Source organism: Chenopodium quinoa, unplaced genomic scaffold (genome assembly GCF_001683475.1).
Source record: "Chenopodium quinoa cultivar QQ74 unplaced genomic scaffold, ASM168347v1, whole genome shotgun sequence".
NCBI lineage: Eukaryota > Viridiplantae > Streptophyta > Magnoliopsida > Caryophyllales > Amaranthaceae > Chenopodium > Chenopodium quinoa.
This window is the reverse complement of record NW_018744367.1, coordinates 4580134-4647425: the sequence shown is the minus strand read 5'-3', so window position 1 is coordinate 4647425 and position 67292 is coordinate 4580134. Positions and strand designations below refer to the sequence as shown.

The following is a 67292-nucleotide window of genomic DNA, read 5'->3' as shown; positions in this document are numbered from 1 at the left end:
AGGTTTCCGATGTCATTTCACCAAGTTTTGTTGGAAGTTTTTAAGGCTAAACTTGTGAGTAAAGGTTACTTTATTTTTCTTGTCTTAATAGAACAATGTAGGTCTCACTTAGATGACTTAATTATATTAGATCATTGTCCTTGATGATAAGTTTCCCTGTAGTGGTTGAAATTTGTTAAGCCTTCTAAGTGGTGATTTAAGTGAGTTGGTTGGGGAGTTCCATGTTGAACATAAGAAATGTGAGTTAAAGTTCAAGTGTGTATTGAGACTTTTACCTATGAGGTGGTACAAGAGTTTGGGTAGTACCTTGTGAGAATCTAGTATTTGTGACTAAGTATGCTTCTCACTACTTGCTTCAAGGTAATTTAATTTTTGTGTTATTTCTACAATGTGAGTAATGTGGTGATGTTGAGAATCACATGTGTATTTGTAGTTAATAACATTCTTGAACTTCTTATCTTTCCAATTTGTTAAGAAATTTTCACGAAAGTGAATATGACATTTATTTTATTATTTTGAGAATAACAATAATTATTATGAGCTTTTGGTTTTTTCCAAAGTGTCATACATGTTTCGTGATTGGGAAGATTTTTGTGATGACATGTTCATGCCATCATTCAAGTGGGATATGTTTTTGTATTGGCATGAATTGTGTATACTTTAAAGAGGTCTTAAAGTATGTCTTTATTGGTGTATGCTAATACATTTAGCAATGTGATAGTGACATGCATTGCATTTTATTTTAACATAGCATATATTTGTGAAATAGTGGAAGTGCAATATTTTACAAATTTAATAGTGAATGACTAACGTTGTTAAAAATTGCTTCATTTTTTAATAAGTATCTTTTTAGGTACAAAGGTTGGGAAATACACTAACTTTCGCAAAAAGTTGTTCAAAAATTTTCGGAAGACAAGTGTTGATGATTGGTGGTTGATGAAGTAAGTTCACTAAGGCGGTTATGTTATTTTCAAGTATTGGACTTGATTGAGTAAGTTTTTGAAATTTTAAGTTTTGGGTTGTCTTGTTACTTTATTCATCTAATGGTGAATATGACATATTTTTCTAACCATTTGTGCAAATTAAATTGATGTTGGTAACATGCTAGTTTTCCTTATTGAAAAAGTATTCTAGCAAAAATAATTGTGCACTATGGTAAGGAAATTTGGGACATGTAACAATCCTTAATAACTTGTGGAAATGTCGAGGGGGATAGGCCTTAAGCCCATGTGGAAAGATTAAAAGCATTACTTTTCTATCCCTATGGCACATGTTGTAATGCTTGATTGAGGTTGAGCTCTTTTGAGTTCTTAATGGATCAATAATAAACCATTTAGGTTGGTGCTAGTAGAGACGCACTTGACTGATCCACCGTTTGAGTTGAGTCTTTAGACTTTTAATGAATCCAAATGTTTGCGTGGACGTACTAAAACTTTGGAATCACCGATGTTTATGATTGTTGTGACTTGTGAGGTTTAGCATTATGCTCTTAATGAATCTATGGTCTTGTGGGGGTTAATAGCTACGATGTAACATTTGTTGAGTTCTTGTGAACAAGTTTTAACCCCAATGACTAAGTGCTATTGAAAAATTCTTGTGATTCACCCTTTGTGGTTGTGAAGATTAGCCATCTTCTATGGAAAACTTGGGCGGATTTCCTAGAGCCTCTACTAGACCTAAGGTGAATATACTTCGCTATAAAAGAGCATATCTCTTCGCGGAGTTCATATAAATTTTGGAGTGATGTATGTGTTGTGGGGATCATGCACTAAATCTTAGAGTTTAAAGGTTCATCCACTCTATGATCAAGAGTTTTAAGGGTTTCAAGGTTTGTCCACCCTTAGACTTGTAGTTCATTGTCTCATAACACTAAGAGCACTATCAATGGTGAGCATTTTTTTTGCTCATGGGCATATTTGATGAGCAAAAAATTTGATCATCAACCACAATGGTGAGGAAATGATAAAAACCAAAAAAAGTCCATGAACAAAACCAAAAACGCCCAAAACATGAGCATTTTCTTAGATGAATAGTATTACGTGTGGGCCCCACAACTGGCAGACGCATTTAAAAAAATTTGGCTGACCCCATATCAAAACGACGCGTTTTGATGAAGCAGCCTTAAAGGCGCGCCTCAAAACGCGTCGTTTTGAGGTTGCAAATTTTTTTTAAAAAAAAAGGAATACTGACTGACACGCGTCAGTCAATTGGGGAATGGGAGGACGACACGTGTCATGTGCAGGTTCACCAGCCAATGAGAAAATTATAGCCGTTTACAATGGTTATAATATTTGTAATTGATTTTCTGAAAAATATATTTAATAAAAAAAAATTACCAACGGTCATAAAATTAAATTCTCTATAAATAGACATGCATTTTAATATATTTTGATATAATTTCGTAAACACTTTAAATCCTCCAAATTTTAATTTTCTTAAGTATTTTAAATTTGTAGAAGAATGTTTTTGTTGCAATTCACCCATATTCAGGTAATTTTTTTTTTTAATATTTAAATTCAGTTATGTAATAAAATTAGTATATATATGTGATTTTTTGAATAAAAAAAATTGTAGGCCACGTAATTATATTGCATTATGTAATTAAACAAAGTTGTTGATATTTTCTCCATAAATTACTAAATTTATAGTTATTAAAGTGTTGCAATTATTAGTTAATTTTTTTTTTTAATATATACATGTAGTTATGTATTAAAATTAGTATATATGTGATTTTTGGAAAAAAAAATATTGTAGGCCATGTAATGTAATTGCATTATGTAATTAAACAAAGTTGTTGATATATTTTCTCCATACATTACTAAATTTGTAGTTAATAAAGTGTTGCAATTATTGGTTAATTTTTTTTTCTAATATATAAATTTAGTTATGTATTAAAATTAGTATATGTGTGTTTTTTTTGAAAAAAAAAATATTGTAGGCCATGTAATGTAATTGCATTATGTAATTGAAGAAATTTGTTGATATTTTCTCCATACATTACTAAATTTGTAGTTAATAAAGTGTTGCAATTATTGGTTAATTTTTTTTTAATATTTAAATTTAGTTATGTATTAAAATTAGTATATATGTGATTTTTTGAAAAAAAAATATTGTATGCCATGTAATGTAATTGCATTATGTAATTGAAGAAAGTTGTTGATATTTTTTTTGGATTTGTTGTCATTTTAATTTGTTTTTTGAGTAAATGTTTGTAAAAATATTTATCTTTTGTTTTGTGATGCAGAATCTTTTAATGGATCCAAACAACCCAAATTTCCGTCAACAATTTTCTGGTTTTAGTGATGATTTCCTAACTAATCCCGAGTTTCAATTGTTTTTGCAAAGAATGGGCAATACGTCTTTGCAACCACCTCCACAGTATCAGACACCCACTCAGTTTCCCCTACAAAACCATGTTAATGAAGAATGTATACCTGAAACTGATCATGATAGCAACACACAATTTGATGAGAGCGAAGAGGAAAGCGTACCAGAGACGCCGCAATATCCTCCAACAGTTCCCAGAATTTGGTCCACCGCACGAGGTTGCTGCACGAGCGACTCGAATTTGGTCTGTTGCGGAAGATGAAACTCTGATTGGGTTGTACTTGGAGATCAGCGAGAATGCTATTAAGGTACGAGCCAAAAAGCAACTTCCCTTTGGCGCGATGTACACGCAGCATATCAAATGGCTTATGCGGAGAAGCCGCATATTCTTCCGCCAAGACCTATGAAGAGCCTGACGTCGCACTGGATCGGAGAAGGTTGGAAGCAGACACACTACAGTGGATATCTTGCTATGATGAAGCGGGTAGACTTCCGAAGGGAGGGAGTGGTTACAACGAAGCTGACCGTATAAAAAGTGCGTCGAAGCTTTTTCATCTCGCCCAAGGTCGCAACTTCGGTTTTCCTCACGCGGTTGAAATGCTTAATAAAGATCCAAAGTGGAGGCCAAATCTGAGATGGTCCTTGTCAAAGAAGGAAAGAAAAGCTTCTTGTGATGTTGAGGAGCAAGGTAGTGCTGGAAGTGGGAAGAGGTCCAGAGATGATGGAGGGGATGAAACCCCTACGGATGGTTTTTCATCTGGAGGAATACAACGACCCGAAGGTGTGAAGAAAGCAAAGGCCAAGCATAAAGGGAAAGAAGTAGCTTCAGAAAGTGGTTCGTCTGAGCTTAGCGAACGAATGAAGGAATTTGCTACAATTCGCGAAAGGGAGGCCATTCTGAAGGAAGAGAGGATCAAAATTGAAAAGGATAAGGAACAGAGGAAACGGGAGGAACTTGACATTCATAAGATGAGAACCATGTTTGATATGTTGCAAACTCTGAAGAATTCGCCTACGCCACTCACTCCTAAAGAAGAGTCGTACAAGAATTTTTTACTGGGTAAATTATAGGGCTTTTAAGCATGTTTGGTTGTAGTAGGTGTACGCTTGTATTAGTTAAGTTTTTAATTATGCGTAATGTAGTCTTTTATGTTTAACTTGTATTAGTGGTGTGTTTAATTTCAATGTCATATGTAAACTTGTATTCTGATTTTCCAATATTGAATGACAAGTTGTTTAACAAGTTGATTTCAGTTGTCATTGTTACCGACATAATTGCATTCAATTGTTGTCATTGGGTAGTCACTTTTTTTCTGATTTCACTTTAAATTTGGGTCATTCATACCAACATAATTGCAATAACTCTTTGTCATTGAGTAATCACATTTTTGTCATTGAGTAATCACAATCATCAAGTTCAAGTTCAAGTTCATCTTCTTCCAATACTGAAGAATATGATCAACTCGTTGATGAACTCTTCACATACCAACCCCATCTTTCCTCATGCCCCATACAATCCCAACGTACTTCAAAAACACGTAGAGGGGTATGAATAGAAGAGATAGTGAAATGGGACATGCCAGGCTATTTAATGATTATTTTTCCGATAATCCTGTGTACAACACCACCCAATTTAGAAGAAGATTTCGTATGCAACGACCTTTGTTTTTACGTATAATGAACAAGGTCGTTGAAGGTGATGTTTACTTCCAGCAGGGTAGGGATGCAGCTGGAAGGTTAGGCTTATCACCTCTGCAAAAATGTATAGCCACGATAAGAATGTTAGCCTACGGCATGGCTGCAGACGACGTTGATGAATACGTTCGAATCAGTCAGTCAACCGCTCGAGTTGCCCTACAACGTTTTTGTGCCGGGGTCATTGATCAGTTCGGAACCGAGTACATGCGAAACCCTATAACTGATGAATTGGCCCGGATACTGCATCAAAATGTACTACGTGGTTTTCCAGGCATGATAGGCAGCATTGATTGCATGCATTGGGAATGGAAGAACTGTCCAACGGCTTGGAAAGGGCAGTACGCCGGTAGGAACAAGAAAGCAACGCTAATACTGGAAGTCGTTGCGGATCAGGATTTATGGATATGGCATTCCTTCTTTGGTATTCCCGGATCTTGTAATGATCTTAATGTATTGTACCGTTCACCAGTGTTCGATGAGGTTCTGCATGGTTGAGCTCCTCCGGTAAATTTTACAGTTAAAGGCCATGAATACAACATGGCTTATTACTTAGTCGACGACATTTATCCGAAGTGGGCAATTTTTGTTCAGGGTATCACATTCCCTCAACTGGCCAAAGATAAAATGTTCGCTGACCACCAGGTTGCTGCTCGAAAGGACGTTGAAAGAGCTTTCGGTGTTTTGCAAGCTCGATTTGCAATAATACGAAAACCGTCGCTGGCGTACGATGAGGACATACTGCGGGACATAATGAAAGCATGTATCATTATGCACAACATGATTGTTGAAGATGAGCGCCACAACTACACTCGAGCCGAAGTTCTAAGAGCCTTCTACGAAGAAGATTAACAAGAATTAACACCAGCATCAACGTCTACAACGCCACCGTTTGAATTCAATGTAGGCTGACCTACCGACTTTGACTTTAACGCATTTCTACAGCGAATAGCTTCCCTCCGTGATAGAGAAATTCATCTATCTCTGAAACGTGATTTAGTCGAATATATTTGGTTACAATACGGGCCACGTAATTAGGGAAAAATTAGCACAACTTTAGGCCAAGTACTATGGCCTACCTACTTTTCCGTACGCAGTCGAGTTATTTTTTAATTGTTGTGTTTATTTTATTTCCTAAGTTTAATTTACTCATGACGTTGAAAATGTAATTGGTTTCTAGTATTGTACCACTTTTAAAATAAATAAAAACATTTGAGAATTTTTGAGCTTTTTTTTACAATTATTTCATATAACGTACTTACTTTACGACAAATTTTAACGATAATAAAGACAAAAATAAAAAATATAAGTTACACAAATTTAAACTAGTTTTTATTTATTTGGAGTAATATTGTTAAAATATAAATGAAATTAATAAATAAAGAAGTGTTGTGTAGGAGAGAGAAAGTAATGGTGGGGTATTGAAAAAGTAAGAGAGAGAGAGAGTGGTGGGTAGGAATTTCTTTTGCTCACCATTGGGAGAGAAATTGTGAAAAAAATTTGCCCATGGGCAAAACTAATTTGTTGAGAGAGAAAGTGGGTAGAGAGACAGTGGGTGGGCATTTTTTTTGCTCACCATTGTGAGTGGTCTAAGCACTAGATTTCAAATTAAATTACTTATGTAATATCTATGTGTTATGTACTAATCTTCTCTTATGCCCAATATGTTGTTTCTCATCTCTTTGTTGGTTTTGCTTTTCCGCCCTTTAGTTGGGAATTGTTGGAGTAAAGAGAGGAAATGCCATGTTTTTTGGTTGGTTTATGACTTTTCTAGAGTATGATTAGTCTAATTCACAAGTAGGTTGTGGCCTACCACGTTTGCCCACATGTGGGTTGTGGAGTAGACTTTTTCCATGTCTAGATTCATTCTCTTGGCTTTCTTGTTCTCTTTATTGGGATTCCTAGCTTTGTAACCTACGCTTAACTCCTTTCTTAATGGGATGTTTATGAGTTGGTTAATTCTCTTAATTTCTAATTAATATCTTTGTCTTTCATCTTCTTCATCCTTTTATATTACCGTGAATGATATATATTCCCACTACTAGAAAACAGACCATTTCCGACGGAAAAATTCTGTCAGAAACATCCTGAATTCCGTCGGAAAACACTATTCTGACGGAATTTCCGTCGGAACGTGTTGTCGGAAGACCCTTTGTAGGAAAAACGGCCATTTCCGTTGGAATTTCCGTCGAAACAGTGTTTTCCAACGAAATTTCCGACGGATTATATCTTGTCGGACCCTAGTTTGACTAAAATCGTAAGTCCGTCGCAAGCTTACGATGAAAACTTTTCTGTAGGAAGAAGAGAATCTTCCGACGGAATATTCCGTAAGAAGAAGAGAACCTTCCGACGGAATATTCCGTAGAAAGAAGAGAAGCTTCCGACAGAATATTCCGTCGGAGGTGGTATATTCCGACGGAAATTTCCGTCGGAAAAGCTAATAATAAAAAAAAAAGCCCACACCAGCCCCACCCAGACCCACCCCCGCCACCACAGACCCCTCATACACCCACCACCCCACACAGACCCCCCTGGCCCCCCATACACAGCAAACCACCACCCACCACCCACCCACCCACCCCACACAGACCCCCCCATACACCCACCACCCCACACAGACCCCCCATACACCCACCACCCCACACAGACCCCCCCATACACAGCAAACCACCACCCACCCCACACAGACCCCCCCATACAACCCACCCACCCCACACAGACCCCCCCCATACACCCACCACCCCACACAGACCCCCCCATACATAGCAAACCATCACCCACCACCCACCCACCCCACACAGACCCCCCATACACCCACCACCCCACACAGACCCCCCCATACACAACAAACCACCACCCACCACCCACCCACCCGACACAGACCCCCCTATACACCCACCACCCCTAACCCCACTGCCACCCCGTAATCCACCACCCCCACCCCACCACCACCACACCACCACCCACAAATAAAACCAAATTAACCCAAAAAATCCAAAACAAAAACAAATTCACCCAAATAAACGCAAAAAATCAAGCAAATTAATCCGAAAATTAAACAACAAAATTAAACAACCGAAATAAAACCCAAATAAACAAAATTATATTAACACAATTTATTTAAAAAAATACAGAAAATTCAAAAAACCGAAAATTAAACAACGAAAATCAAAAAAATTATATAATTACACAATTATAATTACATTCAAAATTAACTACATCTACACTCAAACCTAAATTAAAAGATCTACAAAAACAAAAAACTTGAAATACGTGGCTGGCGACGGTGGTTGTTGCGGTTGATGTTGTTTGTTGTTGACGGTGACGTGCGACCCCCTTTTGTTGATTGTTGTTGTTGTTGTAGAAGAGGAGATCAGAGAGAAGAGAAGAGGAAAGAGGAGAGAGAAAGGGAAAAGATCGAGGAGAGGAGAGGAGAGGAGATAAGAGAAGAAGAGGAAGAGAAGAGGAAGGAGGAGAGAGAAAGGGAGAAGATGAGAGGAGAGGAGAGAGATAGGGAAAAGAGGCGGAAAGAAGAGGATTAGGGTTCCCAATGAAATTTCGGGGTTTATGTTTTGTTTTATTTTATTTTTATTTTTTTTATTATTAAAGGCTAAAAAATTTCCGTTTATATATATATATATATATATAAAAAAAAAAAAATATATATATATATATATATATATATATATATTAGAATGTTCCGACGGATTTTTCCGTCGGAATATTTGGGTTTTCCGAGGGAATATTCCATAGGAAAATTTCGACGAATTTAAATTCCGTAGGAAAACTAACTTTCCGACGGAATATTCCGTCGGAAGCCTATTATGCCGAGGGAATTAACTTCCGTCGCAAGAATTCCGACGGATTTTCGTCGTAACGAACCTTTTCCGATGGAATGTTCCAACAGACCCTAATTCCGTCGAAAAGTTCGGATTTTCCGACGGAATTAGCTTCGTCGGAACAATTCCCTCGGAAAACGGCCTATTTCTAGTAGTGTCCTTGGTTGAGAAAATCAGCGATTACATGACGTACGCATTATACATATCAAAAAGAGCTAAACACATTCTTCTTCTTTGGGAATAAGTTTATATGGCTCCACCTCTCACCCAAAATTGTCTTTGAGTGAGAGTGGTGTGTAACCTTAGGGAACGTACCGGCGATACAATGTGCACCTCGGCTGGGCCGAAATTCGTTTTCAAATTCAGTGACGAAATGTCACTGTAACACCCTAGAAATTTCTTTCCTTTAAAATACCTGTTTTGTCCTTTTTAAAATACGAAATAGGAAAATCTAAGACATTACCGCCACTGTGAAAACGGCTAAGGCAAATATCAAAGACACACAGCGGAAGACTATCTTTTAAAACTATCCAAAACAAGTCAACTTAAAAGTCAAACTAAAAAAAGTAAAGGCAAACAAAGTCAACCTACAACTTGGAACCGCTGTAGGCCCTTAAAATCAAACAATACTGAAAACCTTTACGTTAGTCTCATGAAAATGCTTCATCACCTGAAAAACTTCTCTCTACTTGTCCCCACTACTCGCCATTAGAAATGGGTCGTCGTAGGGCCAAGGTAAAGACAAGGCAAAACAAACATACAAAACACAATCATCAATGCTGATTACATAAGCGTAATAAAAACACACTATCATGCTTTCATCCTATCATCACACAACTTACCTTGTTGCACCTATAAACAAGCATACAAGACATTCAACACTTAACTAGACAAATACCAATGTCTATTTAATTTGATTACGCATCGAACGGGTTTCCCCCTAACCTGCCCCAATAAAGGGGTACTAACACGGGAGCTAACCGTGCCAGTATAAAAGAAACCACTCGTAAGTGGCGGAATTCCTGCGCATAATAAAAAGGAATATACAGCGTCCTGTACTCCCAGTAGAAGTTATGGTCAAATATAAAGTCGCATAACTCCCCCCATATGTTTATACTCAAGGTATATACGTTCCAAGAGTTTTGGTGCGTAATCTCTTTCACTTTACGTCGCGTTACATATTATTATACTTGGTGATGACTCTCAAACCATAACACAATCAAACATTATAACTCATTCAAGCAATCAAACATACCAATTAATTCTTGAATAATTAGTGACCACATAAATTAAATGTTGAATCCTTTTTAAACTACCTCGGTGTTAGATAACACCTTAAGCGCATAAAGCACCACAAATCCTATCCCTCGGTGTTTAGAACACCTTAAGTGCACTTAGGCACCAAAATATAATTTAATCCTTGTGTACATAGACACTTAAATAGCTCATTTTCCATGCTTATAGCATCAATAAAAATTATATGAACCATAATAAAATTCTCTTTTCATATTCCAAACCAAATTAAACATTTAGTTCAATTAAGCATGCTCTCTATCATGCCAATAATAAAAGGGTGGTTCATAATCAACATGCCAACATAATTAATTCTGATCACCAATTCATCATAAATAATTCATACATCACAAATCATTCACCAACATCAATCATACAACAAATTCCAACCAACACCTATCATGATACTACTTGGAATTAATTTATCAAGCCTAGCATGCTTCTACATATTCAAATAATTATTAAGTACGGGAACGTACTTTGAATATGATCTCAAAATCGCCATGACTAAATAAAATCACTCACTTGGAAACCTCCTACAAACCAAAATTACAAAGATGCATTAATACCTATTCCACACAAATTTCCAGCAATATATACACTCTTTAAATCACTCATAAACCCTCTAAAATAAGCTAAAATTTAATTAAAAACCCTTACATTTATTCCCAATTAATGGGTAACTAAAAATCCTTTCAAGAAGCATAATTATAGCTTATATATATAAATTTTAGCTTTATTAAATCATCTAAAATTGTTGTAATTGTGTTTTAAAACACTTATTTCAATAATTTAAATCACCCATAAACAATTTCCATTAATATACATAAACTTAGAAACCTAGTGTTTATAATTTGGGGCTTTTTAAATCAAAACCAAATCTGAAAATTTATATACATCATACTTAAAATCCCTTTCTAAAACCGTCCTAGAATTATGATCTTTTTCCTATTCAAACTAGTATTTTGACTTTCTTTAAAAACTCGTTGACTTTAAAATTTACCTTTTATAAAATAATATGCCCCAAAGTTTCCAAACCATGAAATAAAATATTCTCAAGATTGTTAAATTAAATAATTAAAAATAAACTTTTAATTAAAATAATTCTTTTTAAATTAATGAAACACCATAAATAATTCATTTCGAATTATTTAAATACTTTAAGTATACTAATTTAAGTTAAACTACGTATAAAAATATGGGGTATTACAGTCACGCCACACCATTTTCCTTTAATTAAACAAAAACCTTATTCTTATATTTTAAACACTTTTACAACATTAGGAATAGAAAGAAAGAGAAGCAGGAAGACGAAAAAATATATTTCTTCCATTAATGAAAGTTGAAGCTTTCATTAGGTGTTAATAGATACCTTTGAAATAAATACAAGTAAAAGATATTGATTTTAATTTTTTTTCCCTACTTTTTAAAAAAATGAGAAAACACTTGTGAATAGTTTGATGACAATTATATCCATAAAATAAATGTTTGTTTACATATATGCCCTTATTGATATTAATTGTCTCGAAGTTTTTTCTTGTGTGATTTAATGATTTAACTCTTATGAATAGTGTTCAGACAATTATATCGTCTAAAATATTAATTTACTTATTTGCCCTCATTTACGTTAATTACCTTTTTTTAAACTCTTAGGAATACTATATGGATATTTAGGCCCTATTCACTTCACCTTACAAAAATAATATTCAGTAAAATTAATTTCAGTTTAGTAAATAATTTCACTTCGGCAAAAATAATTCCAGTTCAGTAAAAATCAATAACTTTAAAGAAGAAATATAATAGAGAATCAGTAAAAATAATTTCTTTTCAGCAAAAATAATTTCAGTTCTAGTAAAATTAATTTAAGTTCAGTAAAAAAAATTTAAATTCAGCAAAAATAAGGTGAAGTGAACGGGGTCTTATACCTCTAAAAATATTTTTTTACATATATTTTTACTTTCTATGTTGCCAACAAGTGAAAGAGTTCTCTGAAAATAGCTAGCTATGGCGCACGCATTGCGCATGTTAGCCACCCAAGTAAAAATAAAAGTTGATGAAGCTTTGTCAAAAATTGTTTTTATTATTATTATTATTATTATTTTTTATTTTTTTTTAAATAAATACCAAAGTTTAGAAAACTTACCTCCGGCCATCTCCTCAATGCCCTATTTGCAACATTTTAACGGTATGTTCTATTCACCTGATTTTTCATTTATTTGAACTTATATGAATTTACCTTAACTTATTTGAATTTATCTAAACTTATTAAACCTTATCTAAACTTATTTTAGTTATAATTTAACACAAATTCTTATATGTGGCTAGCCACATGGTGTGGCCACTTCACATGTAAGACAATTAATTAAAAATAGGGGGTCACGGACCTCACGGTGATGTGCAAATGGGGCTACCTTGACCTATGTGGGTTACTTAAATGAGAAAAAGGGGTTACTCTCTTACACAAATGGAATCATTTTTTTATTTTCTTAAAGAAAAAAAGTTGGAGTTACTCGAATGAACAAATGGGGTTACTTGTTTCTAAACTAGTTGATATTACTTATATAATGAATTGGAGTTACTTTATTGGACAAAATGGGGTTACTCATGTATGTAAATAATGATTATTCTTATAAACCAACATGGCCACAACATGTAGCTAACCACATACAAGACTTACTCAAAATAATTTAAACATTATCAGAACCTTTTTTTTTTTTTTCCTGAAGTGGACTTTAAAAGTGAATAGAACATACATTAAAGTTCACAACAATTTGTGACTTTGGTCAAAGTTTAGTAGAAGTTTAGAGCCTGATTCTTATGTTAACTCTAAAACAAGTACTCGTAAAAAAAACAAGTAAATTATAATAGAGGAGTAAAGAAATAACGAAGTTAAGGTCAAATACGGTCCCTAAACTAACGTATTTATAGCATTTTGGTCCCTCAACTATTGAGTGAGGCGAATTGGTCCCTCAGCCAACAAGGAGTGCTATTTTCGGCCAAATAGTTTAGAGACCTAGCCTAGTCATCAATAGTTTAAGGACCATTTAAAATTATATGTGGAAAAATTTAATTATTATTTTATTACAATAGTTTAGAGACTTGTCAAATTATTTGATTAAAGAGAGGGACTACAAGGCTGACTTGGCAAAAGCAGCCATAAGTCTCATAACAAAAATAGTTTAGGGACCTTTTAATTTACTCGTACTCTAGAAGACTTGGGCCTTGTTTGGTAAAGAGCTTTTTGAAAAGCTTTTAGCTTATTAAACCCATTAGAACTTTAACCAAAGAGATTATTGGGATAAAAAAAAAAAACTCTTTTAGAAAAAGCTCATTATAAGAGCTTTTTGAAATTAGCTTATTGAACAATTAACTTTTTTAGTATTAAATACACTAAAACAACTAACAATAAACAACTATTTACCAAACACTTTTACACAATCGGCTATATACAACCAGCTAGTCAAATCATCTAATATAAACAGCTAGTCAAACAGTTAATATAATCAGCTATATCAACCAAGTAACAGCTAATTACCAAACAGGGTCTTGGTATACTTGCTGTTGATTTAGGAATTAATGAAGGAGCTGGGCATATATTCATGTCAGATCAGCAAATTAAAGGGTTTGATTGCTGCAATTGCAGAGGTGTTTCCTCAAGCAAAAAGTAGGGTGTGTGCAAGACATGTGGGTGTTTACACTTATCCCTAACACCACTACAACCACCCCACATGAATCTTCTCCCACCACAGTCCCAATGCACCACAGAAGTGTGGGTGTTTACACTTATCCCAAAGGTTTTTAGAGAGTTGCAACTGTATGTACCATCTAAAGCCTTAATGTCTTTTTGGTTATTTGTCCTTAATTGTATAATCTATGTATGTATATGATTTTTTTTTCTGTGTGTCATAGCCTATCAGTCAGCCTATGACGACAACTTCATCAAGAGTTGTAGCATTTTACTCTGACTATGAAGGAGAACAATTCGTATATTCTTTCTCTCATGAATATCCGCTCTCACAATCAAAAACTAGAAAGTGCATCCCAACCACAACAAACAATATCCAGCCAATAATTGCAAGATCAAGCTAGCTAGGGCAAAACAATTGGAGATAAGAAACAAGAATAAACAAGGTAATTTGACTTTTTATTAATACATTGTTAAACCATTATATATTTAATTAACACCATCAATTGTAAATGCAAAATAATTACATAATAACCCCTACTGCTGACAGAAGACATCATGACAAAATTAAAAATTGAAAGACTGATAAATTCAAACAATTCATGTGGTTCATATTACAGTTCCTAATTGATATAATTATATGAGTAGGTACCTGGTATTTGTGTTCCTAATGCACCTGCAACAATTTTATTGAGCATATGAAATTTGGATGATCAACAACAATTTGAAGAACATACATCAATATATAGCGAAATTTCAATTTGTAACAACTATTTTTTTTACTGAATAAATTTTGGATAATTTGCTATACAAATATGTATACATTAAATGCAAATCCCTAAATTATTTATTGATTTAGTTTGTCAACATTTTTTTTCATGTAATCATAAACATTTTTTTAAGAAAGTCCCTAAACTATTGATGAATAAGCAGAAAAAGTCCCTAAACTATTGCTAAGTATGCATTGCAAGTCTCAAACTATTGATGACTAGGCAAAGTCTCTAAACTATTTGGACGAAAATTGTACTCCTTGGTGGTTAAGATAAAAGAGACCAAATTGCTTGACTCAATAGCCAAGGGACGTTTTAGGAAACTAAGCTTCCCGAAGAAAATAATTACAAATTTGGTTGCGTGGCAAAAGTATTTACAAAAATAAGCTTCTGAGGTAAACCGCTGCCTCGGGCAGCGTTTTACCCTCTATTTTTAAAAAAAAAAAAATTCTGCTACAAAAACGCTGCCCCAGGCAGCGTTTTTATAGTTTGACTTTTTTTTTTCCTCGTTTATTTTTTTTTAAAAATTAATTAAAAAAAAGGCAACAGCATAAAACGCTGCCCCAGGCAGCGTCTTATCTTGTTAATGAAACGCTGCCCCAGGCAGCGTTTCTGTCTGGTTGTAAAACCAGAAACTCGAGCTTCGTTTTCAATCACGTTTGCTCTTCATTCCTTCGCCTCCTTCGCAATCCTCTTCCTTCCCTTCCCAAATTTCCTCTTCAATCCTCTTCAACCCAATTTCGTATTACATCCAATTCAAGGTATGGTTAAATATCAGTTGAGTATTTACAAATTGTTCGTTATGTTTGTTGAATTCTTGAATTGTTGGTTAGTGTTGTTGAATTATTGAATTGTTGGATGTTGTTGTTGAATTGTTGGTTAGTGTTGTTGAATTCATGAATTGTTGGTTAGTGTTGTTGAATTGTTGGTTAGTGTTGTTGAATTATTGGTTATTGTTGGATTTCTTGAATTGTTGAATTTCTAGGGTTTATGTTGAATTTTGGGGGTTTTTGTTGAATTTAGGGGTTTAGGGTTGAGTTGATGAATTGTGATTGTTAAATATTAATTTGGATAATGTAGAATTGTTGGTGTTGAAATATTGAAGATGTTAAGTATTTGAATTTCTAGAATTATTGCTTGTTAATGGTGACCTAGTGATGCTTAGTTGTTCCAAAGTGGTTAGTTGGATGTGATTTAGAGATGGATTAGTGTGTTTTAGTGTAATGTGTTTTGGTTGTTGTGTAGAATATGGCCGCACAGAATGTAGTTTTGTTGTGCCGGTGGGGAGGTGAATTTTTGTTTGACGGACCTCGTGTCGAGTATAATGGTGGAAATATGGAACCACTGACACTTGAACCGAACATGACCTTCAGTGATTTCATGAACGAGGTTCATAGTAGCGTTAGTTCAAACCCGGGGAGTGTTGAACTAAACATTAAAATGAGGTTTGAGACCGGGAATGGGGTTCAAGTGTTACCTGCGTCCTCGAATAAGCATTTGAAAGCTTTAAGGAGCGTTGTAGCGTTGAAGGGTGTTCCCACCGAGATTTATGTGGAGATGGTGCCTATTTGTACCCAACAAAGTACCAGGGCAGAACCACATTCTACATTTATTTCCGGTAACAACACACAGCCGCAAGTGCCCTCACACGACACTCCCCCGGCTGAATATGGGATGGGATCTTTTAGTCGAATGTTGAACGACGATCAATTTCACATGCCGTTCAGCTCTCACATAGCTTCACCTGTACATGGGGCGACGTATACAGCAATGGTCGGGCAACCTGGGTCTTCGACATCAAACATCGGTAACATTTACTTCCTATGCCAACATACTTAAGAATGCTCCTTGAAATTATCGTTTTACACTTACGTTTATGTATTTCATTTGCAGGTTGATCCCGCGAAGCCGCTTGTTTGCAGGCACCACACAGCCAGAGTAATGGTGGGGTGGGCCGTCGAGGCACGCGTCCTAGAGTACATCGAGCTCGCTGGTTTTGGAGGAATTCACCGGATGGCCTTCAGGGCCATCGACCGAGCGCTTGTGACTGCGCTCGCGGAGAGGTGGAGACAAGAGACCCACTCCTTCCACCTTCCTGTAGGGGAGGCGACTGTGACCCTGCGTGACGTCGCGATACTTACACGGCTTCCTATACACGGGACTCCAGTGATAGGACGCCCGTTAGTCGATCCTATAGGACTTGTAGTTCGAGTTCTTGGGGTTCAGCCTGCTCCCGAAGATATCCTGGGAACTGGGTTGAGGATAGGTTGGCTACGAGAGACCTTTGGCGAGCTTCATCACGGTGCTGATGACGCCGCCGTTCAGAGACACGCCCGAGCTTACTTGTTCTTCTTGGTCGCTGGCGTGTTGTTCGACAACAAGAGCGGTAGCCACCTCCAGCTCCTACACCTGCAATTGTTAGACAACGACTGGGACCATATCCGTTCGTACAGCTGGGGTAGTGCTTGTTTGGCGATACTGTATCGCCATCTATGCCGAGCGTCCCACCGTGGTGCAATCGAGATCGGAGGTCCTTTGGTCGTCCTTCAGGTAACTCACCAATTAGTGTAATAGTTTAATAGATGAATAGTAAACACTTACGTTTTAATTCGTGTAACAGTTCTGGTCTTGGGAGCATCTCCACGTCGGGCGGCCAGGTAGGCCAATCAGGCATCGACCGGGGGAGCTGGATCAAGACGAGCAGTACCAGGCGTACGACGCTCCCCCTCTCCCTACACCTGACGAGGCATACGGATGCAGGTGGGTTGCCCCTAGACTCACACTTTCCCATGCGGCGAGGAGTCTACCGTACTTCCGAGACAGAGTAGTTGTGGAGGTGATTTTACGACGCCGACATTCTCAGAGGACTACACCTTCCACAGCACTGCGCCGTCCGGCTCCCAGGAGGTGCCAGATACCAGCCAGCTGACTCCCCCGCCGCCTCTAGACCCATTCACCACCATTACTCATTACAGGCGGCGGCGTGTCAGACAGAGGGCCGAGCAACCTGACCTAGATCAATTTCCCCGGATAGATGAATCGGGATAGTGTTAGCTTAGTTATTTCATGTAGTAAATTTTTTGTATAGATTAGGTATATAACATTTACATTTCTAATATAATAAATGTTTTTCGGTCAACATTTGTGTGTTATGTTCTTTGTTTCCCAATATGTTTTGATTTATGTATATATTGACTTGTCAACGGTGGTGGTGGAAGGTAGTGGTGTGAGGTGGAAGGTTGTTGGAGGTGGTGGTGGTGGAAGGTTGTTGGAGGTGGTGGTGGACGGTTGTTGGAAGGTGGTTGTGGTGGTGGGAGGTCGGGGTGGAAGGTGGTGGACGGCGGTGGAGGAAGGTGGTGGAAGGCGGTGGAAGCCGGTGGAAGGCGGTGGTGGAAGGTGATGGTTGGAGGTGGTGGTGGAAGGTGGTGGTTGGAGGTGGTGGAAGGCGGTGGTGGTGGAAGGCGGTGGTGGTGGAAGGTGGAAGGTGGTGGAGGTGATGGTTGGAGGTGGTGGAGGGCGGTGGTGGAAAGGGGTTGGAGGTGGTGGAAGGTGGTGGTGGTGGTGGAAGGCGGTGGTGGTGGAGGGCGGTAGTGGAAAGGGGTTGGAGGTGGTGGAAGGAGGTTGGGGGTGGTGTTGGAAGGATGTTGAGGGTTGGGGCAAGAAACTGGTTTGGTGCTGCCAACCAGGTAAAACGCTGCCTAGGGCAGCGTTTTACCTGTAAACATATACAGATAAAACGCTGCCCCAGGCAGCGTCTTTTGTTCAAGCATAAGACGCTGCCTGGGGCAGCGTCTTATGTTTAAGCATAAGACGCTGCCTGGGGCAGCGTTTTATGCTGTTGCCTTTTTTTTTAATTAATTTAAAAAAAAAAATAAACGAGGAAAAAAAAAAGTCAAACTATAAAAACGCTGCCTGGGGCAGCGTTTTTGTAGCAGAATTTTTTTTTTTAAAAATAGAAAGTAAAACGCTGCCCGAGGCAGCGGTTTACCCCAGAAGCTTATTTTTGTAAATACTTTTGCCACGCAACCATTTTTGTAATTACTTTCGTAACGAAGCTTAGTTTCCTAAAACGTCCATAGCCAAGGGACTAAAATGTTACAAATAAGGGACCATATTTCACAATAAGAAATAATGTTGTGTATGATATAACCGTATAGCCGTGTTGGTATTATTCCGAGAAAGTTAGCATCTTCCAGCAATTTTCCCTCCTCTTCTCCTACCCTCTCTCTTCACCCTCCCCTTCTTCAAGAAACACCCAACACTCTTTATTGTTACAACACCTCCTAAACAACAACAAACAATTGAATTACATTACGTCTCAATCCAATTACTATTTTAATCAAATTCTGTGATGCTTCGTATCTTCCTCCACAATATCCGCCATCGTCGATATCCCTTCTACATTCGCCACCGCCGATTTTCCTCCTCCACCCCGCCCTCCTCGTCTCAGTCATCATCTCCGTCGTCGAATTCCAACCCGAATCATTCGCCGATCAAATATGTCAATTCCACCTCCACTCTCTCTCCTCTCTCCGCAACCACCACCGCCTCCTCCGTCTCCCGCACCACCCTCTCCCTCTCTCTCCTCTCCATCCTCGCCGTAACTGGAACAACATATCTATATTATTCCTCCGAACACGAAGGCGGAGGCGATAACATTCGCAAAATCACCTCCGCAATCGAGGCAGCATTCCACCGATCCACCGAGTCGACTCACCGGATCATCAATCAAATGAAGCATACTGGTGCAGCTGCTGCCGTGCTATGGCAGTCTCTTCAGTCGGTTCTTTCGTCTGCCAATTACGAGGTTCGGTCCGGTTTTGAGTTTAGGGTTGCGGCGTTCTTGGCAGACATTGCTGCTGCTAATGCTGCTAGAAGGTCCGCCATTGTTGCTGCTGGTGGTGGTAGGGTTGTTGATTGGCTACTCGAGACGGTTGCCGGTGATGTTAGTGGGACTCAAGCTGAGGCTGCTAGAGCTTTGGCTTACTTGATTGCTGATCCTCTTGTTAGGCCTCAGGTTTTTGGGAGGCCTCATTCTGTTCCTTATCTTTTGAGGTTCATTTCTTCTTCTCAGCCTCAGCGCTCCAAGAAGGTTAGCATCCCTTTTCGTGTTTTGTTTTGATTAAGTTTTGTTTTTGTTTCGAATTTCAAAATTACTGAGCTTGGTTTGGTGCAAGTTTGGTTGAATTTGAATTTTCGAGGTTCGATTAATTCATATGAGTATACTGTATATTGGCAATGTGTTGTGATCAATTACAAACGAATGGTAGGAATTTCCAATCAAAACCAATGAGAATGATTTTCGAGTTTGAGTGATGCTTATGAGTAAAACTTTGTCACATTGCTTGACATGAGCCACAATGATTGAGAGTAGTACTAGGATGGGTGACCTCCTGGGAAGTCCTCATGTTGGTTCATGTAGCCGACCCACTTATGCGATTAAGGCGTTCAAGCAGAAGGGAAGAAGAGTGATGCTTATGAGTATACTATACATAGGTGATGTGATTTGACCAATTAGAAACTGATTGTAGGATTTATTTACCAGAACCTATATGAAGGACTTCTGAGTTTGAGTAATGCATATGACTGATATGAGTATATTATACCTTGGTGTTGTGGTTCCACCAACTAGAAATGAATAAAGGTTTTCCTACAAGAACCCAGATGAAGGATTTTTGAGGTCATTGATGTTATCACTTATGGTTCCACCAATTACAAACGACAAATCGTTGGGTTTTCCTGTGATTATCTGTGTTTGAAATTTTCAAGGCTGGATTATGCATGAGTGTAATTTAATATTTGTGATGTGGTTCCACCACTTTCAAACTAATGAATGGAACTAGGGGATTTTTCATCAGAATCAATTTGAAATTTTTTCAAGGTTTGTATAATGCATATGAATATACTTTACAGTGTTGATGTGGTTCCACAAATTACAAACAATGAATCACAGGATTTGTTATGTAGAACAAACTGGTACTATTTGAAATTACAGTAGGTAAAACCGAGCTCTTCTTTCATGTGTGGGTTATGGTGGAATTAAGCCATCACTTTGATTAGTTTATAGACATTATAGAGCATAATAGATTCTGTATTAGTTAGTGATTGTTTTTATTTGAATGGTATGATATGCAGGCCCTCTTTCTTGATATAAGACACTGGGATAAATTGATTGTCTGCTTTATGATAAAAATATTCATTCTTCAATTTATCATGATGCATCGATAGTTACTTTGGGACACTGTTTTAAGTGTCATAAGTTCATCTTTGACCTACCGCTTTTGTTGATTAAATGTCACATTTTAGTTATGAAATTCAAAAATATTTCTTTTTGAATGTTAGTTCTCATTTTGAACTATGTGGTTGCCAAATTGATTGTGAATGGAATCTTATACAGCTTTAAGGGATTTGTTTGGTAAAATAGCAAATTTAGAGTCCGTATGGAAGGCAGTAAATGAATCATATGGGAATGGGTATATGTAACTTGGTTAGGAAAGTCTCATGTTAATGGCCTTTGTATTGGAGCCCCATCCCACATATGTTTATTTATTTATAAATTTTCTTTGACCACTTGGTACCACCTCTGAAGTGATGATGGATATCTATGCAGTAAGTTAAATGTTTAGCATTGGACTAGCATTACCATGGGCATGGGACTTTCTTACAAAATTTGTATATTTGTACGATGACCACCTTTAATAACAACTTACATTTGGCAAACTCAATTTCACAAATGAAGGTAGCTGATGATTTGGTCAACAGTATCCTTTTTTCGTACTACAATTGCTCACCTCTTTTTGGAGTTTGATTTCTTTTATATCTATACCTTTCAAGGTGATTTTCTAAAATGACCTCTATGACCAGTGATAACTGATAAGAGAGCATGGAAGGCAGTAATTTTGAGAAGTTTAGCATTTTAAATGACTTGTTTGATTTCGACTGTGGAATTGTGCTTTTATCGTGTGGATCTTGGTTTTGTGACATCTTACAATCGATGTTGATTTTTGGATGCATCTGAGTTTATGTTTTGTAAAAACATTAACTTTCATTGGAACAGAATTCAAGAATTTCTGATTCTGTGAAAGGGAGGAGCATGCTTGTTGCAGCAATAATGGATGTTGTGACTTCCACTTGTGACAGCAAGGGCAATGTCCGATTCCAGCCATGCCTTCCTGCAAATGCTGAGATGAGGGACATTGCATCAGCGATTCAAGTAATTGAAGGTGGTTTTTTGGATGATCCAAATGCTGAAGATGATGATGATGGTGGGAATGGATTGAAGGGAATTGGTATCAAGGTTCTAGGAGGGACAACTGTATTAGGACTTTCAAGATCTAATGGGCATATGAGTTATGATGATAGTGATAGTGTAACAACCAATAAATACGCTTCAAAAAACCATGTTTACCAGAAAAGGCATGATAGCTACCTTGGAGATGCGAGCTTGTCATCTTCTGTAGTGCCTGGTCTCTGGGATGATTTACATACTCAGCATGTAGCTGTGCCATTTGCTGCATGGGCACTGGCCAATTGGGCTATGGCATCAGAGGTTAACAGATTTCATATTCAAGAATTAGATCAGGATGGAAATGCTATCATGACTGCCTTAGCAGCTCCTGAAAGATCAGTGAAGTGGCATGGGAGTTTGGTTGCTCAATTGCTTTTAGAGGACAACAATGTTATGTTAAGTAATTCTGTTTCAGACTGGAGTTCTTGTCTGCTTTCAACTATATCACAAGCTTGTAAAACTGATGACATACCTCTGGCACTGGTAGCTTTGTCTGCATTTTTGCTTTCTGTTGATAAGAGTTCGGGAGCCAAAAAGGTTGTTATGGAGAAAGGTCTTGATTTGATGAGAGACACTGCTAAACAAACAATTCACCATAAGGATATTCAAGAAGCTCTGGCAAGAGCATTAGAACTAATATGTACCAGTGAAAATCGTTTATCTCTTGAAGAAAGTCGTAAGTGGTCAGGTATCCTTCTTCCCTGGGCTTGCGGAAAATTTTCTTCTGAAAAGACACGAAATTCGGCAACTAAAATCCTTTCATGCATTCTTGAGGATTTTGGGCCGTCTTCTATCCCGATTTCTCAAGGATGGTTAACTATTCTAATAAATGAAGTTTTGGACTCTACTAAGGCATCATCAGTTAAAGGAGCCTCCCAGCCGAAAAGCGACAAAGTGAAGGTTAGGATGTGCATTTATAGTTGTATGTTCTATTATAAATTTCTGTAGTTTATTCTTCACCTCTGTTTTGGATTCCAATATTTGATTGGAATTGTTTTTATCGAATATTGTTCATACACTATGCTATCTTACATTTGCAGACTCAAATTGATCAGTCAAATATTCAATCTGGTATACTAATTGCCAGTCAGCTTGCAAATTCTGTTGTTAATCTAGCTGGAAAACAATTGGGTATTGCCGCAGATCGCGGTGACTCATTCCCCATAGCTGACCTCCTGTCTCAAGAACCTTTCGCTGGAGCATTTAAAAGCTTAAATAAAGATCGGAATCCTAAATGTGATGCTGCTGACTCAGCAGTTGCAACCCTGAAGGGAATCAAAGTACTAACTGAAATTTGTGCAGATGATCTTGTTAATAAAAACAAAATTGTAGATTCTGGGGTCTTGTGTTTGTTGAGGCGCTTTTTGCTAAGAGATGATTATGAAAGCCTTGCTGCTATTGAAGCGTATGATGCATCAAGAGCTGGGGAGGGACCAGACCAGGCTAGTAAGGTCCTAGATGAGTCAAAGGCAGATACTAATGGTCAATCAAAGGTCCGAATCCCACCATCTACTCACATCCGGAGGCATGCAGGTAGACTACTAACTGTTCTTTCAGCATTGCCAAAAGTTCAAAAAGTTATTATAGCGGATGCAACTTGGTGTAATTGGCTTGAAGAGTGTGCTAATGGAAAGATTCCTGGATGCGATGATCCTAAGATTCAAAGTTATGCCAGAGCTACTTTGTTAAATGTGCTTTGCCATGAAAAACGGGACTCGGACACTGGAAGGAGTGGTGGTACTGGTACTGGTACTGGTTTTGTGAATGATAGTCCTGTAACTTGTGTTCAGCCCCGCTATGAGGACATGATATATCTAATCAATCCTGAATCACAGCACTGGAAATGTCATGACAGACCTGTATCTCAGAATTCAAATGAACACTCTGGTGGTGATAATGACATCAATTTATCTAGATCCACAGAGGGGCATGAGAATTGTTCAGATGTAGAAAACCCTGCAGTAGACATTATTTTTGTTCATGGTCTACGTGGTGGGCCTTTTAAAAGTTGGCGCATATCTGAAGACAAGTCATCAACCAAATCAGGCCTTGTAGAGAAGATTGATCAGGAAGCAGGGAAACAAGGAACCTTTTGGCCAGGTGAATGGCTCTCAGCTGATTTTCCTCATGCTCGTTTGTTTACACTTAGATACAAGGTTTGTTTAGAATCAAAGTCCCTTGTGCCTTTTTGCTTGGGGTTGTTGATGTCCAAAACTTATATAATAACTAATAATAGCACTTGAATTTTGGATACATTTCCTTTTGTAAAAAAATAGGATCATGATAGTCTAATTTTAGTGTACCTATACAGTTTCCTTTTTTGTTTTGGGAATCATGAGTTTGAAATTGTACCCGGATAAATGTTGCAGACAAATCTTACTCAGTGGTCTGGAGCTAGCCTTCCTCTTCAGGTGTGCATCATTTTGCCATATATTTTTGACAGCATTCTATGTTCTTGTTTTGTGTGGTGTAATTATCCAAATGTTACATGATCGAAATTTTTCAATCATTTTTATATCTTGGCTGAAGTGTGTTAGGCTCAATCTAGGGATTCCATAACTCATCTTGTGAACGGTAACAAGTATAAAACCATCCCTAAGTGAAAAATGAGAAAATTAAGTAAAAATTATGTGATTGGATGAATATAATTACTTTTTGGGAATCATGGTTGAATCACATCATTCCCATAATTAATATACTAACACATGTAATGTTTGTTAGCAGAGAGGGTTAACCAACAATAGATACATTATGTGGGGGAATTTTAAGGTAGACTAATAAGAGAGAGATACTTTGAGAATCTCAAATACAGGACACGGATACTTTGAGAAATCTCAAACCATCTAATTGTAGATACCCCCCCCCCCTCTTTTTTTTAAACATTTTGTTTGTACTCTCAATGATAACTTTGGTAATGCAAACTAGAGTGCCTGCGGTTATTTATTTAATTTGTGTTTTCATTTTTTTTAAGATGTGGACTAAACTTTATTTTTTCAGTGTACTAATGATTGAGAATTTAGTTCAAGGAAGTTATCAATGAATATCGTTTGGGGTGGGGGTCATCAAATTCAAGGCAAAGATGTTTCTTTATATGTATTTGCTCTCATGTATGTATAAACTAAGGCTTGTCAGAGGAAAAGGGAAAATCTTTTGTTTCTGATCATAAGGGGGGAAAATTGTCTTATGATCGTGGACCTTTTTTGGGCTATGTTGCAATAAATAAACCCCTCTGTTGTGTAATCATTTTAAAATTATACTCCCTCTGTCCCCAATTGATCTACCCTTTTCTCAAATTTCACGGGAATTAAGAAATGGAAGGAGAAAGTAGTAGAAGTACATGGGAAAGCTAAATTCACATGGGAAAGCAAAAAAGTAGAGAGAATTCGAGAAAGTAGTAGACGTACATTCACATGGGAAAGCTAACTTTTGCGCTAATATTTTTGCAAAATTAGGGGTAATTTAGGAAAATTGTCTAATAAAGGCAAGAAAAAATGAGGGTAAAAGGGTAATTTCATGATACCCATAAATGGTAAAAAAAGAAATGGGTACATCATTAGGACCACCTAAAATGGAATAAGTGTAGATAATTTGGGGACGGAGGGAGTAATTAGTTATTTGGTTGTAGAGGTATAGTCTTTTGGTTGTTTTATATCTCTCTCTCTTTTGATTTAATGTATCTTGATGGACTCCCTTGGTTTTACCAAACATAATGGTTGGTGCTTGGTAGGATATAGTCTTTGTCCTGAGAACAGGGTAACAGGTAAAACTTTAAAAATCATGCTAAGGAAGAATGTAAGCTCCTGAACAACTCGCATTTTGGGATACTTTGTTATTTAATTTTTTAGCTGATCTAGTATCTTGCAATAATATTGTTGCCTTTGCATTTGATTTTATGTACAAATTACAGGAGGTCAGCTCAATGCTTTTAGAGAAGCTTGTCGCTGCAGACATTGGCAGTCGACCTATTGTGTTTGTCACACACAGGTTCTTTACCCCCTTCAAAGCACCATTATATCTCTTTTGTCAGGCTTTCTTGAACTTTTTATCAGGAAATTTTTTTTGTGTTTGTTGTTCGTATGTATTAGAGATCTTTTTGATGGTAACTTTTGAATATTTAATGTTTACAGTATGGGCGGGCTGGTAGTGAAGCAGCTGCTATACCAAGCAAAGACAGAAAATTTGGACAATCTTGTTAATAACACCGTTGGAGTTGTATGCCCCTTTCCCTTAAATCTTGTTACAAGCATATTAATTTTATTTAGCATTCTATGATACTTTATTTATCCATGGTGACAGGTGTTCTATAGTTGTCCACATTTTGGCAGCAAACTGGCAGATATGCCCTGGAGGATGGGCCTTGTGCTTCGCCCTGCACCTACGGTCATTTTCCCTTTTATCTCAGTGTGGTATTTTTTTTTCAATATTGTCACATGTTTGTTTTAATCAGTTGTATTGTTATTTTATAGATAGGGGAGCTAAGAAGCGGATCTCCTAAGTTGGTTGAGCTTAATGATTTTATGCGGCAACTTCATAAAAAAGGGTTACTTGAAGTACTTAGCTTTTGTGAGGTAAAGTGTTCTATTTGATTTGTCTGGCTAAGCAGTATGTTGCAACTTTATTCTTGATTGTTGATTGTCCCTTTCAGACCAAGGTGACTCCAATTGTTGAGGGCTATGGAGGATGGGCTTTCCGCATGGAAATAGTTCCAATTGAATCAGCATATCCTGGTTTCGGTGATATTGTGGTAAGTATGGCGCTTTGTTGAGATTGCCTTAGCAGGCGAAGTATTAGAAAGTTAACCCTCATATATTGCCGTCATGCTGGTGTTTATGATGATATACTTCTATGTGATTGTCTGAAAAATTCAGGTTATTTTGATCATATAGCACTTTGGAAGTTTCATTAGCTTACACAAATAATAGTATTACCTCTAAATATTAAATATCTGTGGAGTTAAATTGCTGTGGCCGGGATGTGTCCCCCATTTAAATGAAGGCTGTCTCACTATGATGTGCTCCAGTTTACCTTTTGATCCAATTTAAATGTTTTTTCTCTGCCTGATTGTTTTCATATCTTTGTTAGGTGTTAGAGTCAACTGATCATATTAATTCCTGCAAACCACTCAGTCGTGATGATCCTTCATACACAGAGATATTAGAATTCTTGCGTAAAGTAAAAGCTCAGCATACGTGAATTAAGGAAAGGATAAGTATTACAGTGTTTTGAGCCATTCTGAATAATTCATTTTGTACATAGTTATAGATAGCTCCATGAATCTAAAGCTCAGTAGAAAACTAGAGATGACTGATAACTCATGGTACGTTCTTTGAACCAAGTGAGCTTCTATGAATTTGGCATCTTGGTGAAGGAACATTTACATTTATTGCTAGTAGCCAATGGGTGGCTTACTCTACGAGAAGAATTTTCCGATTGTTGCAGGGCTTTATGCCCACCTTTAGGTTGGAACGCTCATTCTGTTTCCTGTTACATGAGTCTGGTTTCAGATGTGGACAGTTGCCCTTTTATTAGTTGTATGTTGTAGAATCAACAATTAGCATAGGAGTTGTAAATGAATATTTATATACTACGTAGTATGTTACATTTATAAGTCATACTTGTGAATTGTGATTTCATCACCTAATCATATCAATTATCTGCATAGAGTTGCAAAATTTGTGTGATTATTAATGCTTGAAATTCATTATTTATTTCTATTTGTTTTTAATTTGTGTGTGTGTGTAGAGAGAGCTACAAAGGACCCTCAATATTGTATTTTATCATCTTAAGTCTTGAATTGAACCTTGAAAAAAAAGCCTTGGAATTGATTAAATTGTTTTAGAAATGGGTATTAAGGACTTTACTACTATAGGCTTGCAATCTGTAATTCTGAGTTCGAAGTTGTTGAAAATCAAGGTAGAAGAGAGGATTTTATTGGCGGAGAGTCGGGGATAGACAATTAGGGTAGTCGTGCACAACCGAGCCTTAATTAGCTAGAAGTAAAGCGTGCCATACAGCCCATACTGGACTTCACTGCACCTGCAGGGCATGCAACATCAGTATAGCTAGCCGCGGATTGTTTAGCTAGGTTTTTATGGTTTTGTATGGATTTTAGGCTACTTGGACAATTGCACTGCGTCGGATCTAGCAATTCTTTAAATTCTTGAATTGGGTTTGAAATGTGTTTGAATGATATGGAGCTTATTTAAGGCCAATTTGGGTCAATTTGGGAGGCTTGTCCATCTTCACTTTTGTTTCAAGGAAAGGACAAAGATTAAAACCCTTTAATTGTCCATTTTCCTTGGTTAGAAATTGCTACCTAAGCGTGTTTTCTGGTGAATTTTGCCAACAAATGATTCATAATAGATAATGTATTTAGAGCTTTTAATATGTAGCAAAGAAAACCATTTAGATTTAAGTAGACCATGTTTTATTAAATAAATTTCCTTTGATTGAGAAAATTACAAGTAATAAAAGACAATAATATCAACAACAATATAAGCAGCAACATTTATTTCTTCTGTATATAAAAAATAACATATGGTATCAAACCAAAAAAAAAAAAAAAGAAAAGAAAAGGTGATAATGAAAAAACTGAGATGCAACTGATGTTTTCATCCGGCAAGATTTGATTTACTTGACTAGGATGTTTCGGCTTGTCCAGTTTGGGCATGGCCGTAATTAGCACGCCCGTTCCCCTGAGGTGATCTTATGTAACGTAGCCGCCTCTCCTTCGACAACACCTCTGCAAGCCTACATGAATTACAAAATAAATTACTCAATACATCTCAAATTATAAAATTGCTCGAGTAAATTGGACCATTTGAATTAAGTACGGATGCACGGAGAGTAGTATATATTTTGACAACAGGAAAGAGTTATAAATATAAGCACGTGAATAGTAAATGTAAAGACCATTATTATGGAATGGACTACATAATATATATTTTATTGTAAGATTGAAGTGACTAACCTTTTGAGAATTTCCTCATTAGTATGACGACTAATAGGCTCACTTACACCAGTAGCCAAATTCACATTTGAAACAGGTTTTTTCAGCAACTCTTCCCCAGCTTTCACTAGGTTACCCAAATTTTCCTTAGTTGAAATATCAACAGATGATATTTCCCCCATCAATGTATCATCCTACAAGTTACAAAATATATAATTCCATAAATTATTACAAAATACAAGTATATTTGCAACGTTTTGACATAAAATGTACGTAGAAAGTGTCTAATAGTTACAAATAATATAAAACAAAGGCTGTAGATAACATTAGGAAAGCCTAATCACGAGAGGAAAAATAGAAAATTAAACTCGAAATAAAATACCTGGATCCTGATATAATTTTTCTCACAATGAAGAGCTTTAAAGATAGTGTTAAGATGAAGATCCACCATGTCACCACTAGCTTGCATAAACACGTCAATTAAAGGGCAGGACCCTCCAGATGTAAGCCAACTCAGCATACCCCATTTTGCGGCTGAGTCAGCATCATACTTCTCATCACATTTGGTTGTACCAGTTCCTAAGGATAATACTAAATATCTATTATAATCTGATGGTTTTATAGGGTAGAAATCTGGGCTACCAGTATATATCTCATTTGATACTTCGTTTATTGCTGCCAATGCCTATAAATATTACACAAAAACGCAAAGTTTAGATTAGGAAAGTTTGGAGTTGATAAGTTTAGATCAGATAAGATAAGCCAAGTAGTAATATACAATTACCGGATTGTTGGCAGCGACACCACCATCAATAAGATTGTATTCTCGGATTTCACCACTATGTCCTTCATACTTGAAATAATGGGCTGGAAGATAAGTTGGTGCAGCTGAAGTGCCTATGCATATATCCGAGAGTAACACATCTAAGCTTGGAGTCCTTTTCACCTGAAATTAAATACGTGGTGAATCAATTTTGTTATTCATATTCCTATTTATATTGTGTTAATCAATTTTGCCTGAAATTAAATACATGTTGAATTGAAGTAAAAATAAATCGGTTTTTTCACCGTATACCCCTGACTTATTTTATTATTCACCATATACGCTTGAAAATTTTCAAATTCACCATATACCCCTAAATTGTTACAAAAATTCACCATATACTCCTAATGACAACAAGATGAGTGAAATTTGATTAATTATGCATTGAAACCACCATAAATCTATCCCCCATCTCCGAAACCACTCCTCTCCTTTCTCTAACCCCCGAAACCACTCCAAATCTCCATAATTATATCCGTATGATTGATTTTGGGGATGAGAAAAGAAAATTTGGGGTGGTTTTGGGGGTAGGAAAAAGGAATGTGGGTGGTTTCAGGGGTAGGGGAATGTATTTAGGGTGATTTTGGGTCATAATGACTGACGAAATTAACAATTATTAGTCATCAAAGGTATATGATGTATTTTTGTAAAAATTCGGGGGTATATGATGAATTTTAAAAAGTTCAAGGGTATAGAGTGAATAGACAAAAAACTTAGGGATATATGGTGAAAAAACCGAAAAATAAATTGGTATTCCAAATTCTCAAAAAAGGCGGGTATACGTTAATTTATTGTAAAATGGGGAAAAGTTATCTTACTAGTATGTAAAGTTACCCTTTATACTACAAAAGTTATTATTTTTTTAATAATAAATTTTATTTTACAAAAAAATTATAATGTATTAGATTAATCATATTAGCCTTTATAATATGTAATCATGAATTTATAAGAAATTATACAAAAATAAAATTCAAACCAACGACAAATTAAAAGTTCCCCTTTAAGGGGTTAAAATTACCCTCAAACTGATCGTTTTACAAAAACCTACACCCGCCTTATACAAGGCTTATTGAATTTGTATATTGAGAATTCACTATACACAAACGTACACTCATTAAGCAGCATGCACGTGTGTGCAAAATGACAAAAATGGAAATTATAAATTCGTGCATGTAATGTTGTTTTTGTAATTTGTGGTTTTGTACCATGTACCCCGTTGATAAAGGGGCTTTCGGTACCTATCGGCATACATAGTAAAAACACTACAAGTATGACCTATTGATTAGAGACCCCCTTCTATCCACGTGAGAGAGGTTTGATTTAATATACACAATATAAAGTATGTGTGACTGTATCTCAATATTTGAATACCATAATTTGATCACCATCCTTATTATGAAGGGCTCTGCATAATTTTATGTACAACGTAATCCAAATGTTAATTTAAACCAACTAAGGCAAGATATGTATAGACCTGATAATCCCGACCTAGATCCGATGACTCAATCCAAATGACCCGACTCATAACCCAAAATTGACCCGACCCGACCCATACCCGACTCGAAATGAAGTTGACCCGATCCTGACCCGACACTCGAACTGACCAGACCCGAAGTTGACCCAACCCGAAATTGACCCAACCCGACCTGAAGTGTTTGACCCGAACAAACCCGATACTTGAAATTGACCCGAACAGACCCTTGTGCCCGAAATGTCCCGAACTAAAATTACTTTATAATTGAACTAAAAATGTCTAGTGTCAAAGATAACTCAAATTGTTCATTTTTAACTGTAGCCAAGCTCATAAACCGAATTGATAGTTCTTATTACAAAGTTTAACAATAACAAAACATAAAATTATTGATTTGAGCTTGATCCAACCTAATTTTGACCCGCTCGAATATGACCTAAACATGCTTGACCCGAAAATGGTTTGACCCGAACATACCCGACCCGAAATTAACCCGACCCGAACTTAACCCGATACCTAACTCGAGTCATACCCGAAACCCAAAATGACCCGACCCGAATATTAACCGACTCGAAATAACCCGACTTGAAATTGACCTGACCCATATCCGACTTCAACGGTGTCAGGTCTAGATATGTATAACTATAATAACGACGATAATAATGTTCCATCACTATCATAATTTTTGTATTTCTCTATTTTGAGAAAAATACAAAGTATGAATATTGACAAGAAATTAATTTGTCGAGAAGATAGAATAATTTATTATCCATCGACTTTCAGTCAATCAATTCAATGAAATTAGGCGTATACTAAGAATAAGTAATCAGTTTGAGTAACGACTAATTACCTCATAACTTGAGAAGATAACCGGCTGCATACGTTTGATGTCAAATGTTGGGACAACAATGTTAGTCAAAGTTTGATGTAGCTTTGTATTTCCTAACTTTTCCTTTGCAATTTCATGCAAATACTTCCCATCATATTTGGGTCCTTCAAGTGACTTCAAAATTTTACTTGCATGACCAAACACAGACCTACACAACATGTTAATTCATTTGTTATATCCGCAACAACGAGTTAAATTGGTTCATTGTCAAGGGCTAGCCTACCTATTTTAATTTTCCCGTAAAAATGACATGTACAAATTATAATATAGTAAGATAATTAAGTTACATTTCTCATAATATATATACGTTTGAAAATTACTTAAATTTTTTATAACTATATAAAAGTCAAACCATTTAAACAGATTATCTTTTTTTGAAGGAATACCCACTTTATACTATTTAAAATTATGTTTCATCTCAATTTTAATTTCTTTGAGTTCAAGATTTTATTTTTTGCTTTGCCATCTTGGAATAAACAATCACATACTACATCAATTTAACGTCCGTCTAATGATATTCCATTAATATTAAGATGCATATACTTCATGCATTGTGTATTATTGAGATATAAAGTAATACTTTAATTAACTTGGTATAAATTGACACCCTCTCGCATCGTCTTTCCTAGGGTTATTAGACAGAGGATTTGAGAAGGTATTAAAATACACCCGAATGTAAGATAAACACCTTAAAATAGGGATCGATGCATACTTCTCTTGAGGGAAAATCCCGGGGCAATGGTCTAAGTAGAATTGCTTGATGTCTTTGGCAGCAAACAAAGGGCGGTTGTTTTCATTTGGTGCAGCCAGCATGGCTGTCACTAGACCTCCTGTGCTGGTTCCTGCCATCACGTCGAAGTAATCCGCTAGCCTCGCATCCTCTCCATCCAATTTCTGCATCAAATCATCATTCACACAAAATTACTTCAATTTATTTTCAAGTCAAAGCACAATTTTATTTAACCTTTGACTATAACAAACTATGGTTTGTTTGTTCAATTCGGTGGTAATAAATGACGGTAGTGAATTATTTTTATTTTTATTTTTTTTGAAAGATGACGGTAATGAACTAATGATTATAAATAAATATAAATAATTTTTTCCTAGCTAAATAAATTATTACTATGGAGTAAATTGTAAATTTAGTTTAATAAATAAAATTAATTTATTACTTTGTGTGTATGAAAAATCAATTTAAGTAGTACTCTAGTCTTGATTAAACGATAAATCATACCACTTGGATTTCCACATATGTTTAGGAGAATTGTTTTTTAAGCCATTTGTTGTGTTATTTGATTGTATATACATATATTAGGTATTCTAATTAAGAGATAATGGAGTATTGTTATTATAATTTTATACAAAAGTTAACGCAAATTTGGTGGGCAATTCAAAAGTGGGAACTTCGTCCCATTATTAAGACGGAACCTTGCTGTTGTCAAAAAAAAAAAAAATATTAAGACGGAACCTTCAAGTAGTGTACAATAAGCTTTTGCCACTAGCTAATGATGATGCTACCCATTTTATTTGCTCTTTTCTTTTTTTTTTTTTTTTTTGAATTAATTTTTGTTCAATCAGTATTACTAAACTAAGCAAAAATTTTAGGGCCAAGCATAAGCTCACGTCGGGAAAAGAGTCTAACCTAATGTTTATATTTTATAGAGTACCATTTTAAAACCAATTAATGATAAGTAGAGTAATTCAAAAACCTTATAAAATAATCATCCTCCGTACTCGATAAGTTGGAGGAAATTCTATTCACATACAAGTTCAGTAGAGTATTTATTATAATTAAAACCAATTGGTAATAGATAGAATAACCCACTATGCTTATAAGTTATAGCCTCGTCATCTTCCCTCTTGCCTGCTCTCCAATGTAGTACAATAGTCCCAACTCACTTACGGTTTATAGCTTAAATAACCACATATATATGAAAAGAAGATCGATTTCAAGTCTAAAATGGGATGTAAGAAACAACAATTATAAAACAAGTTTGGGTTATTTTTTCTTCTAGACACAAACAAAATGAAAGCGTCAGCAATTATTTAGGACTAATTATATTGGGAGTAATAATTGCTTAAACTTGACATAGTACGACTATTAGTGATGAAGAAATCAAAGCTTACATTCTTTTAATAAGATGGCCTAATTAACATATTTAACCCTTATAAATATTCTTAGAAATTTTTTGAAGGGGTGTTAATGAACGAACTCTCTTTAATTAATTAAAATATTATGAGATCCTCTTACGATGAAACTCCTAGTGCATTTTATTAAGATCCATGTCATTTATATTATGCTGGAGCTTGCATTGCATAAAAAATTATCTATTCAATGCAATACATTGATAAATCTCAATACCATATATGCATGATACATGACATACGTACTACTATATGATTAATGCATGGTCACATAAATAGTATTGCATTCTTTACCTGAAGTTCATCTTCTAAGAAGGCTAGAATGGTCCCGGGAATCAGCCCTCGGACTCCACCTCCGTCGATGCTAAGAATAGTGATTAAGTTACCGTAAGTTGGAGCTTGAAGAAGCGAGTTGGCTCTTTCCATGGCTAACAAGAGAGTTTTGTGGTATGTAGTCTGGGGTTAGATTTTGATTCAGGAGTAAAAACAGTTATTTCTTTAGAGGAAAATACTTAACTAATTTTGATTTAGGTAATTATTGACGAGTTTGATAATATTATCGAGACATAAATTGCTATTATTTATAGACCTTACATGTCTAGCAAACTAGACATGTAAACTTGACGTGGTAAAACGAAATACACCAACTAGTTTATAACCAATTTTGAAATTTCAATATAATAACAATACTTTTATGTTGTAGTTAGACGTTAGACTAATCAACGAGGTCTTAATTCTAGTGTAGTGGTGTTGAATGATAAAGTTTAGCTAATTAGTTGGTCATACGAAAACGTGTGACTTCTTTATTGTCAATTGGGAAAAGAACACTTTTGTACTTCTGTAAAGAGGAGAAATCAAATTGCTTCAAGAAAAGGGAGAAAGAAAAATCAATACATTGTACTTCGAGAAAAGTAAAACACACACTATTTTAGAGTTTTTTTTTTTTTTTTTTTTTTTTTTTTTTTTTTTTTTTTTTTTTTTTTTTTTTTTTACCAAATCATGTTCAAGTATTAATTTACAAGTTTAAGTTATGTTACTTGACCGAGGTAATTGATTTGGTCTATCCAAATAAATGAGTACTGGCAAGACATATTCAACGCGATTCATAGAAACTTATCCAATTGGTTTGTGATTTTTTAGTTTAATAGCTAGTGATGTGTATCCCGGATAATGTTCCAAGTTGTTGTCTTCCATGATTTTTTTTGTATATGCGAAAAATTTAAAGTTACGATGTGGTAAATAATTGCATGATATTTGGAATTTTTTTAAAAAATATGATCATTATTGTAAGGAGTAACGTAAAAAAAGTACTAAATATTTTCTTGTTATTACAGTAGATCATTATCATTATTTAGATGATATGTGTAATTATTGGGATGATTTCAATGACAATAAGTCTTGTGTAAGGTGGGTGTATATTAATTTTATTAATGGTAACTTTAACTATTTTTTTTTTGGTAACTTTAACTACTTCAAGGATAACTTTAAATTTATGTCATTGGTTTGAATTTTATTTTAATGTGTAATTTCTTATAGATTTATGATTTCATACTATAAAGGCTAATATGATTAATCTAATACATTATAAGTTTTTTATAAGATAAAATTTATTATTAGAAAAATAATAACTTTTGTAGTATAGAGGCTAAATTTAAATACTTTTATGATAACTTTAACCCGTCTTACAATAAATTAACTTACACCCGCCTTTTTGGAGAATTTGTGTATTGATTACTACTTAGATCATATCCTTTAAGTGTCTTGGATAGATGATGTGATTAATTGGCTAGATGATATCATTCATTGTTTGGATGATATGATTAAATATATGGATAATAAATTTTAGTATGATTAATTGGCTAGATAATATCATTTATTGTTTGGATGATATATATGATTAATTGCTTGTTTGGATGATATATAAGGTTTGGATGATATGATTAGTTGTTTGGATGCTATCTTTAATTATTGGCTAGATAGCATTCCTTGATTGTATGATATGATTAATTGTATGGATGATATCTTTTAATGTCTAGGTTGGATAATATGATTAATCAGTAATATGATATCATTCATTGTTTGGATGATATGATTTACTATTTGGATGATATCTTTTAGTAGTTAGATGATATAATCAACTGTTCAAATGATATCTTTTATTGCATTCAGTAGTTGATATAACGTGTTAACCCATATAATAGACTATAAATCTAAAGCTAAAGCTAAAAAGTATTTACAATGGTTCAGCGGTATTGCAAAAAAATTTCGTGGAATCTCTCACTTTTAGAATTACGATACATACCCACCTCAAGCGAGTAAAAAAAGATATTAGTTTCTTTAAGCCTTATATAAATTGTGTTAAAATAATTGCATATCCACACACCAATTACTTTTATAAGAATTGAACCCTTGATCTTAATAGAGTTAAAACATTAAAAAGTTAACCATTGAACTATGTCTTACTTTGTGTCTTTGATTACAAAGAAAATAACATCATAAATCAATAGAAGTAGAATTGTCTTTTATTGCAAAGAAAATTAACTAATGTCACATGATAAATCAATAGAAGTAGAATTGAATCATGAATTTTATGCACAAATACTATTATAATTAATTAATGAACTAAAAACATAGCCAGATTCAATCCACCATTACATCAATGTTAAATGTGTTTTTTTTTTTTTTTAAAAAAAATAACCAATAAAGTCTTATGATTATGAGAAGTTATTGGCTGTGTGAGACTTGCCTCATGATTTCATGAGACCAACACAAAATAAGAAAAAGTTCAAACTTTAAAAGTGCTAAATTAATTATAATGATATCATCCAACTAATTACTGATATCATCCAACAAATAACTATGGAATTCAACCAATTAATCACATCATCCTAGACAAAAAAGATATCATCCAAGTAATTACCCATATCATCCTAGTAATTACTGATATTGTCCAAACAATTAATCATATCATACAAGTAGTTACTGATATCATCCAAGTAGTTATAAATATTATCTAAACAATTAATAACATGTCATCCAACCAATATAATTAATCATATCATCCAGGCTAGACACTTAAAATGTATTGTGTTTCTTAAAGTGAGAGATTCCATAAGAATTTTTGCAATACTGCTAAACTATTGAATACTTATTAGCTTTAGCTTTAAATTTAGATTTATAATCTATTATATGGGTTATCATGTTTTTTTGTTATTCAATTTAACTGTCAATTATTATTTCTTACAGTGGCGGAGCTCGCATTAACTATAAATGGGTTCAAATGAACTTCATTCGCATGCAAATATTAGATATAAGATTAGTAAATAAAGCATGGCATATTATTTGAAAAATTATATGAAAATTATGTGAAAATTAATAGATTATTCAAAATTGCACATTATGTTTCTCATATTAAATAATTTAATTTAATGTTAAATCATTATTTTATTATCTTTACATGTTTATAACAAATTTTTTTAAAATTAAGTGAGGTTAATTGACCCATTGTTTTGAATTTAGTTCCGTCACTGACTCCGATCTTGAACTTGTTTGTAATTAGAACAACATGCTTTCTATGATTTATAATGCATATTTTGTTGAAAAATACCCATAAAATACACATTTTTAAATTAGAAAAGGGTTTTTCTAAGCTATGCCCTCGAGGTTATTGAGTTTCTAAGGTGTGCTCATACTTTTTCAAAATTAAAAGTCGTGCCCTCCAACTTAAGGTGTAATCAACCGTACCCTTTGACGTTAACACGACGCTAGTAATTGTATAAAAATGGTAAGTAATAAGAAGCAAATGAGAAAAAAGAAGAAAAAATACACCAAGAGCTTGACATATCAATGGTTGCTTTTAGAAGAAAGAAGAAAAAAATATATGAGGAAATGTGGAAAAATACTTAATGTTAATGTAACACCCTAGAAATTCCTTTCCTTTAAAATACCTGTTTTTCCCTTTTTGAAATAGGAAATTCTAAGACAATACCATCATCGTGATAATGGCTAAGGCAATTATCAAAGACACACAACATAAGACTCATTTCAAAAACCCTTTTTAAAACATAAAACTAACTTCAAAGTCAAACCAAACGAAAGTAAATCAAACCAAAGTCAAACAAAGTCAATCTAAAATTTGGAACCATTGTAGGCCCTTTCAAAATCCAAACCAAATAATTAAAATCATTGTGTTAGTCCCACAAGCAAATAAATAATATTCAAAGCAAATAAACACATATCCTCACCGAAACTAAACAAGATTCGCTCTTCACTCATGCCCCAACATGAATATGCCGCATCACCTGAAAACTTCTCTTTACTTTATTTCCACTACTCGCCATTAGAAATGGGTCGTCGTAGGGCCAAGATAAAGACAAGGCCAAACAAACATACAAGCACACAATCAACAATGCTGAGTACATAAGCGTAAACGAAACACACTAACATGCTTACAACCTAGAATCACACAACATACCTTCTTGCCCCTGTTTTCAAGCATACAACATACGACTCATACAACAGACAATTTATTTGTTCATTTAATTGATTACGTAACGAACGGGTTTCCAACCAAATTCCTGCCCCAAATAAATTGAGTTAAACTACTCCGAGAGCTAACCGAGTAGGCATAAGTGTCAGTTGTGAGTGATAGACGTCCTACGCATGATAAAATAAAAGGAAAATACAGTGTCCAATACTCCCAATAGAAGTTATGGTCAAATATAAAGTCACATAACTGCCCTCATATGTTTATACTCAAGGTATATACGTTCCGAGAGTTTTGGTGCGTAACCTCTTTCACTTTATGTTAGTAACATTTTAGACTTGGTGATGACTCTCAATCCACAACACAACCAATCAATACAATTCATTCAAGTAATCAAACATTCCAATTTAATTCTTGAATAATTAGTGATCACAAATAATTTAATGTTGAACCCTTTTTAAACTATCTAGGTGTTAAAACACCTTAAGCGCATAATGCACCGCAAATCCTATCCCTCGGTGTTTAGAACACCTTATATGTACGTAGGCATCAATCCCTCGGTGTTTAGAACACCTTATATGTACGCAGGCATCACAATATAATTTATCACCGTGTACTAAGACACTTAATTGCTCAATTCCCATGCTTATAGCATCAATTAAAATTATATGAACCATAATAATTTTTTTATATATATATTTCAAACCAACTTAAACATGCCTTCAATCATGCCAATAATACGCGTACGTACCTCGAATATGATCTCAAAATCGCCATGACTACACAAAATCACTCACTTGGAAGTCTCCTACCACCCACAAACATCAAAGGACATTATTACCTATTCTTATTAAATTTCCAGCAATATAAACACATTTTAAAACACTTTTAAACCTTCTAAAATATGCTGAAAATTATTTAGAACCACTTAGTTTTATCCTCAATTAATGAGTATTAAAATCCTTTCAAGAAAACCTTAATTTAGCCTCAATATAAAAATTCCAGCAATATAAAAACTTCAAAACTTGTTTTAATTTGATTTAAAAACATCAATTTCAATATTACAAATTAAACCAACCACAATTATTTCCCTTCCATAAACATCAATTTAGAAACCTGGGGTTTAATCAATTTGGGGCTTTTTCATATAAAATCAAATATGAAAATTATATATATTGAACACTATCAAAATCATCATAATTTCATCACAAACATTCAAAATCATAATTAATCAAAGCTTAATTAAAATCAAGGCAAGAATCTTTTTTTTTTTAAACAAACTGGACATGCACACACGAGGGGGGGGGATAACGGGCTGCTGTCGGCTGTGGTGGTGGAAGTCGGCCACCGTGCCTGTGGTGTCGTGAGGGAGAGGGGACAAATTAAGAGAGAGAGAAAATAAGAGGAGAGAGAGAGAGTTTACTTTTGGGTATTCTCCACCTTGGGCAAAGTCTAGATTTGTTCTTAGGTGGATATTTATACTCCCTCTCAAAACCCTCCTACCTTAAATTCCCCTTTTTACCCTAATGATTTCCACTTCCACTCAAAGTAGTCATTTGACTTAATTGAAGTTCCTTTGACTTTATAATTCTTTTATAAATTAAATATGCCCCAAAATTTCTAAATATAAAAATAAAATATTTCCTAAATCATTTTAATAATTAATAAAGGGGTTTTTAATTTAAATACACCTTTTAGAATATTAAAATACCATAAATAATTCATTTTCAATTATTAAAATACGTTATAAAATAATGCTTTAATTTATAAATCGTATAAATATACGGGGTATATACCTTCTCAGTTGGGACACATGAAAAACATCGTGGACCTTACTCAACTCCATAAGTAAGGCCAATCTATAGGCTACTTTGCCTATTCTTTATAGTATCTCATATGGACCAATATACTTTGGGGTAAGTTTCTCTTTCTTTCCAATTCTCATAACACCTTTCATTGGCGACACTTTCAACAACACCTTGTCACCAACTTCAAACTCTTCTTCTCTACGCTTCAAATCCGCGTAGCTCTTTTGACGGTCATGTGCTTCCTGAATCTTAGCTTGAATCTCTTCACTTGCCTGACTGTATCTTCAATCATTTAAGGCCCTAAAATCATTGTTTCAGTTATGTCGTTCTAACACACAGGGCTACGACACTTCCTTTCATACAATGCCTCAAATGGTGCCATACCAATACACTACAACAAAACAAAGCAAAGGTAACAATGGAAAACCTTTTCCTAATATTAAAAAAGTGTTGCCTTGTAGCTAAGACAACACATATGAGGCGTAGTTTATGCCCCCGTTGTCTATTCATAAGGCAACATTTTTTAGTTCAAAGGCAACATTTTTAAAAGGCAAGGTATGATGATACCTAAGGCAACAATTTTACAAAGGAAACAAATTAAAAGTGTTGCCACCTTAGGAGACAATTTAAAATTGTAACCTTATGTCATAATATACAACCACCTTTTCACTTGTTGTAATTGTTAATAATAATAAAAAAGTGATGCCAAATATCTTAAAAGCAACACCTTAAAAGCGATTATATGTAAAATTATAAATTGAATGAATAAAGATGAATCAACATGTGAACTCAACAATAGACAATAATCAATCTAATAGGAAACATGACATCAATATAGAAGAAAATTGATTTTATACAAAAAAAATTCATGTGTACTCATCAAAATCCAAACAACAAAATCCAATAGAATTTCACTATTGGTTAACCGGTGCCCTTAATGCCCCAAAAAAATAAAATTTTACGAAACCTAGTTCGCCGCGCCCGTGGGTCAAACTGTCGCGCCTGTCCAGGAACTCGAGGGAGAATTAAAACCCTGTCCGCGCCATCTCCTCTCGTTGCCGCACCCGCGGGTCCTTGGAGAGGGCTTTCCCTAAGCGTGGGCTGCACTTTAAGCCTTTGAGACCTAAATTTCGAGGATGACACCAAGATGCCACACTATGGCAAGATATCTTTGGAACTGGTTTTATCCCCGCATCTCCTGCAGAAAAGGAAGAAAAAAGCTAAGACATCATGTAATAGAGTAAATCTAGGGCACCGTCCATTAAAGAAAATGCTAACTCTCATCTATATTTTCCTTGCATTCTAAAAATAAGAGCTCCAATGTAAGTGTCAGGATTTACAAACAACTACAACAACTTTTATTTTGAAGCAACTATTCTGTTCAGAATACCTTAAATGACTTAACCAGCAATCTCAGAAAAGAAAACAGTAAGCTACGGAGAACACAAGACTCCAGCATTCCCAACCTACTTTGAATTAGACTGTATCCCATATAGCCATTATTTTATCTGCACCAATTGTAATAAGCTGTGGAGCACTGAGCACCACTAGACACTCTTGATAATTCTACAACAACTCCACCATCGTGTGCCTTAGCACAAAACAATAACAAGTTCAGTAATTACACAATTATATACGAGATGAAACTTTTTAATTGTAGATGACAAATAGAAGATAAAAAAGATCTGGTAATTAAATTGCCATTTACAAACAGGTTAGCTGAAAGAGAACAGAACAACTACCTTTAGGATAAGGTTGGGTACAAGATCTCGTGAATCATGACCAAGCTCAGCACTCCAAAGTATTAGTAAACCATCACTTCCACCAGAGACCAGCAATGCCTACAATCATGTAAAATAGTGGTGGAATCACGCAACAATATTGGCAAGGTAGATCCCAACAGCACAAAGTCAGCCTAGTAAGACAGATTATCCATAGCAAATCAAAGGACTCCATTTTCATCATCGGAATGATCACTAAACTTTGGGTAAATTTGAATAAAAAAAACAGACAAACAAACATGGTATTGATTTTACACAGTGTGATAAGATAGCATTATAGGCATTTTACCTCAAGAAGCATCCGGTATCAAGCAGTAGCAAATGGGGACAACTTTGCATGCTTACCAAAACCTTTAACACCATGTGCTACAAGTTTAATTTCCTGGACAAATGACAAAATTGACATTTGATAAAATTAAACATCAAGACTTCACAAAGGAGTTTGTGAACAAGCATCAACAATTAATAAAGGAAAAACAGAAGCCCACAAGAGGACAAGAATCACTCAATTGACAAACTGCCATCTTTAATTTAACTACCTAAGTTTAGTAACAAGCTGCTACACTCAATGGATTAAGTTACATGGATTAAGTTACCAACAAATACAGAAAGCAAGAGGTATGAAAGCTACCTGGCCCACTCCTAGATAAAGTGATATCAGGATACTTAGGATGAATTGGATTTTCTGATAATTCAAGTAGCCCATCCTAGCTTGACTTGAAATTAGTAGAAGTTTTAGGTGCCGTAGTTGAACTTGAACTCGGGTTGCCTCCGAAAAAGCGCTTCTTTATGAGGTCCCTATCTTGACCATGAGAAATTATCATCAAAGGGGTGGCTTATAATTAAATCCTATCAACAAAATTCAAGACTCGTGAATCCAGAGTATATAGTATCACCAATACTCTACTTACATAGTTACATCAAAGTTATACGATCTTGATCCAAAGTCTAAGAACTCAGGAAATGCCAATAAACTACACTACCTATATGATCCCTCTCTTACAGTCCCAAGTAAAAGCACCGATTCAACTCACAATAAGTGTTTAATATCCGGGTATTATACCATCATAACTCAATTGTACCTATGAAACTGCGAATAGCTCATCAAGAGAATTAATAGAATATGTACAAGGAACAACTACTAGATCTCAGATTCAACAAATCAGTTGTCTCTAATAAACTTAAGAAACTTGTGATACTATATACTCACCACCGAAACAACCCAACAACAACGAAACCACCACCGCAACCACCACACCCACCACCGCACCCACGATACCACCACCACACCCAAGAACCCACCACCACTAGCACCGACCACCATCACCATAATCACAAAAAAAAAAAAAAAAAAAATCAGAAATCCTATCATCTCACATTCTCACCATTAAATTCAATCAAAATTTCAATTAAAAATAATGCATAATGCCTCACTCTTACGGGAATGTCCCTTAATACTTGAAGTTGATATTCACCAATCACCACTATTTCCCTTTGCAATATTATCCATTGCCACATTCCTCTCACATGATAGCTACAGAGCTAATTTGACCGGCCAATTAAATCAATTTCAAAGCACCATTTTCATTAAAGAAAACCAATTAATACAAAGTATCTGTACTAGTAACATTACCACCTAATACGTTTCGGATTTGATATCAGACTCTAAAAATTAAGCTAGTTGTCGATAGTTAGTGGAACAAGTATTACGAAGATAACATATTTCCATCTAAACCATACTAAAGTAACCATACTAGTAACACTACAACCATCTAACCTAATCGGCATAATCTCTTAATGCAGCCACAAATCTGTAGTATATTTAATTTCTCTAAAGCATTAGTAACTCTAACTATGTTTTTGTATTGTTCATCTTCCAAAACAATTTAATAATTACAAAGGATACATTGAATTATACCTTATTTAACTTCTCAATGTATCAGCTCGCTGCGGCACCCATCCTTAGATAGCCTCCCCTACAACGGCGACAAGCCAAGTAGGCCACCCAGCAGCAACCTGCTCTCCTTCTACAGACAATGATTTCGGAATCAGCCCCACCCAACCAGACTTAGAAATTGTCTCCTCTTTCTTTTTCTGACGGTCTTTTGCAACTTTTTCTCTGATTTGTTGAAGCGCTGAGAAATTCCCTTTGATCACACTGAAAATCAAGCCCAAATTTTACAAATTAGGAAATATTTTCTTAAATTAACCACATATTTTGTCAAGCCCTAGAATACCAATAAAGCTAGAGGAGAGAAAAAAACGAGAATTGCAGAAGTAAAAGCTCCAAAAAAACCCTAGAATACCAAGCTAGAGGAGATAGAACAGGAAATGCAAGAGTATTTGTCGCCAGCTGTGGTGGTGTATATGTTGCGGCAGTGCGTCTACACCTCCATCTTTGAGGAGAGAGAGAATGAGGAAGAAGAACGAATCAGGTAACTGAATAGCTATTGTGAAGATCGTAGTAGCAGAAATTCTTCCGCCCTTTTTCTTTCTTTTTAATTTTTCCGCCCTATTATTTTTTTTTCATTTTCCCTCCCTTTTAGAGCTTGTATCCAGATTGTTATATGGATCAGGTCATCGGGACTTGTCAATTCAAAATATCGGGTTAGATTTAGGTCGAATTTTGGGTCATTTGATTCAAATGGTTTTGATTATTTGGGTTAGTAAAAAATATGATAAGTGGGTCAAATTGGGTCAATTTTGGATCGTTTAGGTCGGGCCGAGTCGGGTCCGGGTTCGTTCTCAAAAACTCGAGTTTGAAATCGGGTCGGGTTGGGAATCGGGTCGGGTTGGGAATCGGGTAATTATTTAGTTATAATTTTAACAATCCATTTTCATTTTTTTTTCATCTAAGATTTTTTAATTTATTTTTGTAATTGTCATTAGTTTAATATTTAATAAGATAAAATCCTAAAAATCATAACATAATTTTTTTATTTAATTTAACATCATGAATTATTTAATAATTAGATAACCCAAAAGTAATTAAATTAATTAACACATGAGGTGATTGTTGTTTTTAATGCTCTATAGCAACACTTTTATAGTTGTTGCATAGGAATCTAGTATTGTTATTTTGGTTCAAAGTAACATTTTAAAATCGTTGCCTTAGGTTATCAAGGGTAACAATTTTATTAGTGTTGCAATTTTAGGTGTTGTCTATTCTCATTATTTTTGTAGTGATACTAGTGCGGTAGCTATTGTTGTAAGAAAACTTAATTAAATCCAAGCTATCTTCCCATCCACCTTGGAAATCTATAACACATGCTCTTAACATATCCTCCAAGGTTTGAAATGTTCTCTTAGTTTGCACATTTGTGGCAGGATAAAATGATATACTCATCTTTAGTGTCGTACCAAAGTTTTCTTGAACACTTTTCCAGAACTATGAAAGAAACCTAGAGTCTCTATTAGACACAATATCCTTTGGAACTCCATGTAACCTCACAACGTTTTTTATGTAAGCTTTTGCAAGTTGCTCCATCTTCTAGGTCTCCTTCATTGGTATAAACACTGCGGATTTGGTAAGTTTATCCACTACAACCCAAATGGTATCATTCCCACTCTTCGACTTTGGGAGGCAAGTAACAAAATCCATTGAAATAATATCCCATTTCCATCCCAGAACATCTAATGGTTGCACGGTTCCTTGTGGTCTCTTGTGTTCGATCTTTACTTTCTGACAGGTTAAACACTTCGCCACAAATTCTACAACTTCATTTTTCATCCTAGGCCACCAATACACCTTTTTTAAGTCCTTATACAACTTGTCTCCTCTAGGATGCATTGAATAAGGTGTATTGTGCCCTTCTTCCATCAACTTCCTCTTTATTTCATCGCACTTTTGAGAGACACACCATCTACCTTTGTACCTTAAGCTTCCATCCTCACGAATCTTGAAATCTGTAGCCTGTTTCCGCTCGATTTTCTCACGAATCCTGTCCAACTTAACATCTCCTGCTTGATTCTCTCTTATCTCATCAAATATCGTTGGTTGGATACTCAGATTTGCAAGCATCCCTTCCACCGCCCCTATTTCCACTACTTCTAAGTTCATTTTACTCATTTCCCTGCACAATTCGTCGGCCACTACCAAAGTATTCACTCCATGGCTTGATTTTTGACCTAGAGCATCGACAACTACGTTTGCTTTTCCCTCATGGTACTGGATATCTACTTCGTAGTCCTTGACAAACTCCATCCACCTTATTTGGCGCAAGTTCAAATCTCTCTGAGTGAAAATGTATTTAAACTCTTATGATCCGTGTAAATCCTACACTTCACTCCATACAAGTAATGCCTCCAAATCTTCAATGCAAAGATAATTGCAGCTAACTCCAAGTCATGGGTAGGGTAATTTGCCTCGTGAGGTTTCAAATGTCTCGACGCATACGCAATTACCTTACCATTTTGCATAAGCACGCATTCTAAACCATTTTTGGATGCGTCACTATACATATCATAGACACCATTATTATCTGGTAATGCCAACACTGGTGCAGTAGTCAGCTTTTCCTTCAAGAGTTGGAATGCCTCTTCACACTTCTCATTCCACTCAAACTTATAGTCTTTCTTCATCAAGGAAGTCATAGGCTTAGCAATGTTAGAAATTAAAAGTCCTTCACAAAACACCTATAATATCTTGACAAACCTAAGAAACTCCTGACATCAGACATTGTCTTTGGCGTAGGCCATCCTTTTACTGCTTTAATCTTTACTATATCTACTTCTACTCCATCCTTGGATAAAAAGTGACCCAGAAATGCTACCTTTTCTAACCAAAACTCACACTTGGAAAACTTGCATATAGCTTATTTTCCCTTAAGGTTTGTAAGATTGCCCTCAAATGTTCCACATGTTCCTCCTTATTATTCTAATACACCAGTATATTATCTATGAACACTACGACAAACTTGTCCGTAAATGGATGGAACACCCTGTTCATCAAGTCCATAAAGATTGCTGGAGCATTCGTCAACCCAAATGGCATCACTGTGAACTTGTAATGCCCATACCTTGTCCTAAATGTTGTCTCAGGGATATCTTCATACGCAATTCTCAACTGATGGTATCCTAACCTCAAATCAATCTTAGAAAACACAGATGTGTCCCTCAATTGGTCAAATAATTCATCAATCCTTGGTAATGGGTACTTGTTCTTTATAGTGACTTTATTCAACTCTCTATAGTCAATACACAACCTCATACCCCCATCTTTCTTCTTAACAAACAACATTGGAGCTCCCCAAGGTGATGCACTTGGTCTAATATATCCTTTATTTAGCAAATCCTGCAGTTGATCCTTCAATTCACTCATTTCTGCAGGTGCCATTCGATATGGTGCCTTAGAAATTGGTGCTATTCCTGGGACCAATTATATAATAAAGTCGATTTCTCTCTTAGGTGGCATCCTTGGAATCTCCTCTGGAAACATATCTAGAAATTCATTCACTACTTCTATATTCTCTAACTTAGATGTTTCTTCATAATCCAAATTTCTTACACTACAGAAATACAATGGGTGCCCCCTTCTTGATGTACTTAGCCAACTTCAGCATAGAAATGATCCTTGCACTCTTTGGTTCCCCATGTCTCCAATGAGTTACCAATTCACCCTCAGATGTGCTTAACTATAACTTTTGTGATCGACAACGAATCTCTGCGTTATACTTGCTTAACTAATCCATTCCCAAGATGATATCAAAATCACTCAACTTAAACTCAATGAGATTAGATAAGAACTCCTTCACTTTTATATATAATAGCACATCCTTAAGGATTTTGGTAAATTGCACTACCCCTCCCGTAGGAATAACTATAGGTACATCTATAACATCTATGGTTTTCAAGCAATGCAATAGCTTTGGAACAATGACTTTAGAAATAAAAGAAAAAGCTGCATCAGAATCAAACAAAACTTTAACAGGAACAAAGTTAATAGAGAAAGTACGAGTAATCACATCCCTTGCTGCATTAGCTTCATACCTACTCATCACATTCAATTTTCCTAGAGCTCCTCCCTTCACTTGGTTATTCCCATTGTTGTTGTTGTTTACCCTATTCTGCTGTGGCCCTTTGTTTCCTACATAGCTATTGTTCCCTTGGAAGTTTCTTGGTGGATTCCTTCCTTTGTTGTTTCCTTGCTTGTTTTGGTTAGGATCCTTAGAGAAACACTCATATTCCCTATGGACTAACTTGTTGCAAACACGACATGTGACCAAATTACCCTCACAGTCTCTACCAGGGTGATCATTCCTACACCTCTTATAATAGTAATGTCTTGGTGCTTTGCTATTTCCCTGGTTAAAGTTCTTAGCTCCTCTATTAAAGTTTCGTCCACCCTAACGGTTGTTGTTGTTGAAATTACTGTTGTGAGTGAACTTTTGCTTCTTAAAATTATTCTGGTTACCCTAATGGTTCCCTGAACTTTGTCCCATATCTTTTCTCTGTTCCTTCCCTTTTATTTTAGCCAATTCCTTCTTTTTCTTCCACTCTAAAGTGTAGAGGTGTGCATCCCTTCCATAGACCTAATCCAAAGTATCAAACACCTGTCCACATAGCTTAAGTTGAAGATCAGTGGTCAATCCACTCTTAAACTTCCTAGCTTTTGCCTTTTTGTAGCAACAAATTCCTTAGCAAACCTTGACAACTCAATGAACTTCGTGTAATACTCAGTCACTGACATTTCCCCCATTGCTAAGTTAGAGAACTCTTTAGCTATTTGTTTCTGTAGAAAACTGGGGTAAAACTTATCCCTAACCTTCTCCTGAAACATAGTCCAATTAAAACCCGGCAGTTCCTTAATAGTTGCTTCATTTTCCTGCCACCAAAGATCATCCTCTCCCCGCAAATAGTAAGTAGCACAACTAACTTTCGAGGCTTCTAGGCATCCTACTTCCCCGAACAACTTTTCAAACTCTCTTAACCAATTCTCTAACACAGTAGGGTCAGGTTTCCCTTGGTGAGTTGGTGGTTTGCTTTGAGTAACCTTCTTGAATAGCTCACCCTGAGCATCACCATTAGCAGTTGAGTTTCTTGCCAATTGTTGAGCTACTGTAGCTAGTTGCCTCACCACTTCACCCAACTCATTCCCTCCATTGTTATTATCTCCACTACCTACTGCCATCTTACGTCTCCTGAATTAAAACAAGGGACCGCTTGTTAATTAAGGTCATGGTTAGCCCTCAAATTAAACACCCATCCTATTAACTTGCACCAGCATACATACACATTTAATTTAAACTACCAATTTGAGGTTGCAAAAATCACAACTCTCAATTTGTAGCTTCGTCAACACATTTTTTTATTGCTAATCAACCATTCATTTAATAAAGCATAGCAATAAAAATAAAATAATTCCCATGATTCCCAGAGTTTGAAATGGAAGATTTGGGTAATTGAGTAAGAATTGGATAAGTGGAGTGGTATGCTAAGAAATGAATTATTTGGCAACTAAATGGATTATTTGGCAAAGAAATGAATTATAAATTTTATTAATGGATAAAGAAATGACTGGAAATGAAATGAGTTGAATAACCTACGCAAAATCAATAGTTTTATTGGCTCACTATGGCCATGCCACTTATTACTCTACTAGAAACGAAATAACTATAAACTGCATAAATGAAATCTAGAAATCCTATGATGAAATGGAAATACAAAAATCTAATCCTTTCAGACATTATTCGACTTCTTTTTCGATTGTTTGTAGTTTCCAGGATCGAACTCGGGGTCATCGTCATCTTTCATAGGCTCAGGTGTCTCAGGTTCTTGTTTAACTTGAACAAACTCCTCATCCTCCTCATCATAAGAAAAAATGTAAATAATGATTGGTGATGGGGGTGGATTTGGATTAGGAATCTCCATGATGGAACTGTCTACAGAATGGTTGCTGTCTTCCATTAGTTCTCCTTGCTCTTATCCTCCATTTGCTTCTGGTTGGTGACCTTGTGATGGGGAAGTACTCCCAGATTGATGGCTTGAAGAAGGGTAATTATTCCCTGTTTGATTGTCTTGAGTATAATGATTTGGATATGGAATATGTAGGCGCTCACAATGATATTTTTCAACTTGAACAAGATAGGAAATCAAATATCAGTAATTATGTACCACTGTTCGTAGTAATCTCTATATTTGGAGTAGTTGGGAATGTCCCAGGCATATAGAAATCAAGCAAATTTTATTTTTACAGCAAAAATGGGGGTTCATCAGGAAGACAATGCACAATTAGAGCTGAAATACGATCAGGGGGATCCCATTGTTTATCCCCAAGGACATTACTCAGGTAGGAACAATAAAAACAGACTTTCTTGACATAGTTCAAGGGGTGTTCATAATCTTTCTTAATTAGTGTTATAATTTGCCAGTGTTTATTAGGAATAATCGGCATCCTGTAAAGGTAAAGGTTTAGCAAATAATTCCCTTTCCAAGAGAAAAATAATACAATACAGTTCTTGCATGTACTTAAGTTTAATGTTCAATCCTACAATTTTATTTAATTCTAACCACATAAAAACATGCTTCACACATTATTCACTTCACATGATCAAACATCACAACCTAAATAATTAATGGGAAAAATTGTTAGGAACTACTCGCTTAACAGGTCGATTTGTGAATAACTACCTGCTAAAAAGTTTTATAAAAAAAACTACCCCCAAATTTAAAAATTTTGGATAGCACTACCCATTTTCATTTTTCGACAACTAATTCTGGCAAGTGGAGCCCATTTATTTTTCCTCAAAAAAACATCATCACCCTTGTATATATAAACTAACTCTCCTCTTCTTTGCAAAAACTCAATCCAAAAAACCAAATTTTTGTGAAAACCAAATCGTTTTTCCTTCTTTAATTGGCGATTTTCACAAAGATTTGGATGTTTGGATTGAGTTTTTGTAAGGAAGAGTAAGGTTAGTTAATATATACGAGGGTCATGATGATTTTATGGAGGAAAAATAACGAATGGACCCCACTCGCCGGAATTAGTTGCCGGAAAATGAAAAAGGATAGTGCTACCTTAACGTTTTAAATTTGGGGGGTAGTTTTTTTTATAAAACTTTTTAGCGAGTAGTCGTTCACAAATTGACTAGTTAGGCAAGTAGTTCCTCACAAATTTTCCTAATTAATGCATACGAAAACATGGATAATTCTAACTTATATGCCCAAATTCTTTCCTACCCAAGCTCACAACATGCTTTAAAGCGTTTAACACATAATTCATACCTTAATCCTTCGCTTTCCTACAAAACAAACAAACTAAAAATATTTTTGAACTCCCCTTTTTATTCAAAATTTTCGAAAATAACTACTAAAATGGAGCAAAAAATTTTGCCCCAATAGTGTTTCGGGGGTTTTTGGAGTCCCTCAGGAGAGTTACAATTCTGGGAATGCACACCTAACGTCTGTACCTGCAAAACCACAAAACTCCGGTTGGGTGGAGTTCCGCCTCCGACGATCAAGTTAGTATGGTTCCGGATGGGTTAAAGTGCGGAAAGTAAATGGGTTTTTCTCCCTAATTTAGAGAGATTTCGCAATTAATATTGCTCGGTTTTTTGTATATATATTTATGGATGTGCAATAAATGAGGAGTTTCCTCTATTTATAGCAGATGAAGATCTGCTCCCCCATTAGGGTTACAATGCCACATGTCAGCACCCGATTGGATCCCATTGGGCCTTTGAAGGGCTGCCACGTGTCAGTGCGGTATAGGGCCACGTGGCATAGGGGGGGGGGTTTACCCCAAACATTTTCCCCTCACAGGTGTGACGTGGCTTGCCACGTGGCGCCTGTGACACGTGTCACATTCTGGGAAGGTGACGATTCTTCTCCTTCCCTCCATTTTTTTTTGAATTCGAATTTCGAATTTGAATTTGAGGGGGAGGTGACGGTTCGCCTTCTGCCCCCCCTTCTATAAATGGGAGGCTTCCTCCTCTCATTCCATACTTTACGAATTTTTACAAAAATTTCCTTAGAGAGAAAAAGCTCTAACACCAGCTGCTCTTGCGTTCAACCAGCTACTTTGATTTAAACACGCCCGGATACCGGTTGAGCATTTCTTTAATCCTCTCTAAGGTACCATCTGACTCAGTCTTTCTTCTTGATTGTAATAGCACAACAGCCGGTCTTACACCGTCTGGGGCACTTTTAAGCAATTTATTTCACAAATTGCATTCAATAGACCCACAGTCGGTAATATACCGCCTGGGGCATCTTCAAACAATCGTCTTCAAAAACTGCATTCCATAGACCCACAGGCGGAAATATTCCGTCTGGGGCATCTTCAAACAATTGTCTTCAAAGATTGCATTCAATAGAGCCATAGCCGGAAATATTCCATCCGGGGCATCTTCAAACAATTGTCTTCAAAACTTACATTCAACAGACCCACAGCCGGAAATATTCCGTCTAGGGCATCTTCAAAAAATTGTCTTCAAAGATTGCATTCAATTGACCCACAACCGGAAATATTCCGTCTGGGGCATCTTCAAACAATTTTTTCTTTTTTGATTTGCATTCATAAGACCCTCAGCCGGCCTTGTGCCGTTTGGGGTACTTTTCAGCAATTTTATTCAAATATTTCATCTTATGGACCCTCAGTCGGTCTTATACCGTCTGGGGTATCTTGGAGCAATCTTCACAAAATGCGCCCCATAGACACCGTCTAGGGTATCTTTGAGCAATTTTCAAATAGGCATTCTATAGATACCGTCTGGGGTATCTTTGAGCCATCTTCATAAACTGCTTTCTATCGATACCGCCTGGGGTATCTTTGAGCAATTCTCTTTCAAAATGCATGACCATCTGCTTTCTTTGTAACTTTCTAAACAACCACAGCCAGACCCTTATGTCTGTGGTATCTTTGAGTGGTTTTCGTTGCAGACGTTTGACTGTTTTGTTTTGTATTTCAGCTTTCAAAACATACACAACCGGAATCTTCCGCCTGTGGCATCTGCAAGCCACATTTTGAGATAATGGTCTTCTACAAACTTCTTCAAAACTTCAAGGTACCGTCTCTGCCCTTCGTAACTTTGAGTTTTTCCCGGTTGCATAGGTTAGAGAATAATGGACTCTCCCAACACACACACGGCACGACCTAGGGTAGATGTCAACCGTTCACCGGATACGGCTGAGTCTAGGACAGGGGATGCCGTCTGGGGGTGTTTGGACCACCCTTATTCTGCTAGGAATCCGACCGTCTCTGTTCATGTGCAGGACAGAATGGCTCGGACAAGGAAAACGGCTGTTGACCCCGAGTACAATCAGATAATTCAGCCGGAACTCTGGTTGAGGATGCTCCTTTTGTCCAACCGGGCGTACCTAGCACGCCCGGAGATGAGATATTAGAAGAGCCCGGGAGCTCAGGCGGTGAGGAAACCGTCCAACAGTCCAACTTAACTGAGTCTACAATGATGCCGGATGCCCCTCAACACGATAAGGAGGCCTATAACTAGCCATCAGGAAATAATCCAACAGAGGCGCACATGAGCGCCGGGATGTGGTGACATTAAATGCAATCCTCCCGGCTTTTTTGGAGAAGCGCCCTATAGGGGCCGGATGGGAGGTCGGTGTCTCGCCTGCTGATGCAACCGTCATTTGGGATGACGACCTGGAACACGCCGATAATTATTTCGGCTGCTAGGAGGCGGCATTCAAAACCGGCCTCCGGTTTCCCCTCCACAAAATAATCAAAGCCATTCTAAGGGGTTACGACCTTGGCGTCTGGCAGCTCACACCTAACTCCTAGGTGAATATTTTGGGATATATTGCCGCCTGCGTGATGCAGGACGTGACGCCTAGTTGGGAGGCATTCGCGCACATGCTCTACCTGAGCCGTGCCCCAGGCGGCTAGAATGCGTGGTACACACTGACCACGCATCCGGAGTACATGATGACTTTGGAGAAGCCCTCCAAATGGATTAGCTGGAAGAGCAAGTTTTATTTCGTCTCTTCCCCATCTACGAATGCAAATCACCGGCTGCGCAATTACAACCAAACCCGGCTCTATTGAGAAAGAAATGCGCCCTCCCCAAGATACTGGCTGAGTCTTTGGATGCAATTATGGAGCCGGGGCTTTCAAGAAGACTACGATGCCACTGGATGATGGGACACAAATCATTGTCCCCAAATTCTGGGTCCCTCATCCGGACTGGTTCAAAGACGAGGCGTTCCTTTCCGCCTGCGGTCTTAGCACCTTTTGGGACAAACGTAGGTTTATTGCTTAACTGGCGTATTATGCTGCCTGTATGGTGTTTGAATGCTCTTAACATTTTTCTTTCTATACTATTTTGCAGAGAAAGGACTTGAGATGACTCCTCCAGAAAAAACGCCGGCTAAGTCAGCCGCTGAAATTAGGAAGGAGCAACTTGAGCAGAAAAGGGCCCAACTTGCGGCCAAAGGTGGTGGGGTAAGCACCGGCTGATATTTTACAGTCTGTATGTCTTGCAAACAATCTTAATTCTAACTTGTTGCTTTGCTATCTTTTGCAGACGGGGAGCTAGAAGGTTCCTCGTTCCTTGAGGCAGATGGTGAAGAGACCGGGGGAGGAACTCCCCCCGTTTGCTTCACAGAGGCAGAGGGTCCCAAGCGGCCCCGCGCCAACCTCAGCCGGTAGAACACTGGCTCTGATAGACCCACAACCGCAGGCAAAAGTCTGCAAAGCCTGGGTTTGAGCTCAGGGTCGGCTGAGGCCAGATCTAAGGAGCTTGAGGCTCCCTCTGGCCGGGTGCTTGCTGTCGCATCCGGCTCAAATGCGGTTGGGGGTGGTCTCACCCCTCAGTCTGAAAATGAAGGTACGGATTTCACTTTTGACCCCCCCGGCCGCATGGGCCTGTTCGAGTCAAGTCCCAAGCTTCTCAGTCGGGGGATTCTTCCGGAAGCCGGCTGAATATAGGAGCCGCTTATGTCCAACACTTAATAAATATATCTCATGATGCAGATGTTGCTTCTCGTTGGCCGGATATGCACAATTACGCAAAGAGAATGCTGAGGACCCTCACCCGATCCGAGAAGGATGTGGTACCGGGTTTCCACCAGGTCAACATTGACCGCATTACCTCACTGCTGGCTGAGGTAATATACCGGTTGCGGTACTTTTGTGCAATTATTCTAATTGCTCGTTGTATTATAACTGATCTAAATTCTTTTCCAGCTGACTTTGCAGGTAATGTTGAGAGTTGAAGGGTTAAAAACCCCCTTGCGGAAGAATTAAGAGGAGGTAAGGGATGACCAAAGACGGGTAGCCGAATTACTTGATGTATGTAAATATAACTCCCTAATGCTTGAAATCTAAAATAAAGCCCGGGAGATGAAACAGGAGGAACTCATCCGGGAGTTTATGGCTGCTACTGATACAGCCAACCAAAATGCCGCCGACTGGAAACTTCAAGTTGACAAACTCAAGGCTGACGTCAAGGCCTTAGGGGAGGCTGACAAGGAGAACGCTGGGCTGAAAAACGAGGTCACCCAGCTGAAGGACGAGCTAGTTAAGACCAAGAAGGAGCATCTTGACCAGCTGTCGGTTAAACGGAACCGGTTGGTCACCGAGAATGAGCGCGACTGCGAAGCGCGCATGAAGATGGCATGGTCCATGATCCACCCGGACACCGACTATGCTTTCTTTGACTTGAGGTACAAATACGCAACAGAGGTATTTGATGCTCAAGTTCTCGGGATTCAGCAGCTGACGCCCTTCGAGGAGTGGGCCGGCATGGGGGATGAGCAGGCGGAAGAAGAGGTGCCGGGTGGGGCCGGAGAAGCCCAACCCCAGCAGACCCAAGATGCCCCTATTGCCGGTCAGGACCAGCAGCTGGAACAACAGCAGCAGCAGCAGTAGCTCAATTATTTTTCAACTCCTACTTTTATTAGGCCTGCGAGCCGTGTAATTTTGTATCACTTTCTCCTACTTTGCCACTAGTTGTTTCAATATTCTGCAATTTTTGCCTTGAATGAAATTTTTGTTGCAATTAGAATTGATATATGCCGGATGCATTAGCCCTGTCTGCCCCTAGATGGTTGTTTGCTTACTAGTTACCAACTTGAAGCAAGCAGCCGTCCATAAGCATCCGGATGAATGAATAGGCGGTCCTTGACTGTTTTAAAACAGAATTGAACCCAAGTTGAATCTGCCAGCTGTGCCGGTTAAATTAAATTTAGAATACATGCTTAACCGGCTGAGGATTACCCCTTGGGTATATAACAATGTCGTTGGTTGGCATGCAGGCGGCCTGTGGCTGGACGTATGCATTTTAAACAATTGCAGATTTGATTGACAAGGTTTTGACCTTGATAATGGAAATGGTACCCGGCTGTATTGCTTTTTGGCAAAAGCCAGCTGAAGAACAAGATTTAATTCACCGCCTGTATTGCGTTGGGGTAATAATCGAGTTTCCCTTGATTTTAACAAGGTTTTGACCTTGTTTATGGAAGCTGGAGCCAACTGTAGTGCTCTTTGGCAAAAGCTGGCTGCAAATCAAGATTTAATTCACCGCCTGTATTACCTTAGGGCAATAATCGAGTGTATCTTGATTTCAATGGGTCATTCAAACGACCATGGGTTATCTTTAACCTGACCGGTTAAAGCCGTTTGAGTCTATGGCCTGTAGAACAATGTACCACCCGGAAGGGAGATGTTCTCTTTGACGAATTCACCCAAATGGGCGTCGCCGGATGCCTGCTCAGGGTTAGAGCAGGCGGTTTAAAATATGTTGGCCTTTAGCCTTTTGAATAACTAAGTTAGGTACTTAGCCTTCTCATTTTGAGCAAACGGGTGCCCGGATGTGCATTACACAAGTGGGACTTGGAAGGTGCCCGGTTGTGCATTGCACATGGGACTTCATACAAGAAACAATTGAAATAAAGTACTCTTTCATTAATATACTCTATTTACAAAATATTTACAAATCCTTAGAAGTAGTACTTTTTCAAGTTGTCTACATTCCAGGTTCTAACTAGTGATAGGTGCCGCCTCTAACTTCTTAAAAAATCCGGTAGGGGCCCTCCCAATTAGGGGTTAGCTTCCCTTGCTCATTTGCCCTACCGGTTGCCTCCATTTTCCGTAGCACAAAGTCCCCCACTTTGAGGGGCCGTTTGTGTACTCTTTTGTTGTAGGCCCTCGTCATTCTCAGACGGTATATCTTATGACGCAAGGCAGCGTTGCCCCTGCGTTTCGGGAGTGAATCCAATGCTACACGCATGGCCTCCCAATTAGCCTCCTCATCATAGAGCATGACTAGGAGCGTTGGCTCATAAAGTTCAATTGACAGGACGACTTCAGTGCCGTATGTCATGAGAAACGGGGTTTTAACGGTTGCCCCTTTTTCAGTTGTTCTGATGGCCCAAAGGACGTGAGGTAACTTATCCGCCCAAAGATTGCAGCTCTTTGAATCTTCTTTTTTATGCCGTCTGAGATGAGCTTGTTGAAGGCTTCAACTTGATCGTTTGCTTGGGGCGGCCAACGGATGCAAAACAATGCGAGATCCCTTAATCTCCCAACCAACTCTTGAGGGTAGGCGTTTCAAACTGAGGACCGTTGTCAAAGACCATAGACATAGGAACCCCAAACTAGGTGATGATGTTTCTCCAAATGAAGGAGATGACATCCTTTGTCTTAATGCCCTTGACCGCCTCTGCCTCAACCCAACTGGTGAAGTAATCTACAGCCACTAGAATGTATCTTCTTCCGCCTGATGCAGGCGTATAAGGACCCAAGATGTCCATGCCCCATTTTGCAAATGGAACCGAGCTGTAGATGGCCGTTAAATCTGTTGCCGGACGGTGTATCAGCCGGCCAAACCTCTGGCACTTGTCACATTTCTTCACCAATTCCATGGCGTCTGCCTCAAGGGTGGGCCAAAATTAGCCTTGCCGCCTGGCCTTCTTTGCTAGAGTTCTGCCGCCTATATGTGAAGCACAAAGCCCGCGTGTAGATCCTCTAGCACCTCTTTTCCCCTTTCAGGGATAACACACTTCAGCAACGGCTGGAGGTAACCCTTTCTGAAGAGCTATCCTTGTACATTTCGAAGCTCAAAGCTCGCTTTTTCAATGCTGTTGCCTCTAAAGGGGCATCCGGCAGAGTGCCGTCCACCAAATAATCCCGGATGGGGTCCATCCAGGTAGAGCTTCGGTCAAGAACTCTAATGGGATCATGTTCAATGCTTCTTTTTTCCATGACCTCCCAAAAGACTGACCTAGGCGTATCACAAGTGGCGGATGAGGCCAGTTTGGACAATGCATCCGCCTGATTGTTCTCTGACCGGGGCACCTGACTTAGATAAAATTCATCAAGTGTCCCAGCCTCATCTTTGACTGCCTGCAGATATTTGATAATCGCCGGATGGGTGGCCTCATAGTCACCATTGAATAGGCTAACAATCAATTGAGAATCTGAGCAGGCGTCAACTTTCCTTGCCCATGCCGCCTTACACATGTGTATACCGGCTAGAAGGGCCTCGTACTCCGCCTCATTATTGGAGGCTTGGAACTTGAACTGTAGTGCGTATTTATATTTGTCCCCTTCCGGAGATATGCAAATTACGCCTGCACCACAGTCGTTCATAGTAGAGCTCCCGTTTACATATAACTTCCAAACCTGATCAACATTTTCCGGCTGTGAAGGTCTTGTCATTTCAACAATGAAGTTGGCGAACACCTGACCCTTCACTGCTTTTCTAGGCTCGAAAGAAATTTCCAGACTTTGCAACTCAATAGCCCACTTGAGCATTCTGTCGGATGACTCTAGGTTTGTTATTGGCCTCTTAAGGGGTTGGTCTGTGTAGACCACCACCAGGTGTGCCAAGAATTATGGTTTTAGCTTCTTGACTGCCATGAAAAGAGCGAGGCCGAATTTTTAATCAATGGGTACCGCAGCTCAGCATTCCGGAGAACGTGGCTAATGAAATATACCGGGAGCTGAATGTCGTCTTTCTCAGCACGACAGTGAGGGCATGATCTGAGACGGCCAAATACATGTAGAGAACCTCCCCTGCTAGAGGGCTGACCAGCCGTGGAAAAGAGTGGAGGTGCTCCTTCAACTTCTGGAATGCCGCCTCAACATTCTCCCCCCATTCAAATCTAGTCTTCTTCTTGATTGCCTGGAAGAAGTAAAGGCACTTGTCACCTGACCGGCTGAGAAATCTCCCCAATGCCACCAGAGAACCGGTGAGTTTTTGGACTTCTCTGAGAGTGCCGGGTGACTTCATGTTAATTACCGCCTGCACTTTGTCCGGATTGGCCTCTATCCCCCTTTGATCAATTAAGAATCCGAGAAACTTCCCAGACTCAACACCAAAGACGCAGTTTTTGGGATTAAGCATGACCTTATGCCGCCTGAGGGTGGTAAAGGTTTCTTGGACGTCAGCAAGGTGACCCGTCTGAAGCTTGGATTTGACTATCATGTCATCAATGTACGCCTCTACATTCCTCCCAATTTGATTAATGAAGACCGTGTTAATCATCCGTTGGAAGGTACAGGCGCATTCTTCAACCCAAACGGCATCACCGTATAACTGAACAACCCTTGATCAGTGACGAATGTCGTCTTCTCTTGATCTTTTTACCATAAGGGTATCTGATGGAAGCCTGAGTAGGCATCCATGAATCTCATCAAAGCATGACCGGCTGTGGAGTCGACTATACTATCGATATTTGGAAGTGGATAGCTATCCTTCGGACATGCCTTGTTTAGATCTGTGTAATCAACACACATCCGCCAAGTCCCATTCGGCTTTTTGACAAGGAGGACATTGGCTACCCAATCTGGGTAGTGGCATTACCGAATGAACCCGGCATCCAGTAGCTTCTTAACCTCGGCGTCTACCGCCTGAGATCTCTCCTCGTTATGGTTTCTTTTCTTTTGCCTAACCGACTTCTTTTTTGGATCCACGGCAAGTTTGTGGACAGCAAGATCCGAGCTGACGCCTGACATCTCTTCCACTTCAAAGGCAAAGATGTCTTTGAATTTTTTTAGGAGGTGGTGCAAGTCTGCACCCAACTTTGCAAAAGCAACCGTCCCCACTTTTACGGTCCTTTCCAGATGGATGTCATCTAGAATAATATCAATAGTATCACCAGCCGGCTAAGGATGGTGATCCTCTGATCGCTCCCCGATCAGTGATTGCTATTGCTTCTTTTTTTTTGCGGCCACCAGATGATCCGCCTTTCTCTTTTTGCCGGAATCTTTGGGAGTAGGCGCGACTTCCTTGTCATCAAGGTCCATGGGCTCCTCGCTATGGCCGGCTGCAATAGCAGTCGGCTTGACGTCTAAGAGGTAGCACTCCCCAGCCGTCTTCTGGTCCCCGCCCCTCAGGGAACCCACTGACCTATCATCCCTCTTAAACTTAATCAGCATGAGGGATGGGATGATGAATGACTTAGACTCGTTGAGGGTATGACGACCTAAAATGAGATTGTAGGCGGTCTATTTCTCGACCACCAAAAACTTGACGACCATGTGTCGTCCTTCCCCCTTCTCTCCTAGCCGGATGGGTAGGTCAATCCTCCCCACCGGATGCACTACTCCTCCCCCAAAGCCGACTAGGGGGTGAGAAGCCTTGTGCATACTACTAGGCTTGTACTTGAGCTTTTCCAAGCACTGATAGTTGATCAGGTCAGACGAGCTCCCGGTATCGATGAGGATCCGGCCCACTCGTTGGTTGGCAACCTTGCATTCGATGACAATTGGGTCATCATGGGGCCGCCTGACCATACCCCGATCCTTCTTAGAGATGAAGACCTCAGGGAAGGTGTCTTTCGACGCCTGGCCTCCATCCTCTGGGTTGTATAGTTTCCGGATGTTATCCTTGGTATCCCGGATGGTAGGCCCACCGCTCGCAAAGCCGCTTGCAACGATGAAGATGTGCTCTTCATCAGTGTCAGAGCTCACAATTGGCTTCTTTGACGGTTGTTCGTTATTGGTTTTGGGGTTACCCTTGGACTTCACCAGGTAGGATGCCAAAGCTCCCTCATCAGCCAGACGGTCCAATAGCCGCCTGAGGCTATAGCAACCATTGGTGTCATGGACAACATCCTCATGGAAGTGACAGTACTTGCTCTGGTCACGGTTCTTGATAGAACTCTTCATAGCAGCCAATTTTTCAAGAGTTAACTGGTCTTTGATCTCCATGAGGATGGAGGAGCAGTACTTGTTAAACTCGTACTTAGGGACGTACGGCTCCAACTTTCTCTGTTTCTTCTGGGACGGCTGACCAGAGCGATCTGCCCCCTAGACCTCTTTTCTTTTCTTGCCCTCTTCTTTTTTGGCCGGCTGGGTAGGCCGGCTGTCTCTTTTGTCGGACCGTTTGGGCTCCGACGAGTGCTTGATGGCATAGAGCTCCGTCGCCTGTATATAGGCTTCGGCTTCCATCAGCGCCTCTTGGAGGGTGGCAACCCTCTTGCGGACCAGGTTGAACTTGAAAGTCGACCCGTCCTTCAGACCCTGAATTTGAATTCTCATCAGATTGAACTGCCTGACATAGGACCGTAGTCCCTCCTTGTCTCCCTGCTGAATATCCCCTAGGTCGAGACTCGTCTTTTTGGCAGGGATGTTCATGGAGAAGTTGGACGCGAATAGGTATGTAAGCATCTTATAGTTGTTGATGCACCCGACTGGCAAGTTGCCAAACCATTGTTGGGCTATGCCCTTCAATGTTGCTGGGAAGCATCGGCACCAAGCGGCGTCATCCAACCCCTGTAGGTACATGAGGTTGGTGTATGCCATTAGGTGGTCTTTCGGGTTGGTGGTACTGTCGTAGGTACCGACCACACATTTTTAAGCTTAGCCGGCTGTGCCGCCTCGGTTATCTCCCTGAAGAAAGCCGAAGGCTGTTCCCCAAGGTTTAGCAGCCAGATCTGCCAGTCCATAGGTTGGACCTGATGTGCCGCCTGACCCCCAAAGGGGGACGGCTGCATGTATGGTGATCCATACGGCATGTATGGCTATTGGGGCACATACGGAACCGGTTGGATGATATGAGGGCCAGTGCTTGCGGACATGCCGCGTGAATGACTCCCTTGATGCGTCTCCGAATACTTAATTGAAGTATTGCGGAAACTGTCTGTGTAAGTCGACGTTGAGGCCGACTCAGACATGTGTTGACTTCTCTTCTCCTGGATGAACATCCGGGCGTTAGAGTAAGTCTTTTTTGACCCATCCGGCTGAACTTGCCAGATGGCCTTCCTTTGCCCTGATTTAGGGAAACGAAGTTTGGAGAGGTTGATCAGGGGCCCATCCGCCCCCTTTGGTTTAGGGTGAGGAGTAGGCACCCGGTCTTTGAGTTGCTTCTTCTCGGGGGGAGAAGGCTTCTTTGCCGACTGACCCTTGTTTGAGCCAGTTGACTTCTTGATGATGTCCTTGATTTCCCCCTTGAAATTGGTCATGAATTTCATGATGAGCTCGTCTCTGGTGACGGGGGCTGTGCCCTCCGCCGCCTAGGGTTGCCCACCCGACTTGTGGGCTGGGTTGCTGGGACCAGCTTTGTCTTGGCCCCGTTCCCTTGTTTCTTTGGAATGGGTGCGCCTTGATCAAAGTGATCCGTCTGGGGCCACATAGGTGTCGACCTCATAGTCGTCACCACTATCCTGGTCCGTATGGACCTCTGGCTCGTCCGAAGGCCGTCTGCCCTCAACAGGCGGTACAGTGTCGGATGCCATCTCAGAAGTACTCTCCCCACAGACGGCACAAAATGTTTCGGGGGTTTTTGGAGTCCCTCGGAGAGTTACAATTCTCAGAATGCGCGCCTGACGTCTGTACCTACAAAACCACGAAACTCCGGTTGGGTGGAGTTCCGCCTCCGACGATCAAGTTAGTATGATTCCGGATGGGTAAAAGTGCGGAAAGTAAATGGGTTTTTCTCCCTGATTCAGAGAGATTCCGCAATTAATATTGCTCGGTTTTTTGTGTATATATTTATGGATGCGCAATAAATGAGGAGTTTCCTCTATTTATAGCAGATGAAGATCTTCTCCCCCATTAGGGTTACAATGCCACGTGTCAGCATCCGATTGGATCCCATTGGGCCTTGGAAGGGCTGCCACGTGTCAGCGCGGTATTGGGCCACGTGGCATAGGGGTTTTTACGCCAAACAAATAGTAAACAAAAAATCGGACACTTCCTTTATTAAAAAAAAAATTTAGAACCCTCATATATAAAAAAAAAAAAATATCGGATTCCCTCTATTAAAAAAAATTTCTGACCTCTCCCATTAAAATTTTTTTTTGGTCGTTTTTTAGAATAAATAAATGAATATTTTCAATTTAAATAAAATCACTTACAAAATGACTCATAAAATAAACACTTGGCCAAGTTTAAAATAAACGTACCTTAAAACACGTTTTTGGCTTTAGTGGTAATAAAAATCTCAACCAAAGCTCTTATACCACTTTGTAACACCCTAGAAATTCCTTTCCATTAAAATACCTATTTCGCCCTATTTGAAATAAGAAATAGGAAATTCTAATACATCACTGAAAAGGAATGATGTCCTTCGAACAAGTGAATTACTTCGACAGAGGGTTTAGAATTAATTAGGAAATCTAATTATTCAGTGAAGTTAAGTGATCGAAATGTCTAGCTGGAGGCCGCTTCCGATTAGTAAGATTAATATATAATTAATCTTACAACTTGCTCTTAACTGAACCCTACATGTCACACCCAATCGTGTAACCGAACTAAGGCGACGAATTAATCCGAAGGATTAAATACGTTAATAAGGATTTTACGAACTCAGACGTCGGATTCCGAGCTTAGAGCGTTAAAGCCAAGCGTCAAACGTCGAGTCGATTCTAGGAATTGACGAGACCATAAATAAGTCAAACGACAAGTCAACACCTTGATGTAGCCTCCATTGGCCGTAGCTAGCAGCTAGCTAGCCATGCGAGGGCTAGGCTGGCTAGGCTAGCAAGGCTACTAGCCTTATGCGTGCCTTGGCCACAAGCACAACAGCCGCGCATGTGTGCTAGCTGGGCAAGCTGACCGAGCACACAAGCTAGCAACGCTATCCTTGCAAGCATGCATGCAGGCCAAGCTAACAGTGCTAGCATAAGCCCGCAAGCATGCGAGTAGGCCAACGCTATGCAAGCACGCGAGCATACCTAGCTAGCAGCTCGCAAGCGCCTTACAAGCTTGTGTGGGCTTGCAGTGAGCTGGCAGGCCCAGCCAAGGGAAAGGCCGCTAGCTGGGCGTGCCTTGGAGCCCAAGGCTTGGCTGGCCAACTTGGCTTGCCTTTGGGATGAGTTGGCGGCTTACTTGGGGAACAAGGGGAGCAAGTGGTCCTCACCTACCCTCTCCCTTGAGTTGCCACTTGTCGTTTGGTTATTTATTTGCTTAATTAATTTAATTTAATTAGAATTAAATTAAATGCTTGTTTTCTCACTTTACCACTTTTCCCGCATGGAAAGATTATTGTGGGAAATGGGAATGCTTTGCCTATAATACCAACCTTGGGAGTTGGGAATTTATACACTTTGATTAGAACTCAAAAAGGTATCTCCCATGAGCATGAGAAAACCTTAGAGTTTGTAAAACTCCAAAGTTTGGTTCGGTCTCATCTAAGCTACGAGATAGGAACCTTGTTTGGGCACGTGGGTGTGCGACGTGTGAGGATCTCACGCTTGCGGATCTAAGGCTTTTTGAGGGTCGTGCTCGTGTTCAGGTGAAGCACGCTTCATGGGTAATATGGTCTTTCCCCCCCCCCCCCTCTCTCTCTCTCTCTCTCTCTCTTGTGTGTTTATTGCTTTATTAATTATATGCTTATTAGTTGTAATAATTAATGCATGTGGTCTAGGGCAGGATTTGGTTCCGCACGGTGTTCGGACACCGTAAAACCCAACAACGGTATCACGAGCCTCTTGTATTTAATTTTTACAACTAAAATTAATTAAGGGAATTTAATATAGATTTAAAATCTGGATTAGCAACCTAATTAAATTAGGGTTTCAGTTTTATTGGATAAAATCGAATTAATGCTTGATTATGCTAAAATGCCCAGGTTTTGACAAAAAAGTAGTGAATTTTGGGTGGAAACGACATTCTAGATCAAACTGTAAGCACATAGTGATAAAAAATGGCTTCCTGTGGCCAAAATCTGCCCACAAACATGTTTTTCGACGGTTTTTTCTTTTACAACGAGAAAATTTCAAATCTTTAGACCTTAATTAATTATGGCATATAATGAATTATTATGTGAATGATTATGGTTATAATATACTGCAATTACACTCCTTGTTATGCATAAATTTGGTAATTTATTGTTGCTTAATTTGGAGTGCTCAATTTTTCGAAAAACTTGAAATTACTTAAATTTGCAATTGGATTGCTTAAAGTGAATTGGTTTATGTTGCATATGATTAAAGAACCCTTAAAATAGTCAAAGATAGAATCTCTTTTGGTTGATTGGTTGAATCTTGACTTGCTAAAATTTAAAGTTAACATACCTTGAATTTTAATGATTTTAGAAATCGATTAAATAACATGTTGTTCACATTTATGCTTGAATGTGGTCACTCATTAGATGGATGACATATTCAAACATATATGAGTATTGGTTGAATAAATTATTCATTGGATGGTTAATTTATTTATTCAATTAGTTTTGTCAAACCCACAATTAATTTCAATTATTGGATGAGTTAATTTAACTATGTTGCTTTCCCTTAATTATTGATAATATCAAATTGACCTAAATTATTAAAGAATGGTTCTTAGAAATAGTTTTGGTTATCGCACTTTATTAAGTTTAATTCAAAATTGAATTTATAATTAAACAACGTCACATGAGTTTTCGGGATTGAAAATCCCGAGGCACACCCTAAAAATTCAAGGCATGGTGCCTCGGTGCAACCCTGGGCCAGAAGGGCTGCTCACGCAACCATGTTGAGCTGTTGACCGAGAGATGCTTGCGGGTGTGTGCTTGAGTGTGCGAGCAAGTGTGCGGGAAAGGGGATGTGTGTGTGCGTGCCGCAAGGGCAGGGGCTGCTAGGCAGCACCTAGCTCGCATGGCAGGGGTTCCTAGCAGCGCCTGCTGCCAGCACATTCTAGCAGGGTTGCTGTGCTTGTGCGGCCAGCACATGCTAGCAAGGTTGTTGGGGCTGCTAGGCAGCACCCAGCTCGAGTGCTAGCAAGGCTACTCGGCTAGACGGCCTAGCAGCACCCGACCCTTAGCTTGGGAGCTAGGCCTCGATCTAGACTTCTGTTTTGCGGTTTTATTTTAAAACGTGGCTAGGGCCTCGGTTTTTTACATAACTGCGATATTTGACAAAATTGACTTGCTGGGGCTTAATTAAATTTTAATTGGATTAATTTAATTAAGATGGATGTGGGTTTCAGTGGGAGTGTCGTTAATCAGTTTTTTAAGTGTCTTAAGCTTTTATTATGCTTGTTATTGCATTAGTTCACATAATTGGTTAACAAATCGACTAGTTGTAATTAGGCGTGTTAATCGGATTAACCGCCTAAGTTAGTATCTAGTGCGCGTTGGTTTGATACATGGTTATGTATTGTTGCTCGTATTGAATGTAAAATATGCATGGGTCATTCACTTTAGAAGTGAATGGGTGAATGGAATATTATAAATGTTCTTATGTAGGTTTTTACAAAAGTGACTAGTATGACCCGATTAGGATAGAAAATACGGACTGCGTTTCGTTATGTGTTTTTGTAAATCTAAATACGGACTGCATGCCGTTAAGTATTTTTGTACTTAGTTTATTTAGATTACTCCTAGCTACTAGTACTTGAATGCTTGATGGTGAAATCTAAAGACAGCGTATCTTTGAAGATGGAGCCTAAAGGTGCCAAGATGACCTTGAAGATTGGTTGCTTCAAGATATCTTTCAAGGAGTCACATGCTAGTTCACTATGCATTTATATATATATATATATACATATGTATTTTATATTGCTTATATATCTTAATATTTAGATGCATGTTTTAGGATTTTTCATGTTGAATGATTAGTTAAGTTCACTTTAATCAAAGCAACATAGAAACCCTAAGTCCCAAAGAAAATTGAGTTAAAATTGCCATTCCAAAATGACAACTTAATAAAAC

The 67292-nt window shown here is 38.0% G+C and overlaps 4 protein-coding genes and 1 long non-coding RNA gene across 9 annotated transcripts; 2 read left to right on the top strand and 3 right to left on the bottom strand.

The window, feature by feature from the left end:
- The first annotated feature begins 4896 nt into the window (after positions 1 to 4896).
- On the top strand, positions 4897 to 5520 carry LOC110696695. Its single transcript, XM_021874047.1, has one exon. The coding sequence runs from the start codon at positions 4897 to 4899 to the stop codon at positions 5518 to 5520; it is 624 nt and encodes a 207-aa protein (XP_021729739.1).
- Positions 5521 to 18734: 13214 nt separating this feature from the next.
- Positions 18735 to 27569, top strand: LOC110696583. Of its 2 annotated transcripts, XM_021873916.1 has the most exons (10): positions 18745 to 19701; positions 21667 to 22797; positions 22938 to 24053; positions 24267 to 24308; positions 25805 to 25881; positions 26025 to 26109; positions 26194 to 26277; positions 26364 to 26465; positions 26543 to 26641; positions 26980 to 27569. In XM_021873916.1, the coding sequence occupies exons 1-10, from the start codon at positions 18961 to 18963 to the stop codon at positions 27088 to 27090; spliced, it is 3588 nt and encodes a 1195-aa protein (XP_021729608.1). In that variant the 5' UTR covers positions 18745 to 18960; the 3' UTR covers positions 27091 to 27569. The 2 variants fall into 2 exon arrangements, 1 of the variants encoding a protein (XP_021729608.1); XR_002506338.1 differs by lacking the exons at positions 26194 to 26277; positions 26364 to 26465; positions 26543 to 26641; positions 26980 to 27569 and having other exon boundaries at positions 18735 to 19701; positions 22938 to 23997; positions 26025 to 26079.
- A 734-nt stretch (positions 27570 to 28303) lies between these two features.
- Positions 28304 to 34808, bottom strand: LOC110696584 (patatin-like protein 2). Of its 2 annotated transcripts, none has more exons than XM_021873917.1 (7): positions 34469 to 34808; positions 32718 to 32923; positions 31991 to 32177; positions 29631 to 29792; positions 29229 to 29531; positions 28868 to 29040; positions 28304 to 28647 (listed from the first exon to the last, which is right to left on the bottom strand). In XM_021873917.1, the coding sequence occupies exons 1-7, from the start codon at positions 34598 to 34600 to the stop codon at positions 28536 to 28538; spliced, it is 1275 nt and encodes a 424-aa protein (XP_021729609.1). In that variant the 5' UTR covers positions 34601 to 34808; the 3' UTR covers positions 28304 to 28535. The 2 variants fall into 2 exon arrangements, with proteins under 2 accessions (XP_021729609.1, XP_021729610.1); XM_021873918.1 differs by having other exon boundaries at positions 32742 to 32923; positions 34469 to 34805.
- A 6411-nt stretch (positions 34809 to 41219) lies between these two features.
- LOC110696582 lies at positions 41220 to 45155 on the bottom strand. 3 transcript variants are annotated; one of them, XR_002506335.1, is made up of 6 exons: positions 44556 to 45155; positions 44168 to 44407; positions 42881 to 43098; positions 42539 to 42631; positions 42211 to 42309; positions 41220 to 41666 (listed from the first exon to the last, which is right to left on the bottom strand). It is a non-coding gene; the product is annotated as an uncharacterized LOC110696582 (long non-coding RNA). The 3 variants fall into 3 exon arrangements; XR_002506337.1 differs by having other exon boundaries at positions 41221 to 41666; positions 42881 to 43051; XR_002506336.1 differs by having other exon boundaries at positions 41222 to 41666; positions 42881 to 43047.
- Positions 45156 to 45739: 584 nt separating this feature from the next.
- On the bottom strand, positions 45740 to 47584 carry LOC110696694. The gene is made up of 3 exons (XM_021874046.1): positions 47135 to 47584; positions 46654 to 46824; positions 45740 to 46483 (listed from the first exon to the last, which is right to left on the bottom strand). The coding sequence occupies exons 1-3, from the start codon at positions 47582 to 47584 to the stop codon at positions 45740 to 45742; spliced, it is 1365 nt and encodes a 454-aa protein (XP_021729738.1).
- Positions 47585 to 67292: the final 19708 nt, after the last annotated feature.

What these genes read in the sequence shown, in the direction of transcription:
- LOC110696694 (XM_021874046.1), bottom strand. Translation starts at nt 47,584, where the DNA reads ATGGCACCTGCAGAAATGAGTGAATTGAAGGATCAACTGCAGGATTTG. An exon ending in TGTTCATAGATAATATACTG is followed by an intron (nt 46,825 to 47,134) that starts GTGTATTAGAAT and finishes TCCTTGATGAAG; the next exon opens with AAAGACTATAAGTTTGAGTG. An exon ending in TGCTTATGCAAAATGGTAAG is followed by an intron (nt 46,484 to 46,653) that starts GTAATTGCGTAT and finishes ATTTTCACTCAG; the next exon opens with AGAGATTTGAACTTGCGCCA.
- LOC110696584 (XM_021873917.1), bottom strand. Translation starts at nt 34,600, where the DNA reads ATGGAAAGAGCCAACTCGCTTCTTCAAGCTCCAACTTACGGTAACTTA. An exon ending in AAAATTATATCAGGATCCAG is followed by an intron (nt 29,041 to 29,228) that starts GTATTTTATTTC and finishes TGTAACTTGTAG; the next exon opens with GATGATACATTGATGGGGGA. An exon ending in AATGAGGAAATTCTCAAAAG is followed by an intron (nt 28,648 to 28,867) that starts GTTAGTCACTTC and finishes TAATTCATGTAG; the next exon opens with GCTTGCAGAGGTGTTGTCGA.
- LOC110696695 (XM_021874047.1), top strand. Translation starts at nt 4,897, where the DNA reads ATGGGACATGCCAGGCTATTTAATGATTATTTTTCCGATAATCCTGTG.
- LOC110696583 (XM_021873916.1), top strand. Translation starts at nt 18,961, where the DNA reads ATGCTTCGTATCTTCCTCCACAATATCCGCCATCGTCGATATCCCTTC. An exon ending in TGTTTACACTTAGATACAAG is followed by an intron (nt 24,054 to 24,266) that starts GTTTGTTTAGAA and finishes TAAATGTTGCAG; the next exon opens with ACAAATCTTACTCAGTGGTC. An exon ending in AAGTACTTAGCTTTTGTGAG is followed by an intron (nt 26,466 to 26,542) that starts GTAAAGTGTTCT and finishes TGTCCCTTTCAG; the next exon opens with ACCAAGGTGACTCCAATTGT.